Source organism: Pagrus pagrus (assembly GCF_965226575.1).
Source record: "Pagrus pagrus genome assembly, chromosome: 16".
NCBI lineage: Eukaryota > Metazoa > Chordata > Actinopteri > Spariformes > Sparidae > Pagrus > Pagrus pagrus.
In genome coordinates, this window is record NC_140200.1 from 13,243,340 (window position 1) to 13,314,157 (window position 70,818).

Sequence of the window (70,818 nt, forward strand, 5' to 3'; positions counted from 1 at the left end):
CAAAGCACATTCATCATTCTATTGATAGACAGAGAATAACAGCAACACTCGGTCCTTGACACATTAGACAGTGTGTGAGGCCTACACATACAAACATCATGTCATGTGCTCTTCATCAGTAACTTGTACTTTGCTGGCTTGTGTTTTTTTTGTTGTGCTGAGTGTGGTGCAGTTGGATGATATAACAAGGGCCAACAGTTCGATCACCCAAACATTGTTCTTGAGCTTCAAGCTGACCCTGATTTGGGGCTGTAAAAATAAAGCTGTCTTCACTTTACTCAATAGACCACATTCACACGGCGGCCATTTTCCTCTGATATCACACTCAGGGTGGGAAGCTCAAATGTTATCATTTCACTGCTTTCTGATTGATTAGCAACTGTAAAGACAATTGATATTTCAAGGTAAAACAACAAGTTTGATAACAGATTTACTTCCATTAGACAACAGCTAATGTTAGCATTCAACCACATTACTGTCTTGATACAATACCATTAGGAAAAGTGTAAATTGATTCAGAAATATCAACACAGGTCTTGGAGACTGTCTAGACTTGGAAGTGAAACACACTGGATGTAATCAAACAGTAATAATAGCTAGGAAGATGTTGAATGCTAACATCAGCTAATGAGTTATCAAATATGTTGTTTTATCTTGAAAATATAGAAAGTCTCGCTGTGGGCGTGTGGTTTGAGGATATTAAAAAAATATTATATTATAAAGTCAGTGTTAGATGTTTACACATCCAGCAGATGCATTTTATTTGGACCAGCTAAAAGCTCAAATATGTTCACCAGCTGTCGCTAACTGAGTCTCTGTGCTGTTTGGTGCTGGGCAGATAGCTGACAGTGAGTTTTTCAGAGCTAGATACAGCCAAAAACTGACACTGATAGAGAGGTGAGACACAAAACCAAACTAATGGACTGACAAAATGTTGAAATGCTCCTCAGAGCTGAGGGGAGACAGACACAGGTGAAAAGGTAACCTCCTTGGCAGAGGTAATAAAGGCAATAAACCTTACATCTCTCACCCTATCTTTAAGTTCATCTTTGTCGGAGAGGGCCATGTGAAATTGCATATATACTGTATTTCAAATGACAGTTTTGGAGAAGAAATTCAAACTCAGTATTTTAATATTTACAATATTAATGAGGTAATAATACAACCTCAGAAATATTATTTTTTTCCCATAACTGAATGAACAAGCTGTTCTCAGAGGGAAATAAGGTCCCCAGAGCACCGTTTGAAGCTAGAAAGGTGGCAGGGTCCGCCAAACAAAGTAAAACAGCATGAAAACTCAGAGGATTCTGAGGTCTTCCGAAATTCACTAACCAGACACACAAGTACATTTTCTGTTACTTCTGGCAAAGTGCAGTGCAGTCATAAGTACATTCATCTTACATACTTTCCTGCAATTTCAACACTTGCAGGCTCAAAAGGTCATAGTTCTTTGCTTTTATGTCAGTACTTGTGTTTGACATTTGTTTCTGCACTCTTCCTTGTACTGTACTGTCCAGTGGCGGAGTCTGGATGTGTAAGGGGCAGGGGCTAAAAAAATAAAAAGGGCACCACATGTACGAGCGTAGAAAGTCGTGATTTCTTTATGTTTTGTTTTTTTTGTTGATATTATTATAGTGAAGCAAGAGGGCACTTCAACATGTTTTGTCCACTGGAGCGGCCCCTAGAGTGCACTTTATCATGTTTTATCTACAATAGGGGCATCCAAGAGGGCACCTGGGTACCAGTTGGAATGATAACTACCTCCTGCATCCCAGGGGGGTTATCCCCTGCAGTCCACCACTGGTAATGTCAGGCTTTTCTGTTTCACATCTTTAATTGCCTACTTTTATAACCCAATGCCCAAACTCCAGTCAAACCACCCACGTATGGCTTACCCCCTTTAGCCACATGTCGATCCCCATGATTCCACCCATGACCGTCCCCGCACAGAGACTCCATCTCCATAGGAGTCCATGTTCTCAGTATCAACAACAATATCCCCACAGAACCAGATGGAGAGCCATAAATCACAGGCCCATGCACACCCCGGAGAGTCCATAAATAGTGTAACAGTTCTGAGGGTAAAGACATCATGGCAAGCCCCTGGTCCCCCAAGGGTCCCGAGGGCCGAGGCAGCGAGTGAGCCACTGGCCCATAACTCTCCCATTCTCTCAGTGACACAGAGCCTTTTTATGCTCTCATTTACTTGTGAGTAAATCATAGAGGGGAAACACTGCCATGCACTATTTCTTCAGCTCTGACCAGTGATGATGGTGGGTTGTCTGAAAGCGTTCTGCAGAGACAAACCAGATGTCGGGGTGGAGATATTGTGTGTGAGACAAAGAAAGAAAAGAGATAAGGAAAGTTATCAATAACAAAAGTTATCTCCAAGTGATTCCTAGGAATGTTTCTACCCCTACCAGACGACTGAGTTTTGGAGTAAGTGGCAGAAAGTTTTTAAACAAAAACGATAAAAGAAGGAATTTCCCCGTTTCTCATAAAGTTTCATTTCAGACCAGACTAAATACACTTTTAATACATTGTCTTTTTTTTCCCTTGGTGATCTAACACCAATCAGTTACAGCCAACATACAGATGCCAGACCATGACAATTGATACATTTAATCCCTTCATAAAAGGGGTTCAAGCACGGTCACAGTCTGAGGGGTCAGGCGCTTGTTGCAAGTTTGTTTCTGCTGAACCCCCCATGAGTGAATCTATTTTCTGAGGCACCTATGACATTCATCTGGACCACAACAATGTCCCCTTTCTCCTCGCCACCTCACGCTTGACTGGCTTCTCTGAATAAGACCCAGGGTGAAATAATCCATACCCCTGAACCCCCACACAGCACTCACATACATAGAAACACACACATGAATACACATGTCGGCACTTACATGCTCACACGTGTTGGGGTTCACTGAAATGTAAGTCTGTCGTCTTGGAGAATTTACAGACACACACCTGCAACTCTAAGCTGAAGGAAACACCTCAAAATGATTTACGCATTCACATGGAGGAGCAAGTAAAACACACACGTGCAAGAGACAATATAATGCAAGTAAGAACTATAAAGCCCAGATATCTTCCACGAAATGTAGCATGGCAACACTGCCCCCTTGTGGAAACATTGGAGAAATGCAAAAACTTTGCTTCATGTTCATTGATTTTGAAAAATGGTATAGAACTATATCAGAACAAACAATACATTCACAGGGGAAAAACTCAAAAAAGCAGTGGTGGCAACACAAAAGAGCAGAAGTTACACTGTACCACAGGACACCTCCAGAGATCTTATGACCGTGCCTTGACAGATTAGAGCTGGTTTGGCTGCACGAGGGAAACCTGCACATGCACAATATTAAGTATAGGTGGCTAGGTACGACCGCAAATGGGGACAAAATTAAGCAATGTTACAAAGGGTAATAAACTGGCATCAAATTACATCTGAAACACGGCAATATAGGGAAATTATGACCAGATCTCGGTTGTTAGACATTTTAAAAATGCACCAGTTTTAATGTATATAGAACATTAACAATTCAATCCCATAGGAAAAAGTACACTGTCAGAAAAGAAGGTTTATATCTGTACCTTACAGGTAGAGGGGAACATCAGCACTGGGACAGCACCCTCTAAGGTACAGCTGTTGTACCATTGAACCATTCAACCACAGTTTAGAAAAATTGTTACACGTTAATTAACATTTACTGCTTGAGAACATATATGTACCTTTTTGGCCCCCAAAAGGTGCATGTGGTTACCTTGAGGTCCACTATTTAGCCATGGGGGGGGGTACGTTAGTGCAGATTGTACCTAGGGGGATGGAAATGGACTCCTACTGTACCTCTCTTTCTGACAGTGTACTGTGTGTGTTTGATGTCTGAGATGTACATTTCAGAAACAGTTTATTTGAGTTATTTATCACTGAGTGATCAAAGTAGATCATGTAAAGATTCTGCTCATGTGTGTGTGTCTCTGTGTAAGGGCAAATACACGTCCAAAACCATACACACACTTCTCACACAACTACAGCTTCTGTGTGAATTGCTGATAAGCAGCATTCAGAGTTTAGTCTAAAATAGCATCAGCACGACCATCGTCATCACCGTGAGCGAATGTAGTTTCTGTGAGGTGGGCTGCGCCTGGACAGGATCCACACTTCACACACAATCTATCTTATCTTCAGCCTGCATGTTGAAAACATCCTGGATGCTCTGTGAATAACCGCAGAAACAAGTAAGAGTTCATTTTCTCATTTCATGCTTAAAGGTTATTATATCAAAAGTAGGTCTGTTTCTTCATTGGTAAATCCAGATGTTTGTAGTTCTTCCTTTGACTTGCTCTGTTGTGTTGATTGTGTCTGTTGCTGCTAATAACTGAAAACTCTGTGTGCTTTGGTAAAAAATCCTTATCTTTACCTCCAAATATTCTCTTTTAATCGTTTTTAGAGCTTATTTATTTGAATGTGTCTACATTAAGTATATCATGTAATGCAAAGTATTTATAACATGTAGAGGAATGCAATTTTTCAAGTATTACACATAAAAGTAATCCATACGAAGTGCATTACTTTAATGTATAATGCTTCAAAATTTGCATCAACCTAATTTAAGTAAACAGTTATTTAATCTATTCACATTAACTCAACATGTTATCAATACTTTGCATTAAATTATATACTTCATGTTGAATATATTATGTAATTCAATTGAAACTGGAATAATTTTTCAATGATACCAAAGAGATCAGAGATTGTTTGTCATATTTTATAAGGCTGAGTCTATTTGTTTATGTTGTTGTTGTTGTTGTTGTTGTTGTGGTTGTTGTTGTTGTTGTGCATAGAAAACAAACATAAGCTCATCTGCTTACCATATTTCCCAAGTATATATTTTCACTTTTACAATAAGATATTGTTGCAGCTAACTAATTGATCTGCTATTCTTGGAGGTTTTACAGTAAATGATCCAAAACTAAGTTGCAAATGAATAATTCCTTACTGCTCGTCTAATACAGCTAATATTAACACTACTGTCAGAAGGAGTGTAATCTCCTTCACACCGGCCCCCCCACAGCAAGTTGGTTTGTTACGATAAGAGACTGAAGTTGGTGAGGTCACCATTTCGACTTCTTATCTTTAATGCCATTTAAAGGGTTCGTTCTCTGTGTCGGCTCTTTAACACGTTGTTAAACGTGGATTTTCTTACTCTGTCATTCTATGAGGTGGCTTTGGCGTTGTGTCTTTATCTTACATTTCACAACTTCTATCCTCTGCAAAGAGTGGTCATATAAAAATCACTTATTTAAAGTAACATCTGTACAGTTTTCTCAAATTGAGCAGAATATACTACATTTGTTACGTTAAGAGTACAAGTATGGTAATGTAAACCATATAATTTCCAAAACACTCTGAACATACAAACTAGCTTTTACCTTTGCTCTAAATTTTTTTAATTAAAAAACCCTGGAGCTGCATATCATAAGGTGAAATATGGGACCATGTTAAAAGCACTCTGTAAATTTTAAAATGGACTTTACTTTGAAAAGGTCAGGAAACCATTGAATTAAAGTCACTTTTCCAAAATTTACAGTATGCTTTTAACATGGTCCCATATTTCAGCTGATGATATGTTTCTTAGTGGAGCATCATTTACCAAATGAGCCATCAGAGGGTGCCATCTCACAGTCTTCTTTATAAAACTCATTCTGCTTTGAGACACCAGAGTAAGTATCTGTATCGGAGCGTTGTCAGCACTACTTGTTTGGTTTAGTAGACCATTTAATTGACCTTCAAACTGCATGTGTTTGACTGTGCCTTGAGTGAAAGGGACACAGATAGAGGGATCAGAGAGAATGGAAAAGAGATTATATAGTGTGTACAAGTGTGTGCATGTGAGTGTCAAAGCCACACACAGACGAGTTCACGAGGATGGGGTTAATCTGTCTGGCAGTGAATAGGCCGGGCGGAGCGACCAAACCACGTAATCTGATGTCCCGCCTGCCGCTCAGCCGAGCCAGCAATGGTCTGGACAGGGGAGGGTGTCGCTCAGGATAGCTGCCCTAAATGGATTACAGGATAGCAGATGTCAGTGAGAGGACACCTGGGCACATAAACACACATACCTACACACACACACTGTACACACAGGTGCACAAGTGGAGGAGATTACTGCATGTTTCGCCCCCTGCAAGGAGCTTAGACTCATTACCAGCTGAGAGGGAGAAAGGTGTCGGTGCTGCTCTGCGTTTCTGACATTTCCCAGCCTTTTCGCTCAATATTTGAATTCTTTCTGCCCTTTTGAACTTTACACTCATTGGCTACCAGCTAAATGATTCCCTTTTCTTCCAGATATCTGATTCACTGAAGTCTGACTTGAGTATCGAGCGCCTGAGAGCTGCTACAACAGGAGGATGGAGTCAAAGTTAGAGCCAGACTCTGAGGCCCAGGCCCCAGACAACACCGAGGGAGGGACTCTGGACGCATCCGGCTTTGAGGTAACTGCCGGCCGGCTGGAGCAGCTGATGAAGAGCATGGAGGTGCTGCTGTCGGACGTGGAGCAGCTGCGGGGCCACTGCAGCCACCAGGCCACCGAGCTGATGCGCGCGGCCGTGGACCTGAGGCAGCAACAAGACGAGCTGAAGGAGAGTTACGCGGATCTGTCCAGAGAAATGCAGGAGATCATGGATTCAGTGGATGAGCTGTTCAGCACCAAGAGTGCCTTTGAAGCCAAAGAGAAGCAAGCACAGAAACTGAACCGGCAGCTCTGAGGAACAGAAAGTGTCTGACGAACTGTTTCTCAATGAGGAGAAAAACAAAAACTGTGGGGGGTGTGGTTTTGAATTTGGATGTGTGAGTTCTGATTTAAATTTGGTTTGGATGTGTGGTGAGATGCTGAGGTTTTCATGGCTTTAATTAGATTCTTAAATGGCATTATATAAACTTCTTGTTGTGCAACTTGTACCTTTAAGGTCTGTATCAGTCAAACACATTCACAACCCAATCGCCAGAACAAATGTTGGTATATTTCAGCAAACCACGGATATAACTTCACATTTCTTTATGTCACAACTTTGTGTTTCTTTAAGTTCAGTTTTCTATGTTGTAAAAACGCTGTGTTTATGATCGGATTAGGTTTAGGCACAAAAGGATTAGGAAAGGCTCATGCTTCGTCTCATCACAAATATCCAGTGGTTTCATGCTTTTATATGTTGAACAGTGAACTCTGGCTTGGCAGTCACGCACAGCTGTCACCCCACCACTGTACCCATCCTGTGGAAGCCCATTTCCGCGCGTCAAAGAAAAAAAAATGAAAAACTGAATGAAAAAAAAAAAAAAGTGCCCAAAGGACGCTAAGAGACAACACCCACCCCAGCCACAGCCTGTTCACCCTGCTGCCATCTGACAAAACTGAGACTGAGCGAAAGTCCCTTTATGGAGCATAAGGGACTAAAGCTCAGTTACATTTTGCAACCCTCATGACGTAAAATGACAATTAGGTGAACATTTAACCATTAACCTTTATAATTATAGGATAGAAGGTCAAATTTATGGGATAAATAGACATCATTTTGTGAAAACGCGCTTAGTTTTCATCAAATTTTTTTCTTTAAAGCTGCACTATGTAGTTGCAATGAGGACCAGGAAATGCATCACTTCATGTTAGGACATTATTCAGTCATGAAAAAGAAGATACTTGGTTTATGTAAGTTTAAAAAATCAATTGTTTATTTTTCTCTTTTGATTAAAATGTCATCCCGAAAACTCCCTAGTGCACCTTTAACTGGCTGAAATTGGCTTCCACGCCATCCCTTCCACATCTCAACATGAAAGTCAGCTCACCATGTGATGTGAATGTGAGATGACATGTATTGTGGAAATCTCACACGCAAATCTGAACGTATCCGTAGTTTGCAATACCAACATCTTTTACTCTGGTGACTGAGCTCACATTCACTGAAAAGCAATATAGAACATGCATGATTCTGTTTTACTACGCTTAGTCTAGTGACTATAACACAATGCATTAAAGCACCATCACAAGTTACAACCTCAAAAATAACCATAAAGTTGGATCAACACCTCTCTGTCTTAGATTTAATGAAACATAAACATTATGAGCTCTCCGAGGGTACAATTTGTTGTTCTTTCATACTAGATTGCCATGTGCCGCTGTTTTTAACACAGGCGATGACAAGACTGCGCAGAGCTACGCTGCGTGTCAACAAATGATTTACTATCACTTCTGCTGTCATTACATTTTTTTTGTGCCCACCCGCTAACAAACACACACGTCACAGCTGTGATTTACCATCACCAAAGTATTCTACGTTGACAGTCAAGTATAAATGCTACTCTCATCAGCCCGGATGACTCCTGCAGCTTTAATCACTGTTGGTACATCCTTCATATTCTCGTCCCCTCCAGGCACATGCTCCACTGCGGTTTCTCACTGAAATAAACCAAAATAGAGCCTGGAGGCGATCTTTACCTCTCGCCAGCTCCTCTTCTGTGAATTATTGGTCTGTATTTAGTGGTTATGGGATGTGTGAAAGGGACACTCAGTGGCCAGCAACCTAAAAAAACTTCATATTCTCTTTCAACCCTCGAATCTAATTTTAGTGTGTTTCATATGTAAAGGCTGAATGGATGTTATTGCTTTAAAATGTGCAATTAATGTATGGCAACCATTAAATTATGTGTACCAAAATATTATGTCGTCTTCTTCTGTATTGGAATAAGCAATGAATATACAAATTTTATGCTTGTTTTTTTTTTTTGGCTATATTTAAAATTGTTGCTCAAAAGCACACTTTGTTTTTGATCATTTGGTTTAACAGATGAGATAAATAACTACAACATAAATAGTCTGAGGGTGTTAACTGCAAACACCCTGTTCCAGATAGAAGAAATCACAGCTTACATTCAACATCCAAAAAAGTCCCAAAATCTTTTTTTGGGAAGAAAAAAAAAAAAAAAGTTCCTCTGTGTGGTTGAAACCTGACACTTTATGGGTTGTGGTGTTGGTGAGCAGAGAGGGTGAGGAGATAGAAAGCCGGGTGTCAGTGCCTACTTTCACTACTGAGGCGCACATCTCTCTGGACTGCTGGTTCGAGCAGCTGGCAATTCACTTCAAGAAGGTAAGACAAAAGAGGACCTGATGATAATTTTTGAAACACTTTGCACATTTAATGCAGGTATTTATCATTAGCAAAGAAATCACAAAAGATATCAAGGAATGTTGGTATAACTGGATGTACATACATGTAGGAAATGCATGTTCTTGGATTTGACGTTTAGTTATTTAGTTTCTATTCTCATCAGTAGGTCTGCAGAAGCTTCAGGTGAACATGAACATCCTGCAAGTCCTCGGTCTCCTCCTGCTATCTGGACCGGCGTTGACTGTGAGTCTCGTTTTTAACAATATTAATAATATTGTGCCATTTGAATGTAGAAAAAATACTTTACTATGGGTGAAAATTGCACGTACTGTAAAGTACAGCATGTCCAAAATCTCAGCATAAAAAAAGCAGAGTGTTCACACTGTGAATGTGCCAGCAGTGATGCTGCTGGTTTACATTATGCAACATTTAGGGTTTGAGGTTAAATGTTCCAGCTTCTATTTCTGCGTCTCTAGCATGCTCTTAATGTGTGTTGGTGGTTTGGTGGTTGGTGGGCTGTGATATGACGTGTGAGAGTACTATGTGTTCCAGTGGCTGAGCGAGTAGGAGTTTTGTGTACTTTGTTTTTCAGCTGACACGGCCAGCCCATGACTACTGGGGAGAGTTTGGAGCCTATGGGCCCTGCAGTCGCACATGTGGCACGGGAGTCGCAATGAGGACCAGAAAATGTATCACTTCAAGGTAGGACATTTAGACGCAGGGTGATAGGACGGGACGATAGTCTCATCAATTAAAGGGGCACTGTGTAGTTTTGGAGAAGAAATTCAAACCCAGAATTTTGATATTCACAATATTATTGAGGTAATAATAGAAACTCAGAAATATTTATTTTTTCCATAACTGAATAAACAAGCTGTTCTCAGAGGAACATAAGATCCCCAGAACACTGTTTGAAGCTAGAAAGGTGGCAGCGTCCATCAAATATAAACAAAGTAAAACAGTATGAAACTGTGTTGCATTTTGCTCTGAGGGGATTTGATTTGGAATAATTGCAGCAAAGAATCTTTTTCTAAGATGATTGATAAACCAAGATGTATTGGATAGCATTATTTCCTCTCTCCTGCAGGACAGACGGAGGACATAACTGCGTAGGATCTTCCAAATCCTATCGAACCTGTAATATACAAGTAATCACCTTTGAATGATTTTTTGTTTTGCCTCTCTATAAATTTCATCCACCCTCAACCTGCACTAATGCACCCTAAAATATGCCAATAATACAACATTTTGTATCACTGCAGGAATGTCCAGTTGGATCCAGGGACTTCAGGGAGGAGCAGTGCTCCCACTTTGACAGAATGGACTTTCAGAACAAACAACACTCATGGGTTCCTTATTACGGAGGTATAAGAGCTTTAATATACTGTACATCCATATAGTCTGTGTGCAGGTGGAACAGTACTTTAACGTAATTCTTGGACATAGCAGTCAAACCATAATAAAACAAGTGCTGATTCTATTTGAGCCAGGTCTGTATAGGTCTAGGTCTATATATCATGTGTTTATATTTAATGCCTGTGTCTGTTCTGTAGGATCCAATCCATGTGAGTTGAACTGTGTCCCAAGAGGAGAGAACTTCTTCTACCGACACAGACCTGCAGTGGTGGATGGGACTAAATGTTATGTGGGCCGCTCTGATATCTGTGTGGACGGCATCTGCAGGGTGGGAACAAAACTAAGACTAAGATGACTGACTTCAAGCACTCAACATTGTACTGTATTATACAGAAAATCTTTGTCTATTTTTCTTAATAAGTAGCCAGTTTTCAGGAGAGCAATCAAGTCAACCAAGAGGATCAGACCTTCCACTCATTAAGACTTTTATACACCACCAGCTTTCAAACTAAAAGTCATTTATCTCTCTCCAGCTACTGATCCATGGAGACTTTATGGGCTTGGATGAAGACACCAACTCCGTACACTCAGCTGCTCCTGTCGCTGTCGCCCCTCACCCAAGGGAGACGCTCACATACCTGTACAAAACTGGTGTCTATGGCGAGTGTTCTGCCGCCTGCAATGGAGGCATGCAGTATCGCAGCGTGGAGTGTTGGGTTCAGGACCCAGTGAACCCCCGTGTGGTGGAAGAGACTTACTGCATTACCCAGCGCCTGCAGAGACCAGCGAGCCAGCAGGCCTGCAACATGCATCCCTGTGCTGCTGAGTTCAGTGTCTCCAGCTTCAGTGTGGTTAGTTCGGCAGAGAACTTATCTTTAACAATTTGAACATCATACAGACAGGTGATGGCTTACTGTTTCTGGCAGGAAGTTAAAGGAGCACTATGTAGATTTGGAGAAAAAATTCAAACTCTGAATTTTAATGCTCGCTATATTAATGAGGTGATAATACAAACTCAGAAATATTTATTTTTCCATATAAACTGAATAAACAAGCTGTTCTCAGAGGAAAGTAAGGCCCCAAGAACACTGTTTGAGGCTAGAAAGGTGGCAATATCTTTACTTTTACTCAAGTATGATTTTTGGTTACTTTTTACAACTCTGGCTACTCGACTATGTTTTCATTTACCTATGATAATGCTCAGGTATTGAAATTGATCTGGTTATGATATATACAATATCATCTTGTTGCATATGATGGTCAGTGCTCAGTGACTTGCGGGGAAGGCCAGCAGTCGAGGGAGGTGACCTGTGTGGGCTCAGGAGGTGAGCGTCTCCCTGACCATGCCTGTAGTGGACTGGCAAGACCCCCTTCTGTCCAGACCTGCCGCAGACCTGCCTGTCACACACACATCACCTGGCACGTGACTGACTACGGACTGGTAGGTGAACTGGAGCAACAACAAAAACTTTAATCCCTCCTCTACCTCCACATCCTTTACCCTCTCCTGTCTTGTCTCCGCAGTGCACTAGAAGCTGCGGTGGTGGTGTGAGGGAGAGGAGAGTGGGCTGCTATGATACAGATTTGAACCCCTACCCAGAGGCCCGCTGTGGAACGGCTAGCAGACCTGTTGCTGTAGAGACATGCAACTCACAGGCCTGCCCCAGAGCACAAAGTGAGCCAAACCTGAACCACTTCTATACTCTTTTTTTGGGAGTTTGATTGTTTGTTTTTTAATCAATGTACTTTCTCTTTAGCGGTCCCGAGTGTACAGGACCCAAGGGCACATGAAACCACCATGAGAGGATTTGTGCCCCATGTTCCAGGAGAGCCTTCAGGTATGTCGAGCATGCTTACTTTATGTGCTCGATCACACTAAATTTTTATGTGCATATGTGTCGCCAAAGTAGTCGTAAAGATGGTGTAGAAAGTATTTTGAGAATGAATGCGCAGCCTGTTATTTGAGCTCAGGTATTGCTCAGATCATTTTTCTGGGAATTCATCCTCAGGCAGTAAAGAAAATGTGCCCTTATGTTGTAATTACTGATGTCTAGACTGTGATTGCGCTGCTTTCTCACTGCTTTCTTGTTCTTGCAAAGCCCAAAGTGTTTCTTTTCATACGGAAAGTCATATTTAGATTCTAAAAAATAAGTCAAATTTAACTTCTACCAAATTTAATCTTAACCTTCAAAAAGAAAGGATAAACATATATTTCCACAGGTCTATGCCATGTATAGAAGCAGTCTGACCATGTCTGTGTCTGTGTTTACTTGCTTTAGTATCCAGGCGTGACCCCTACCCTTCTGTGATTGGTCCTCACTGTGCGCAGTCATTCTATGGCTGCTGTCCTGATGGCTATACCTCCGCCACGGGGCCCAGAAATGAGGGCTGCACCCAAGAGGACTGTGTTCGCACCAGGTAACCCCTCCTGGATCGGAATCTTGTGGCCAGCATATGACACAAATGAAACTGATTAACAGAATATTGGCTTAATAGAAAGTGGTTCAAACATACAAAAAATATTTCTCCCTAGATACGGCTGTTGTTTGGATGGGGTGACTCCAGCTCAAGGATTCGGGAGGGTTGGATGTCCTGAGTACCGGACGAGTGTAGCAACTGCGGTAGGAATCACATCTTTTTTTCATCTGTTCAGAGTTGTTAAAGGTGCACTATGTAGTTTTGAGGAATTTTAATCAGAAGAGAAAGATCTTCATTGTCTGATTTTTTTTATGCCGAAACAAACTCAATAAACAAACTCTCCTTGTTTTCATGACCGAATAAACAAACTGACCTTATAGTAAAATACGTAAAGACATAAAGATTTACTGTTTACTCTTTCTGTCTCTTTTCCCTGAGCAGCGCACACCACCACCACCACCACCTCCTGCCCGTCCATCCGCCGGTACTGTGTGCTCCCTGCCTCGTGACGAGGGTCCCTGCGATACATGGAAGGTCCGCTTCTACTATGACTCAGGCATGGGCAAATGTACTGAGTTCTGGTATGGAAGCTGCCAGGGCAATGGCAATAACTTTGGATCCCTGGAAGCATGCCAGAGAGAGTGTGGGGGTGTGGTGAGGCAGCCTCCACCTGCCCCAAGGAGAGGGTCGCCCAGGGTTGCTCTGAGGGCAAGGGCATAACCATGCTCTCCGCTAATACCTCCATAATCAAAGGGATAACCAGGGTGAAGCATGATATTTGTACACATGTAGTATTTACATATATGAAGACAGAAACAGACATGTATTGCTTAATATAACAAATCTAATCTTTCATTTCAACATCTGACTTACGCAGTACACTACATTAACAGTTATCTAGATAACCTCACATTATAACTGATATGATCCCAACTCATTGTTCTGATTTTGTTATCTTTTTGATCTTTGGCATTTTGTTCGTAATGCTGAGTTCATTCATTTATGTATTTTGCCTTATACATCAGGACTAAAAATTAAAAAAATGTCAATGTGATTTACCAACTGACATCCAAAAGCTAATCAATAAATCTCCTATCCGATAACCTTGAAAAAAACTGGTGTGGTTCTTCATTGTCATGTGAAATGTTGATTTGACATTCCTTCTATTGAACTATTAGTCAGGTTTTATAAAGCACAATACAAAGGTTCTGATGTAACATACTACATTTACTCGTGAAATTCAGTAGTATAGTTGAGGTTTCTCATTTTCTGTTATTTTATGCTTTTCCTTAATACGCCTAATCCATTACATTTCATAGGAAAGTGCTGAATTTACTTGCCACTTTGCTGATTCAAATTTTACACACAAAACAAATGATGAGTTCATCAGGCATTGTTATAGATTAAACTACACAACAATCAGTAATAACCAGGGTTGGGAGGGTTCATTTAAAAATGTATTCCAATACAGTTACTAATTACCCTTTAAAAAAAAGTCAGTAAGATAATTCAAGTACAGTATCACAATATCAAAGTAAGACAACCTGCTTACTTTTGGATTACCTCGCTACCAAACATATGCAAAAAAAGACAAGAGAGAAGAAATATTAATAAGATGACTTTAATTTAATCTTAATATTGAGTGTATATTCTGTAAGAATACACACTTGTACGTGTTTTCAGTTTCTCTCAAGATCAGAGTGATGTTGTGTGACACTCATGATGTCCTGTCATGTGTGCACATGTGCATTGTTACAGACTAGAATAACATTTGTTTGTTTTAAAATTACAATCCTGTTAGTTATCCCCTTTTTTTTTTACCAAATGTATCTGTAATATGATTACAGATTTATTTTCTGTAACTTTACTGGAAAAAAGTCACCTTTTTTGTATCCAGATTATGTAATCCCATTACATGTATTCTATTATTTCCCAAGCCTAGTAATAACAATCCAGTAAATATATTGCAATATCGCCCTGAAAGAAGCAGTACAATACAGCACATTATAAATACTTTTACTTTTGATACTTACTTTGCAAATGATTAAGTACTTATATTTACAGTTTCCCTTCTGGTAGACTATTCTAACTCTACGAGATTGCTGCTTTTCATTAAGTAATTGATATATTTTTTTCAAACGCCATTAATGCTCATTTTTCTGACTTTTATTTTGAAACAAACATTTTTATTTTGAAAGCACTTCACTGTACAACCGGAAGAATATTTATTTCATTTCCTGTGAATATTTTCCTTCAATCGGCTACATCGCACGGGGCATAGAGAAGCAATAAACAACCATTTCTTTTTTGCATTTTTGCATTCCTCATACAAGACAGGGTGTGTGGTCAGCACAAACATGGTAAGGGTGTTTTGTTTTACGTTTTTAAGAGGTCAAACCAGCAGTTTTAGCCATAGCTCCTGTTATACCATCATAGCTAAGCTAACAAGCTAGGAAGCTAACGTTTACTACTCTGTCAAACATGTATTTCCTCCAATTCCTCCTTTTTAAACACCTAGTTTTAACGTTGAAGCGTCAATGATTAAGCTCTACCTGTTAGCCTACACATGAACTAAGTATTTGTGATATTTTGTGAAAAACTACGTTGGTTGTTTCTGTCACAGTGAGTGGGTTGCTCAACAACCAGCGCTTAGCTACTGTTTGAAATCCCGTAATGCTTGATGTATGAGAGCAAAACAACAAAACTGCACGTCAGTAATTGAGCTGATGTGGTGTGTTACAAAAAGGCCGGCATTGTTGTGTGTATTAAATGATATTAATCGTCTTTACAGTCGCACACAATTTTGCTTGTCCAACCTACCAAGAGACCTGAGGGCCGCACATACGCTGACTACGAGTCAGTGAATGAATGCATGGAAGGTGAGTCTTCAGCTGCTTTCATGTGATTTTCACCAATAAATCACCGTGCTGTTTTGCTTTTATTTTTGTAATCAGCCTTTACAAAGCTGAAAACCATATTCTGTTATCTGCACATCATCATGATTTCATTTCAACAATGTTCCTCACTGATATAATTGAACTTAGCTTTAAGCACAGTCATGGAGTCCTGTCATTATATGGAGACTATTTACGACCGTGGATCTGTGTGAGGCAGAGTGAAAGCCTTTTAATGCACTTTTCTAAAATATTAACTGCTTTTATATTTATTGTGTAATTATTTGATGTAATAGTTATTGAATGATAAGTATGCTGTACAACGTAACACACAACATGCACGGTGAGCTGGAGTTGCAAGATTTACTAATTCAGTTTTGTAGTATTATTCCTCTTGTTAACCCATTCTTATTCCTCCTGCATCTCTTCCTTCTAGTGAAATGTGTACTGGAAACTGTTACATACACTAAATGGAGTTTATTGTTATCTGTACCATTTTTAGCAATTATCCTGCATCTCTCTTTCAGGTGTTTGCAAAATGTATGAGGAGCATCTTAAGAGGATGAATCCAAACAGTCCCTCCATCACTTATGACATCAGTCAGTTGTTTGACTTTATTGACGACTTGGCAGATCTGAGCTGTCTTGTGTAAGTATGATTTGAATGAAAACTCTAGCTTGCATTGAACCTGTTGTTCACTTCCAGTAAAAACATAATTGTGATTTTTTTTTTTTTTGTATACAGGTACAGAGCTGACACTCAAACATACCAACCATACAACAAAGACTGGATCAAGGAGAAGATATATGTCCTGCTGCGGCGTCAGGCTCAGCAAGCAGCAAAGTAAAGGAATCAGTGAGGAGATGTCCGGCTACATACACTTTGAAGGAGTTAACTGTACATTGGGAAAAGAAGGGGTTTTGAAAAATGGGGTCAAATGAGAACTTTTGGGCTTTATATAGAAAAGGAGTCGTGCTTGGCAGCATACATGTGTTTTTAAGTTGTTACACTATGATGGGAGTCAGGCTAATGGCTGCAAGGACTAACTTATTGATGGAGAGGGATTCTGCTTGGAGAAATGTTCGCCAGGCTAGATGAATACTTTTTTTTCTTTTTTTTGGTTTCTCCAATTTTTCGTCATGTGCTTTCAGTTTCCCTAAAAATTATCTGATGCTTTTTAAAATATACTTTTACTGGACGGTTGGATTTTTAACATTCTGTGGATTTTGAATGCAGGTGGCTTGTTTTTGAATCAGATAAATGTCTGAAGACTGACTGACCCATTTATTTAACTGATCCCAGAAGAATTTACTTTTCAAAATGCATCTGTTCTTACTATTGATGCTATAGCCTACCATCGTGATGTAAAATGCTGTTCTTGTAAACATTTCGTTTTGCGTAGATTTCAACTTTCCATGTTGCTGTTTTTCTTTTGATTAAAAAAAATAATAAACTATTGTTTTCTGACTGTTCAGTGTTCACTATTGCATACATGAGCATATATAACCATGATGAATGCATTTTTCTCTGTATAGAAATTGGTGGTTGACAAGGACCTACAACTCTGGATCAAAGTATGTGTCAAAAGTGTGTGTTTAATATGATGCACAGTCGCTAAAGTTATATAAAGGGTATGAGGCAGAATGATGTTGGATGTTGCTGGAGCCTCTCGGTGAGTTATTTTTGCTGATCACCGTCAGAAATGGAAGTTGTAGCCTGTGATGTTACTGTCTCTTTAAATGTGGCGGGCTGCCCTGTTGTTGCTGTGCTGGAAACCCCGTACTGACTCTGAAGGGACCCAAGATGGCTGAATACTCACGGGGGGGCAGTTAGCAATTATCTGAGCAAGACGTCGGGAATGAATGGCAAATAGCATTATAATGTAAAGCGTAACCTTTAAGTAATTACACGACTACAGTTTGTTGGTTTGCATAATTTTTGGGATGCATGAATACCAGTAAGGGGAGAGTGGTCTCTCCGCGGCCCCGAGCCAGAACATGGCGGAACACTTGGGAAGAAATAGCAGCTAACGCTAGCTAGCTGGCGTATTATTCAGACACAATTAGAAACATTGGTCTGGGGTAAACACGGTGTCTGCGGTCCGCAAGGGTGAAATAATGTTATCGGTGCACAGCTGTGGTCGTTTTGCTTCAAAGAATTGTTTAACATTGAATATGTGGAGCGTTGGCAGTTAGCATACGAGCTAGCTAGTTAACTCGTTAGGTTCGCTAGCTAACGTAACTGGCAAACGTTGCCCGCAAGCGTACACACTGTACTAATAAGCAGGCTGTGTGTCTTGGGAGCCACCGATTGTAACAGTGGGGCTTATTCTGAATACTGTCCTCTCAGCTGTGTGCTAGGACTTTGCATTGTCTGTCAGTCCTTGTTTTGTAGATTATCACGTTAGCTAACGTCAATGCCATCCGCACTGTAAATTTGACTGTCGTTAGCTTGCTACAATGGTCTGTAAGCTGATTTTGTGTGGCGTGTCGCCTGTAACCCTGGCGAAATAAGTTTTGAGGCAGCTCGTTTAAAATAATCAGATATTGTAGTTATAACTGCAGGATTGATTCAGGAAATCTTCCTGGATATACGTCCAGGTGTTTCACTTTTAAGCTCCTTCAAAGAACTGTTAGCCTGGTTGACCCCGGGCACTAGTTTGTACTGCATTGTAGAAGTGAACAGGTGTAAAAAAGTGAATTGAAGCTGTGGCGTTACTGGGTGAAGCAGACACTCTGTAAAAGCCAAGAAGGTCCGGGTGAGAGAAACCGGCCACAGCTACCTGCCAGGATGACGGACACTCGTCGGCGAGTCAAAGTCTACACCCTCAATGAGGAGAGACAGTGGGATGACCGTGGGACTGGGCACGTCTCCTCGGGCTATGTTGAGCGTTTTAAAGGCACGTCCCTACTGGTGCGAGCAGAGAGTGATGGTAAGTCGAGCTAACGAAGTAAGGCCACAGGAATGACAAATATACCAATTTCGAGATCACCTGCAGTAAATTGCCCACTGTAATTGATGTTCAATAAGTAATATGTAAACAATACCTTCCACACAGTCTTATTTTAATCAGCTGTATCACCTGTATGTACCAATATTATACCCTCCTCACATAAGTCATTTTGACAGCACTCATGAGCCACCTTTGTTTTTAACCTGACAGGTTCTCTACTGCTGGAATCCAAAATCAATCCAAACACAGCCTACCAGAAACAGCAGGTCAGCACATAACATGTTACAGTATGCTCATGTAGAAGGAGGATTTTTCTTTCTCTGTTTATTAATTGTAAATTGGCTTTCTCTTTTGTTTTTGTTTTTTTGGAAAGGATACATTGATAGTATGGTCAGAGGCTGAAAATTATGATCTGGCACTCAGCTTCCAGGAGAAGGCAGGCTGTGATGAAATCTGGGAGAAAATATGCCAGGTAACTGCACTTCTCTTTGTGTGGGTGTGTGTTTGTCTGCTCCATCTGTGTATGCATTTGATTTCAAGTGTGTTTGGGTGTTTCTGGTTTCTGACAGTTATATCTTACCTCTTTGATGTGTTTGTCTCATTGCGAAGGTGCAGGGAAAGGACCCATCAGTGGACATCACCCAGGATGTAGTGGACGAGTCTGAGGAGGAGCGCTTTGACGACATGTCCTCGCCAGGTCTGGAGTTACCACCATGTGAACTGAACCGCTTGGAGGACCTGGCTGAGCTGGTGGCCTCCTCACTGCCATCACCACTACGGCGCGAGAAACTGGCACTGGCTGTGGAGAACGAGGGCTATATTCGCAAGCTCCTGGAGCTGTTCCGTGTTTGTGAAGATTTGGAGAACAGAGAGGGACTGCACCACATGTATGAAATCATTAAAGGCATCTTCTTGCTCAATCGTACTGCACTCTTTGAGGTTATGTTCTCTGACGAGTGCATCATGGACGTCATTGGTTGTTTGGAGTTTGACCCAGCACTCCCTCAGCCACGGCGGCATCGGGAGTTTCTAACTAAGACAGCCCGCTTTAAGGAAGTGATTCCCATCTCTGACCCCGAACTGCGTCAAAAAATACACCAGACGTATCGGGTGCAGTATATTCAGGACATGGTGCTGCCCACGCCCTCTGTTTTTGAGGAAAACATGCTGTCCACCCTGCACTCCTTCATCTTCTTCAACAAGGTGGAGATTGTGGGCATGCTACAGGTGAGACAGACAGACATATAAGGTTTTTGAGAGGTGCATATGCTCTACATTGTCATTTTAAATTTAGCTTATTGCAGAAACAATAGAAAATTTGTATGAGCTTACTACAAATAAGCCTCACAAATAGTTAACACTCTCTGGATATAACACCAAAATACACACATAAGAGAACAGTTCTTGTGCAGTGATGACTGGGAATTACAGTAATTGTAGGATTGTACAAAGGTTTTATTTTTGGCTGATTGTGCTTTACCCAGTCTGAGTTTGTCTGCTAGTCTTTTATGGTCATGTGATCTTTGTGTTTTTGTACTGTGTCAACTCAGCAGTGTTTATGTATGGCTGTCTCCATAGAGATGGAGAAGTGTTGTGTAAATCAGTTATGCTGCGCTAGAGGAAAACTGAAACTGGCACACTGTTGACTCTGATACACTCTACTGTGTGAAATTCTGAAGTCAAACACTACTGATATGGACCTTTTCTTCCTCACTTACCTCGAGGCAGACTTTCCAAGCCAAATTAACAGACAAAGTGTTATATTCATTCAAACCAGAATTGGATTCACTGGATCACACATATCATTGACTGGAAGTGGGTTGGCATAGTAAAAAACTTTAAACATATACCCCGTCAGGGAAATGAACAAAAATGTTAGGATGTAGATTTTCAGACTCATACAGCAGATTACTACTGTAGAAGTTATATGTTTTTGATTTCGGGTTGTGAATTGAATTTAAAGAGGTGTTTATAATGGCAAATTATTTCACACTTCAAAATCAGTCACTTGTAAATATGGTGAATGTAATTGTTGTTTCTTGGTTATTTCCATCTGAATCATACTGTCGTAGATCAACAACATTGTTGCCAGCGGGGTGCATGATTGGCCCTAGAGTGGTAGGGCCACTTTTTAGCTTCTATGTGATATTTACTCCCTCCTTATCTCCCCCTTCCTTTTGACGTCAGGACGATGAGAAGTTCCTGACAGACCTCTTTGCACAGCTAACAGATGAGGCTACAGATGACGACAAAAGACACGAACTGGTATGCCAGACCTTCATCAGACGTAATTTATCAAATACTGTTCTCATTTTCTCCTCGTTTCATCGAGCTGTGTTTTATTTCTTCCTCGTAGGTGAACTTCCTAAAGGAATTCTGTGCATTCTCACAAACATTACAACCTCAAAACAGAGATGCCTTTTTCAAGACATTGTCAAACATGGGCATTCTACCTGCACTAGAGGTCATACTGGTGAGTGCAGCAATCTTATCATGAGTAGTAATTCAGATTATTGGTGTCAGTAGCTTTGGTGGTGGGGTGATCCTTTTTGGCAGTAGGATCATAGAACGGGACTTGATAAATTGGACATTGAAATGGCATGCCCTACATGAAGCTCAGTCAGTCATCATCATTATCATACGTTATGATGATATGAGTGTTTGCAGTATGTTGTTCCAACTCTTCATCTTTTCCATACAATGCTACTGTGGTATTGCATAACATTGTGTTTTGACCGAGGAGGCAGTTTTTTTTTTATGTGTTTTTGTGTGTGTATGCAGCTCTTGTTCAAGTTTAGATATTAAAAAAGTTTGAGCCTGTACTAGTTTACTGGTATTTTAGCACTTCTCATAAGGGCCATGACTCGGCATTTGTTCAACTATGCAGACAAGAAAACAAACTATTGCTATTGTCTGTATAATGTTAAACCTTGAGAATTTTAGAAAGTAGTCTCTGCTGGGTTTGGGTTGTTTTGCAATTTTTCTGTGAATTTTTCCCACTAGTCTTGTCAGACACTCACTACACAGGTGTATGTAATCATTCCTGCTTTGTATTATCAGGAGAGTATGCTCTGAGGGGGGCTGTTGGCCACACTGAGACCTTTTTTCAAATGGGTACATTCAGAGGTGGCAAAGCTACATTCCTGATCAGTTATGTGCGGATGTAAATCTGACCAGACTGTTGATATTGCAAACATCCCTAGCTCTACATATGCAAAGAACCCAAGCATACTAGGTAGGCTGCAGTGTGTGGCAGGGTGGGTTTGCAGCTTGAAAAGAGTGGATGGTATTGTAACACATTTCAGTCAAGGATGCTCTATTTTACTTATTGATAAAGTGCTCTGATCTGAGATGAATAGAAATCAGTGTAAAATGTCCCGCATGTGTGTCGTATTGACTTACAGACGTGACTGGTACCTCTCAGAAAAGCAAACAAACAATTTTAAAATATCCAAACAGTGCATCACAACTGTCATGATATGCATCTTTGCCCAGAAACATCCCATCTTTTTCTGTGATGTTTAAATGAACAATGATTATTTTGACCTCCTCTGTCAAAGTTACTTTTACTGCCAGACCAGTGACTGCAGAAGAATGTACAAGGGGAATACATCTAAGAGGATAGATTAGACAACCAAATACACTTTGTTCTCAGACAAAGTAAACCAGCTTGTTTACCAGCTAGCAAGTTTTCCTGTATTTAGCCAGCCTCTCAGCATGCAATAGGTGATGTTTTTGTACCATGCAGTACTACCCACTTTGTGAAAACATACCTTGGAATAGGTAACACGTGCAGGTAAAAAAAAAAATCTAAACAAATGCATAAAGCAGATTAAAACCTCAAATAGTAGATTACTCACCACACATGTCCACCTTTGCACATACAGACATTTGAGAGAGTAATGCTTCCAACCTCCTTCCTGTCCACACGCACCCTTAGAAATAAACTGAGAAAAATTATCTGTGAAAGTAAATGCAGTTTGGTCATTTTGTTTTGATTATGCCATTTTGTTTTCAAAACAGGCCTGTATTTTACTGATTCCCAAGGGGAAATTCACAATCCACTGACAAATGTAATGTATGTTCACGAAACAGGGAATGGATGACGTTCAGGTGCGTGGGGCAGCCACAGATATTTTCTCTTATCTGGTGGAGTACAACCCCTCCATGGTACGAGAGTTCGTAATGCAGGAGTCTCAGCAGAATGATGATGTGAGTATATGAACCCAGTCAAATGTGTCTCACAGGTGGATATAAAAGTAAAGTGCTGTGTTACTGATGATTGTTTATTGGCCTTCAAGGACATCCTCCTAATCAACCTGATCATAGAGCACATGATCTGTGACACAGACCCAGAGCTAGGTGGAGCGGTGCAGCTGATGGGCCTACTACGGACTCTGGTGGACCCTGAGAACATGCTGGCTACTGCAAATGTGAGTTTGTGCACTGCTCAGACACGTCAGCTTATACAGATGATGAGTACCTGTTACGTTGGATTTCCTTTTGTATGAAGTGGAAGTGTATCATGATAAATTCAGTTCAGTCAGACTTGATCAAGCAAAAACATCTTCATAGTCCTTCAATTTTCTTTATAAAAAAACAGAAACTGTGTTCACAGTTCCGTAGCCTAGAGTTAGACAGCATTGGAAAGAGATTATTACAGTTAGCAAAGAGAAGTGGTGTTTTAAATTTGAAACTGCCACATTTGCTTCTAAACATGCAAAAGAGAAAAACGTGATTGATGTGTGGATATTGACTGTTAGAACTGAGCACAGATACAATAACTGTATCAGGAAAATATATGAAATTTCCATCCCGGAAAGCTGGATTTTCCTGTGGAACAAATTATGTCTTGATTAGTACTACTCAGTGCCAGCAGTGTAACAGGCTGGACCAGAGTTCTGCACCTTCACCACTGTTCTTAAGAAGGGGGCACTGTAAAAACATTCATTACACTAGCATGTCATGCAACTCGGCCAAAAATGTGTTCTTCAACTTTTCCTTTCCAGAAAACGGAAAAGACAGAGTTCCTGAGCTTCTTCTACAAGCACTGTATGCACGTCCTCTCAGCTCCCCTACTGGCCAACACCACGGAGGAAAAACCTAGTAAAGGTACTGAATACCTGCAAGGTGAAAGTGTGTACCTGTGTGTTGGTTTTGTAAGTGCAACGGTGAGATAAATGCACAAGTATTTCATGTTGCTTACTATCCCTCATTCTTCTATTAGACGATTTTCAAACATCCCAGTTGCTAGCCTTGATTCTGGAGTTGCTGACATTCTGTGTTGAGCACCACACCTACCACATCAAGAACTACATCATCAACAAGGACATTCTCAGGAGGGTACTGGTGCTCACTGCCTCTCAGCACGCCTTCCTGGCACTATGTAAGTCTCACATAATCACGATGACATCTCCAATTTTTAGCACCTGTCACATTTAAAAGCTCATTTTGAATATAAATTACTTTGTTTTAAGCTCAATATGAATTTTTTTTATCTCTCTGTGCCAGGTGCCCTGCGCTTCATGCGGAGGATCATTGGTCTGAAGGATGAATTCTACAATCGCTACATCATGAGAAATTTTCTCTTTGAGCCCGTCATTAAGGCCTTCCTCAACAACGGCTCACGCTACAATCTCATGAACTCAGCCATCATTGAGATGTTTGAGTATGTCCGTGTGGTGAGTGTTTCTTTTTTCCATAAAATGTGTGCTTTAATGTCACTTTTGATTCTGTTGTTGACATTGGCTGCAATGACTTGGTGCTATACAAATAAAGATTGATTGAAATGACAGTTACAGTTGACAGTTCACCATCAGGTTTGAGTATCCTCTAGCCTCATGTTGGGTTTGGTTGAAGAAGCTCAGAAACTTGTTGCTTGTTTTATTTATATCTTTGATTTTTATGCCCCCTCAATGGCAACAACTGTGCTGAAGGCATTGCATGATATTTTTTGGTTGTCCATTCGTCTGTCTGTCCATCTTTCACATTCTCGTGAACGTGATATCTTAGGAATGTCTTGAGGGAATTTCTTCAGATTTGGCACGAATGTCCACTTGGACTGAAGGATGAACTGATTAGATTTTGGTGGTAAGAGGTCAAAGTTCAAGGTAACTGTAACCTCACAAAACTTCTAATTATGACAAAATAGGATAATGTGATGAAGTTACAACATTTTATATGCAAAAGGACAAAAGTCAACTTTACTTTGGCATCATAATCTTCTGCAAAAAACCTTCCTGGTCGGTACTCATGCCACAACTCAGGAACAGAAGGGGAGATTGTTACCATATTTCACGAACGGTTGGATACTGAATTTGTAACTTATCTTGGCTTCCCACCTTGAATCCGTGCTGTTTGTAGAGATCTTCTCTGCCAATGGCTTGAAGATGTGTGTGAAGCATCCACGTTTTAGAATTTGTAGCTTTTTCGTGTTCTGTCAGAGTAGACATACAGCAGAAGCCCACAATGAGCTCATTGATTTTGCTGACATTGTGCTTCAGGTGATTGTCGTTGGTCGATGTGATGAAGCTCTCTACCATCTGTACTTAAGACAGAAAATTAAGACAGCATGTTTCTCACTGGAAATTACTCAGTTCAATTTCAGTTCAAACATGTCAGTACAACTGTGAGGTGGCAATTCTAGTTTTTCCTGTTCTATTGCTTGTGTCCTCAGAGTTGAGCACCCTGCTGAACCTTCACAACAGAAACATTTTTAAGAATCAGGCATGTCTTGTAGCGTGATAATGGCTCACTTGTACATAAACTGTTTTCAACTCAATTGAAGAAAACTTAGTTTGTCTCATTTGGTTGGTTTCCATTTGGGCAAGTGATTAGGTGAATTGATTATCAGCCAGCCAGTGGTAAAAAGTAAATACAGTCCTTACATACATATTACATACATACTACATTATAAGGCTGGTGAGTGAGGCAGTTCTCCCAGCCACCTGCATGATTTACCAGCCTTTGGCTAGTGACCGGTAATAATTTTGTGCCCAACATCCATACGTATGATCATTTTATTTTTGATCAGGTTTACGTTGATTAATGCAAGTTAGTCTGAAATTACTTTTAATGTATTTCTGATTAAGTTTCCCAATCAGATCTGAAAACAGGAAATGATATTTGCAGCTTGTCATATTACATCACCAAATGTTCAAAGTAGTGAAGTAGTGGTACATGTGTTCTTGATTATTTTAACTTGTTTGGTGTGTTCTCTCTCCCTCTCTCCCTTGCTCATTTTCACACTTCTGCTCTTCCTCTGTCCTCAACTCTAAACTACACGCCTTACCTCTTTCTGTTTCTATCAATGTTCTCTTCTACTGGGTCTCTACACCCCTCTTTTTCCCCCCTCCCATTGCTCCCAGGAGGATGTGAAATCGCTTACAGCTCATATAGTAGAGAACTACTGGAAGGCTCTGGAGGATGTGGACTACGTCCAGACGTTCAAGGGGCTAAAGCTGCGATATGAACAGCAGCGAGAGAGGCAAGACAACCCCAAACTGGATAGGTGAGAAAACCAATCTAAACTACTACTCCAACTATTACACTGTCACTGATGATTTAATGAGCGAGGCAATTGCTGTGAGTCTGTAATAAATAGATTAAACAAAGTCGATGTGAAATCGCAGTTGGAGAACTCACATTGATAAGCTGTTGAAGTGACCAATATAACATTTATTGCGCATCATGTGTTTGTTGGAGTCAAGTATCTTCTGTCTCAGAGCTATTTTTGAAATGACATTGCTTTCTATGTTTTAGATGCTTTGTAAGTGTGTAGTTCACTCATAAAATGCTAAATGTGTTACATAATTTATGACAACAGGGCTCCTAACTTAACTTTTTCCACTAGCAGCACTGGTGCTCCTTGCTGGAAATTTTAGGTGCACCAACTCAAAATTTAAATCAACATGCAATATAATCTTCTTTTCATATAAAATGTATTACTGATAAGAGTTTTGGTAGTAGACAACTAGTGAGTGAACATTACCAGTGGAAATGATACTTGTGGTGTTTTACATGATGTGCAGTGATTATTTAAAAAAAATAAATCACAGGGTACATATGTATTGGAAAGCCGTGCAGGTGCACTTCTAAAATGTGGTCGCAAAATGCATCTAAATTGTTGCAGTCTGGAGCCCATGACAATATATTTTGGACAATTCATGCTCATGAAAGCCAATTTAATATATTTAATTTTCTATAGATTCTGGTAAGTATATAATAAATACTTACCAGAATCTGTAAAAAATTGACTAGCAGATTACCCCAGTTGTCAAGACCTGTTACTCACATTAAGTACAGCATTCTGGTTTAAGAAACACTGTCTTTGATGTACTACACTGTATGTGAATATACAGTATGTGCATTTTCTGTTTAGACCACTAAGAGGTGCATTGTCTTTTCCAGCATGCGTTCCATCCTGAGGAACCACCGCTTCCGTCGTGATGCACGAACACTGGAGGACGAAGAGGAGATGTGGTTCAACACAGATGAGGATGACCTTGAGGATGGCGAGGCAGTGGTTCCTCCCTCTGACAAGATGAAGCCAGAAGAAGACCTCATGGAACCTATAAGCAAGTTCATGGAGAGAAAGAAATGTATGTATAGAAACGCAGTGGTTTCCACTCTTGTCATAATGGTGTTTAATGGCTGATTGTTTTGAAAATGATAATGATGTGTACTGAAGGTGGGGTTTCTAAATCATCCTGCAACCTTACAATTTCAAAAAAAGGACTGGGTAGAGAGTTCTGTCAGAAAAAGACTTGCATTGTCATCCCCAGGGGATGAGAGTGTGATAAGAAACGACAAACTAATAAGGATGTGAATAAAGCTGAAGCTTTTCTACAATCAAATTTGGTGCATTTCACAGGCAAAAGAGCAGATTCGTAAAAAAACAACAACATTGTGATTAGATCTTATCAAAGTGCTGGATTGCTGGCAGACCATGTTGTAATTCGCAGAGATCTCAGAGCTTTTTTTACTGGCCCCAAGTTGTCATCCACGCTTAGTCAAAGTGCCATTTTGATAGACAAACTTTTTGCATGCTATTTGCCAGATACTTTCTGATGTTTCAGTGCTGCTTGAGGTTCAGTCATGATACATTTCCTGTCATTATACATTTCTGTACAGTTATTCTACAGCTGTGCCTGAATGGACATTTGTCTGCATTTTAGAGTACCATACAGGGGACATACAACTGGTTGCATGTATGCCTGATTTGACATGGCACGAGCTGAACACAGTCACTCAGAAACAAGTGCTTTGACACAGTGTTAAAACCTTTACGGACTTACAGGTCAATGGCTGTCAGTAGAGCTGGGTATTTTTCTAGAAAAACAGTCACTTGTTGGGTTATATGTAAACAGTAAAAGGGAGATGTGTCCTATAAAAGCATATTGTTTTTACAGAAGATACAATTTCTTTTCCACCTCTCCCTCTCTACCCCCAGTGAAAGACCCAGAGGACAAAGAAGTACTGGGGAAGTCGAGCTTATCGGGCAGGCAGAACCCCAGCTTCAAGCTCGCCTTCTCTGGCTCCACTAAAACCAGCCTGTCCAGCCCTCCTTCATCTGCCTCATTGAACCCAGGTTCTCCGGGATCACCGGGTTCTCCGGGCTCAGGGGCACGGAGCTCACCCTCCACCACAACTGTAACCACAAAGGTACCTGTCAGCATGTTAATGGTTGAAGTGTGGCTATTAAACTTCAGTTACTCTCTCTGAAGAAAATGCATGTATCGTCAGTGTTATTGAGGGACAGTGTGTAAAAGATAATGCCAAAAATGATTTTGCACAATGTCTGTTCTGTATCAAGCACTACTAAACTGAAAGAACAAAAGCATTTGGTGAAAATTGAGCTTTAACTATGAGTCTTCACACTTAGACTGTCAATTTTCACACAACTCCCACCATCCTTGTTGTGTATTGTACAGAGAATGGTCATCACTACCACTGTGTCATTGGACAGAATTTGTACTTGTTAGCTTTATTTAGGTGGGGGGACAAATGGAGGGGAGGGGACTAATACAGGTCCCCAGTGCAAGGGTCTGCGCACCAAAAATGACGTCATCACTTCTCGCATTGCGCAAAGAGAGTGATGCGCTATTGATTTCAAGATTGAAGCATTTAAAGTAATAGTTGCTGGATGTAACTCCAGTTATACAAATACATGCTTTGCCCTCGAACATGCTTTGTTATTGGTTGGTGTAAACTCATTTGTCAAACATTTAGATTCTGGCACATTGCTCGTATGGCTGTTTAGTCATAAACAGATCAATGCATCCTCAGCCTCTGGGAGCTGCATGGCAGCACATGTAGCAATATTCCTCTGGTAAACAGTTATTGACTTCTTGGGTCGTCACAGAACATTCTGGGTTCTGGTAATAGCCATGAGCCATGACTGAACTGAACTGATCATATTAAGTTGGATGTAAGAGAGAGTAATCGCAGTACACAAACATCTGCGTTTGCTATAGGTGTCGGGCAGGCGCAATTTGAGACAGTATTTTGACTAATACCAGGTGTGGATTTTTAAATTTAAAATGTTTTATTTTTTTTTATTGTTGAAATGTTGAAAGGTTTCTTTGATACATTTCTGCAGTAGAGAAATGAAAGAAGTTAAAGTTGAAAACATAACAGAGCTGCTAATTATAGTAGCCCATCTGCTAAATTTGGTAGTATAGGCAAACAAGCCAAAACCAAAGTCTACGATGGTACTAGATGGTTTGTATTATTGTCCTGATCAAATAACACTGTAAAGTGTTTGACTAATCGGTTAGGTTGACCAGTTTTTTGATGTGTTCCTCTTGTCTTCTTCAGGGAGGTTTAGTGGGACTGGTGGACTATCCTGATGACGACGATGAGGAAGAAGAAGACGAGGAGGATGGGGAGAGTAAAGAGGACCCTCTGCCACCGTCGAAGAAGTCCAAACTGAGCTCCTAAAGAAGCTCCACTGTCTCAGCTCGTGCTATGCTCAGACAGTTTCAGCGCATAGACTTTACACAGGAATGATCAAACTTGTAAACAAAATGAATGAATGAAAGCCACGCCTCGCCGTCAGCGGGTGGCCAAAAGAGGAGTTGACTGTGAACGGACACGAAGCCTCCTCAGACTAGCCCACTTCATACAAGTGCCAATCAGGAAAGCAGGAGTGAAAAAACGTCGGAACAGGCGTGTGAAAGTTGGGGGAGAAAAGGTGACACTCAGCAGATCGTCAGCAGACTCGGACACCATGAGACCGGTAGAGTTTGGTGACTTAGCAACTGGAGGAAAAGACCACATACAAAAACACATGTACACGCAGAGTGAAATCCCAGAGAGCTCGCGGGCTCGGACCATAACCCACTGCCCCCCGCCCCCCACTCAGGGAAGGACATCACAGCGGCCCAAATGGGTCGGCCAATTCAGACCCAGAACCACCACTCGCATCCCCATTCCCCCTTCCTCAGACTCCCCCTTCCTCAGACTTCACCTTCCTCCTTGTTTCTTTCTACTTCTTTTCTCCTCTGCTCTTTCTCCCTCTTTGTCTGTTGCTTTTTGTCTATTTTTTTTTTTTAAGTTAGTATATAGGACCAGACGGGAGGCAGCATGTGGCAAAGAGCTGTCCTTGTTGTCGTTTGATGATGTCAACAGTGTCGTTGTTCCTCAGCGGACGTTCTTTCTCTGAAGAGAGAAAAAAAGCCAGCAGTTTCTTCATTATTTTCTTTTTGTTCTCTATTTGTCTCTCAATCTTTCTCCTGTTTTTTGTAAATGACGACAAAAAAGACCTGCCTTTAAATGTTCAGGACGTTTTCAGTCACACTTGAACAGGTTTTTAAAGACCTCAGTAGGTGAGCTAGTTTTACCCTTTTTGCCCTTTGAAACTGCAGATTTTTTGGAGAATTTGTAATCCCGTCTTGATTAAAGATTGAGTGGAATTCTAGATGTGATGAATTTTGTCATATCTTCTCATTTTTTTCCTTTTACATGAGTGTACACTTAGTTGTTCAGAATATTTGGGACCATTAAAATGATCTTTGCTGTAAGATGTCCTACTGCCCTTTGTCCTAATAACTCAAGTGTTTCCTTGCTGCATCCTGCTGTTATTGATCAGTCTGGGTTTCCTCAGCACCACAAGTATTTGACCCTTTGTAGCACAGACAATGCTGTTCGGTTCAACATGGTTCCACAATGTGTTATTGGGCAACTCAACCCTACACTGTGGAGAACAAAGAAAGATCCTCAATTCCACCCCTGAAACTGTAAAAATTTGACTCTTGGACCATTTAAAATGTTAGTTTGAATGAAGTTATTCCCCAGAATTCATTTTATCAAAACATGTGGACTACAAAGTGTGTGGTCAAATTTTCTTGTTCTAGGAAAAACACGATTTATTTCGCACCCATGTTTGAGTTCTTCAGGAATCAAAACCCTGCCAGTATGTTGTGAAAAGTTGGTGCTTCATTTTATGGGCAGACCTCAGCTACTGATGTCCTCATGATCCACCAGGTGGCAGCCTTAGTCCATAAAAGAGTCGTGGGATGAGGCGCGCTGTCTGTCCTCATCATTCATGTCATCTGTACTTTGAAATGAAAGAAAATTTGTTTGGGATGGTGTCAGCAAAGCACATGTTAACACTGTGCAAATAGTTTGTGACCATTTGATGCATCTGTTGTCCAAAATACTGGCTCTGTGCTGTTACAGTACTATCGTATTGCAATTTTTTTGCATCCCCACAAATGTGATCAGAGTGACTATTTTTAACATGGTTCACACATTTTTTAAGTTGGATAACTTCACATCCTGGAAGGGAAAAAAGATTGTGTTGAAATGAAAGTTAATACCTATATGTGTGCTATTTATTTAGATGTCTATTGACAGTTTTGTACGTAAGTATGCTTAATTTTACCAGCAGCTTTTACCTGACTAACATCGTTTAGGTTGTAATCACTATTTAGTTGAAGAAAAGGTATAGCTGACATACTTTTGCTCGCCCAAACTTTCAGTATAATAACTGAAAGCTACAGAGCTCTAGTAGACCTAAAAGTGTGTTTTTCTTACATTGAGTGAAAATAGTTTAGGAAAAAAGTCAGCGCCTCCCAGCCTATGTGGTCACCTCAGTGGGAGTTTGAGTACGACTCAAAAACAAACAGCATCAAGGCCACCAAGGAGTCACTGTGTTGTCCCTCCAAGTGCATTGCAGCCTTCAAACATTGCTTATTAATTAAAACCCAACAGAAGAGGATCACTCGGTGCTCAGCGTGCAGCGAGAGCCGTCACACAACGCCTATTAAGGCTCCCATTCACATGAAAGCCATCTCCAGACAACGGCAGCTTTTCAGGAGCAGCCCTCCCTGCCAGCCTCCGTTTGCTCCTCAGCAGGAGTGTGGCAGAGTGTGTGTATGTGTGTGTGATCTCCCTCTCTGCCACTGGAGAGGCCAGCCCGGTCCCGGTGCCAGCCACTGCTCCACCAGAATGCCGGCTCCACTTCCAGTGCCAAGGCGCTCACCCGGCTCTGCCCGCCTGTATGTCTGCCAGACTGAAGAGTCCCCGTCGGTGACACTGCTGTCCAGCTTCCTGCTGGGCCAATGAAAAGCCTCTTTGACAGCTCTCTTGATTGGCTCGGCACCCAGGCTGCCAGTTATCAGCTCTCTCCGGATTGATCACATCAGTACACATCTAACACTCGTATAGCAGCATATGATGATGCGCTGCATACAGCGTTATGCTGTGTTGAGGCTGAGTTGTATTCATATTTTCATGAGACACCACCATAATTGCATATTGCAAGCAAGACTGAAACTAGGAATTATCCCGCAGCCATCCTCCTCAACACACCTCCAAATGTTTCATAGACACTTCCCTGACAACACAGAGAGGTTTTAAACAGTGTTTTAAAGTTGGTCTGTTTTGGGGTTGTATAAGAAATACTAAGCAACATTTTTGTCGCATACTTGCGCTCGACAGTTCAGCCTTGACTTCGGAAAAGGCAGTTGACAACAGTTTCTGCTCAAAGTCGCCTTTTTCTGGAGCTCACAGCCATTTTTATGACAACCAAACCAACCAAAGCTCCAGGTCAAGCAGGTGTACTGTTTTTGATAAAGCTTTTCAGTTTTGTACATATTAACCTGATCCTGTCTGATAACAGTGCACAAAGTTAATCATACACAGAACCTGAAGACCACCAGAGATATTTAGGCCAGTCCCTCCTTAAGTTTGGGGGCCTTTGATAATCAAACCACTTTTCAATTGCAGTTCATCAAATTGGACATCTTTGTACTCAACTTAGATGTGGTTCTTCATTATTTAACCAGTCTGTCATATTAACAGAAATACAGCATTTTGTATTCATTTATCATGTTTCCAGTTTTGCGTCCTTCTGTCCCATTCTTATGAATGCAATATCTCAAGAATGCCTCAAGAGAATTTCTTCAAATTTGGTACAAATGTTCACTTGAACTCAAGGATGAACTGATGCGATTTTGGTGGCCAAAGGTCAGAGGTCAAGTTCACTGTGACCTCACAAAACACATTTTTGGACATTACTTAAGAATTAACTACAATAACATTTCACATACAAATGTCTAATAGGATTAAATGATGAAGTTATGGCATTTCATATACAAAAGGTCAGGTTAATGCACTCTGGCATCATAATAATATCATAATAAAAAATGTTCTGGCCATTATTCAACGCCACAGCTCTGGAACAGCAACTTGATTAGTGCACAGAGGCATAGAAACCATTTGGTGAATCTTATTGTCCCTAGTGATAAAATGAAACAAAGTACATTCGCTCCATAACTGTACTTAGTATAGTTTTGAGGTACTTTAACTTTAGTTTCTGAAAGTTTCTAAAATGCAATAAATGGAAAGATTAACATGTGGCTCTAAACCTTTTGGTTTATGAACCCCTATGAAAGAGCAGCGTCTAGCTGGGGGCCCTTGTTATGTTTAAGATGTCTGTGAGTTGTTAGAAGTTCCTCCAGCCTTCTCACATTGTTTCATTCAAATAAATGTTTGAGGTCCAAAGAGGAAGAAGGACAAATCTGACAAATGTATCCACATCTATGAAGCAGCACTGTGTATTTTCTTCCTTTCATCTAATAGCCCCCGGATGTATCTTTGACCCTTTTGAGGGGCCCTGACACCTCACTTGATTTAACTACCTAACTGTATATAAAGTATTTAAAACTGCACACCCTCAGTGTTCCTAATGTTTTCTATCATATCAGCCACAATTGTCTCAGTTGAAAACCATGCACTTTGAAATGTAGCCAATGATAGTTACTCGGGATAAAAAATCTCTTTTTTTTTGTTGTTTGTTTTTTTTACCTTGCAGCCTAAATCATTTATGCTTCTTTAAAATACCTCTGAATTGTATTTATTTCTATGTGTTGATTGTAATTAACATTGCTATACCGAGACTCTGGGTTTTATTTCTATGTATTTATTGTAATAAACAGCGGTGTAGGTTGTTTCTTCTTGTGTTGTTTACCAGTGTAACAGCTCTATTTTCAAGTCTCAAATCTACAGGAGGTCACACACTATCACAGCACGCAGAGACAGCCTGTGAGGGGCACTGGAGTCCACTTCTGGACATAAACTGCAGCATATTAATTGAGCAAGTAAATAAGTCATTAAGTAAATGACATTTCCTATTAGCTAACAGGCTATCTTGATTAAAATGACTCCTGTAGTTAGCTCACAAACCTGTTGATGCCTACTGTTTGTGACTTAACTGATCAAAGCAGGAGTAAAATGACAACACAGTGATCTATTATATTAATCCCATGTAATCCTGCTAACCAGGCCAGGATATGAAATAGGAAATGAGGCACACATGCGGTTTTGGGAAACCTAGCCGAGGTTGTCAAAACAGTCGCGCACAGTCCCGCCTCGTGTCTCCCCACCGAGCCGGGCGTCGCGGTGGACAATGACCTGTGTTTCCCCGGCACAAAGTGCTCTCTGTGTCGGCCGGAGCTCCCCCGCTTTAATGGAGGTGATTGGCCGTGTTCAGCACAGCACGTCCGCCGCCGTGTGTGTGATTAATCACCGTGTTAAAAAACGCCGGAGGAGCCGAGCGTCCCCGAGGTGGAGAGAGGGCGATGGGCCGACAGGGACCCCGGGCCGCCATGACGCCCCCGGGTCAGCGTCCGTCGGTAGCAAATGAAAGAGTGGAGGCAAAGTCATCATCCCTCACATGTGGTTTACATTAAGGCAGAAGTGAGATACAGTGAAGAGGACAAGTCTGACTTTTCATGAGCTCCCCTGTTAATGTCTGACAGATACATTAAGTCAAGAGGTTAGCATAACAGACATCCTAATATTCAGTATATCCTGGGCTAAGCTCATCATAAAGGTTTGAAAGTTAGCTGGATGTTAGCTTAACTAGTACCTCTTTTCCACTGGTCAAAAATCCCACTTAAACCCGTGAAAACCAGGCTTTGTTGTGCAATGGAAATGTGTAAACGCTGCATTTACACCCGGGTCAATAAACCCTGCAGTAGAGAGGAGTTGTGTCACCTTGGCTTGGCTTTGGTTTAACCAGGGGTGTCAAACATAAAGTCAGGGGTCAGGGTTGATGTCTGGCTTGCAAAGTGAATTGGAAGGATCAGAGGTGAAATTTGAAGTCTATTATATTCAATGTTCGTCTTACGTTATCTGATAAATATCTATCTGGAATAAAACCAGTTTGGTCAATGAGTGGGATGATCTTTGATAATCTATTTGCTATGATCCACATTTAATAAAGTTATTGGTCTATAGGATCCACAACTTGTGGGTCTTTCCCTTCTGTAACTATGGAGTTACGCCAGGTATTTGTCCACTGACCGTGATTTAATGCCCAATTGAAGGCTCTTTCCAAAACTGACAATAATTCTTTGCTAAATTCTTTATAAAATTCACCTGTAAAACCATCGCTTCCTGGGCATTTGCCCTTTTTTTAAAAAACTTTTTAATCACCACCATGATCTCCAACCCCAAATTCACCAGCACCAAACCCAGCTGGACAACATTCATTAGATGAAGATGATTTCTTCTCCTCGATGAAGTCCAGAGGGTCAGAAGGTACAGGGGAGTTGGAAGGGTACCTAGCCTGTGCCTCAAATAGATTTTAGTTTTATTTTGGTAATTTTTGATGATTTGATTTGATTTGATGACTGATGCTGAGGTTGATGTGTTTGAAGAAAAGAAGGATGGCACTCAGAACTGACAATTTATGGCACTTTCAATTCATGTATTGTTTGAAAACGTTTTATGGGATGGTCTGAACTAAAAGTTGCACATTATACCTTTCCAAGGGTCTTAAATGTCCTCTGTTGACAACTTGACATGTTTTATGTTGTTATTGCACTTACATGTGTATCGACTTTTCTTTAATTAAAAGCAAAATAGTTTGGGATTTATGACCCCCTGTCCTGTTTTCACTCCATGCCCTGGTTTTATTGTTTTGTAAATGTAACTAAGTAACTTTTACTTAAAGTAGATTTTAAATGAACTACTTTTTACTTGAGTAGATTTTCAGACAGGTAATTTTCCTTGTACTTGAGTAATATTTCATCAAAGTATTGGTACTTTTACTTGAGTACAATATTTTAGTACTTTTTCCATCTCTGGTATTTGTATATATACACATAGTCATTCATTGTATACAGTCATTGTAATGTGTAATTACAAGGTAAAAAATATTGTCATAACACTGTTTAATTGACACGAATTATGCAATCGGTGAATTAAAAAATCTAGATTGTTAATATATTAGATCTACATCAATGGAACATATAGTTGGACAATGTAAAAGGATGAATGTGACAGAATATAATATATATCTAATTGAAATGTTTTATTCGCAAATTTAATTTATTGTGGGAACCTGAGCACCAGGGGAAAACCCACACAGACATACTTGACTTGACTTGACTTGACTTGACCTGACTTGACCTGAGACCAGATGACTTGGTTCGACTCAAGTCATTTGGTCCGAGTCTCAAGTCACTTTTTCTTGGGCAAGTCAAGTCAAGTTGAGACAGTGGACAGCAATTTAGTGTTTTTTTAAATGAAAGCCACTGTCAAGTAAATGGGGGGACGGGGTGGAAATCGGAAAGGATTAGGAGAGGGGATGAGGTTCAGAGAGAGATGGAGACAGGTGGGAAGAGGGGGGTGAGGATAAGGTTGAGGGGGAGAGGGTGGAGCGAGGACGGAGGAATGAATGCAAAGTGACTGGACAGCAATTTAGTGTTTTTTTAAATGAAATATTTATTTCATTGTGGGAAGAAACCTGAGCACCAGGAGAAAACCCTACTGTGTGAGGCTGATTGCTGAGCCACTGCCAAGTAAATGGGGGGGACGAGTGGAAATTGGAAAGGATTAGGAGATGGGGTGGGGTTCAGAGAGAGATGGAGACAGGTGGGAAGAGGGGGGTGAGGATGAGGTCGAGGGGGAGAGGGTGGAGCGAGGACGGAGGAATGAAGGCAAAGTGATCCGAGGACGGGAGGAGGGAGATTGTCTTTTCATTTCTTTTTTCTCCTCCTTTGCTCTCTTTTGGAGCTCCGCCTTCATCTGTTTTGCTTTCTTTTTCATCTCCTTTTCCTGATGCTTTTCCATCTTTTGTTTAGCTTTCAGGTCCTCTTTCTTTTCTTGCTGTTTCCTTTTCAGGTCTGCCTTCTCTTGTTTTTGTTTCATTTTCATCTCTTTTTTTTCTTTCTTCCTGATCTTCTTATCTGTTTTAACTTCCTTTTGCTCCTCGTTTGTTTCCTCTACCTCTTGGTTTGTTTCCTCTACCTCTTGGTTTGTTTCCTCTACCTCTTGGTTTGTTTCCTCCACCTGTTCTACTCTTGTCTTCCAGCTCTGTTCTTTGTCCTCCAGCTCGCTGAAATTCTCCTGCAGAACTTTATATTTCGTCTGCCAAGCCTGTTCGCTCTGGAGAAATTCAGCTTTGTTGTTTGTCAGCTGGTTTGTGGTCTCCGTGAGCTTGTGAGAGAGAGCCACGTTCTCCTTCCCGAGATCCAAGATTATATCGTCCTTCTTTTGGAGCTCCTGCTCCAACTGCTTCACCTTCTTCTGCAGGTCGATCTGGAGCAGAACGCTCTTGTGGTTGTCGAGCTTTAGCTGGAGCATCTGATCGTTTTGCTCAGACAGCTTTTGTTTTTCTGCCTCCAGTCTTGCTGCCATGTCTTCCTTCTCGTGATTGCTCTGGTGCTGGAGGCTATCCAACTGCGCCATCCGGAATTGGAGATCGGTCTTCAGGTTTGAGATCTGGGCCTCATGAGATGCGATGGTCTCGTGCTTTTCTTTGTACTCGACCTTGAATGCTTTCTCCCTGAGTTCCAAAATACCCTCAAGTCTGTTGAGCTTATACTTGAGGTTGTGGATCTTGTAGCCCATAGCCTGTTTCTCCATTGCCCAGCGTTCATATGGATTATCTATGTGGTCAAAGGGACCCTCGTCCTGGTCAGATACTGGGCGGCCCCGAGGACGGGCGTGAACCACTTGCTCCATGTTTCTTGGGCCGTTTCTCGGGTTGTTCTGGCGATACATTTCAGTTATCGTGGTAAACAAAGTTGAAATGGCCTCAAAGTGTTCAGTGAAGCAAAGTTGTAGCTATCTGCCGTAGACTGTGGTCTCTAGAAGATTGTCTGGTTGATGCTACTCCAATGTGGTCACGTGTGGCAAGGTTTGAATATTAGACCTGCCTTTTAAACTCTAGCAGAGTTCTAAAGGTTGGTTCCGTTCCGTGACTTTAATCTTTTGTTTTTCATCTTCGATCCTTTACAAGATCAGAACCACAGAATGGAACCATCATTCAAACTGTTTGAATGAGGTTTGAATGATGCAACCAACCATGCTTTTAATCAGTAAGTATTCATAATATAATTATATCATCTATAATGATATATCAGTCAGTGGGGCCATACCAGTACTTTATATGAATGAATGAAATGAACAACTGTGCATGTAAACCACATCTGTGCAGGCCCCTATAAGGATGTTACCATGGACTTATAAGTCTTTGGACATGCTCAAAGGGAAAGCATGTGGTGCCATTTTGTGGTCATGAGCTGTAACTTCATATCATTGTTATAACATCATGCTAGACCAGCTATGGAATCTATGATTTTTCAAAATAAAACTGTGTTACAATCAATATTATTAATAAAATGCAGTATATAACAAAGTCAGACCACAACAAGTGTCAGGGGCAAAATTTTTCAATTGTTCCTCCAGGGGGTGTTTACGAGCGTGTTTCGGGCCGTTTGGAGCGTGCTGGCACCCCTCTGTATGGATACTTTTTCGGATCTGGAGTCAGGGTTAGAGGCAGGCTTGTAGTGAATTGGAAGGATCAGAGGTGAAATTTCTAGATCTTGACAAGTTGTTTTGATCATAAAGTAAAATACTATATTGTTAAGTTCCAGATACCTGTGACTAAATGTTTTTTGCCTCTGTAGATACACTGTGATCTGTAAGTTGTAATGCATATGTGTAATTGATAAACTGAGGCATAATATTATTGAAATTGCACTTATTTTTCTGAAGAAATTTCAGGTTGTTAATATTGTTTTGTAAAAAGATTGGTTGTTAGATGTGAACATTTTCACAATGTACTTTTTTGCACTAAAACAAAGGGAAAAATTTGAAGTTATTTATAGGTTATTATGCTATGATTTTACTGGGTCGGCCCACTTGAGATCAAATTGGGCTGTCTGTTGCCCCTGAACTAAAATGATTTTGACAGCCCTGGTCTAAACGTAGGACCCAAGTGAACACGCTAAATTTCGCCACGCTAAGTGATGAGGAATGGGGTCAATAGGTGATTTTTAGCGGGTTGACCCTGCGTTTAAAAAAGCCATGTAGACCTGCTCATTTTGGTGGAAAAGCAATATAGCTTGCCTAATGCCGCGTTCCAGTTACATGGGAGACCACTCGCCCGAGTTGGAAAGTGGGAAATCTCGCAGCTGTCTCGCTACATTTCACCGAGGCACGCCCCCTTTTGGTCGGAATATCAACTGTCCGACTCGGTCCTCCGGAGAGTACACTGAGTTGAGCAAGGATAGACAAACGACTTGACAAACAAAGATGGCTGCGCCCATAATTGATGTATTTTCTTTGTATTTGTACCACGTTGGTCGTTTTAATGTCGATTTTAAATGCTCTTACACACTTGATTACATTGCTGCTTTAATCCGGTCACCAATTTATGCATTGCACGGTCTTGCTGTGCCTGCAATACAATGTAAAGTGTTTTTGAGCCGGTTTGCTAAATAGGCTAATGTAGCTAACAATAACAAAACAATGACTAGCTAAGCTTGCTACTGCCCTGATGGCGTCCATGTTCTTCCGACTTGTCGTGTAGCGATGACAAACGGGAACGCTAAAAGTGCGACAAGCCAGGAAATGACGTCACGTTCTCGCGTAAAGGCAACTCGGGCGAGTGGTCTCCCATGTAACTGGAACGCGGCATAATACAGTGTAATGAGTCCTAAAACCCGTAAATAAGTTAGCATTTTTGCACTCCCGGTTCCCTCGTCTGAAAGTCACTGGGTTTTTTGAATGGGTTTTCAGTTAAATGCCTGAAATAAAGTCTGCCGTTACCACAGCCTTAAGATAATTACCCGTGTTGCTCTAGGACAAAATGCATCATTAAATGTCCAACAACTAATGGCGGTTGCTAACAAGTTGCTAAATGAGATAAGAGAGGTTGTTACAGATGATAACCGATTAATCGATTATCGAAGTAGTTGGCAGTTAAACTTGATTTAATTCTTTGAGTTGACGACTGATTGATTAATTGATTAATCGTTGCAGCTTAACTGTTGTTGGGACAAAATGTGTTTTCCCCCCAATTAATCAAAAGAACAACAAAGTAATCAGTAATGAAAGCCCCACTTGTGACCACCTGGCATAGGAAGATCATTATAGATATATTGTTTTTAAGGGGCCAAAAAAAGTATTAAAAAGTATTCAGTAATTCACAAAAAGTAGCCAAAATCCAGAAAAAATAGATGTCATTTGATGCAACAGAAACGCGTTTTTTTCTTGTGAACCCTTAGATTTATCTTGGGAGCCTTTAGAAGAGTCTCAATCCCCATACTCACGTTGGGAACCCCTTTCCGCACATATGCCTTTTGGCTCCGCTCATAACTTGCATTCACTGCAGCTCAACACTAAAGTTCAGGCAGATACAACTGTTCCTAAATGTGCGCCATAAACCAGCAGTGAGCCCATACGCTTCCTTTGTTTCTTGGTAGCAGGCCGTGGTCCCTTCATAACTCTTGTCGCTCTAAATCAAAGATAAATAATGAGCTTTCCCAGGGAAGCGCTGGGAAGTGGAAGAATTTGGGGGCTGATCTGCCATTGCTAAATGTTAAGTGGTTGGTATTGTGCCTCAGCATGGGGCACAGGAAACATGGATGTGAATGCAAGAGCTCTTGGGCTGCGTGTTAAATGAAAATGTCACAGTGATAAAGAGCGCACCTTCCGCACCCGGGAGTGTGTGAGCGAATGCGTGTGCATGTGTGCGAGATGGGTCGGAAGTATACTCAGGAGGCACGCTGTAAATCCACACCGTGAGCTGCAGATAGCTGGTCACACAGGCACACATTGCACACACACTTGGATCTATTCCTAGAAGCAGCGCACTTTCCAGGAGTTTATATTTAATGGTGCTCCAGTAATGTGGAGTCACACATCGGGATCTAGCAGATACAGTCCGCACCAGTATAAATTTCTGTGCCTATTAAAACCACGTAAAACTCACACTGAATAAAATAAAACCAACTTCAGCGGCCCTCTGGGAACGTATAGCGGCCTGAGCTGGAGGTGTTGTCTGAAATGAGGCTGTGCAGCAGAGCGCTGGGAAACAGAATGGCTTCTGTGAAGGGATACGCAGACAGAGGCAGACATCCAACATGTAAAAATCACCCAGGGCAAGAAGGGGAATGACCAAACCGTGATGCCTGGGCTATTGAATTTACCTCACGTAATGTAGCATGAATGAAGCCCTTAAAGGTATCAGTTTCCAGTCAATAAACAGGGGAATCGGACGCATGGTTCAGCGGGAGTTGAACATGTGGGACCAGTCACATATATACACACACACACACACACACACATGTAGCGCCTCGGTCATCCAGTCAAGGTCCTACTGTGTACATTAAGCTCACCATTCAACTTAACAACTCAAACCCCGAGCTATATGTTAATGTCATGGCAGGCTTCTCCAGCCGGTAACACAAAACTAACCAAACAGAGCTCTTCCCAAATACAGTAGCGGTCAAAAAATGGTGTTTGACAGTCACAATTTGTGTCCACTTTTGTTTCCAGGGAGTGAATGCCTGTGTATAATCAAAACTGTTTGATATTTTTTTCTTCTTCCACGCAGCCGTGCCTGATGGCTCCCGCTGCTGGAGTGTCTGAGGCTTTGACGGCGGCTCTGTGTCGTGTGGCGTTGGCGTCCGCGCTGTGCCAGGCGGCGTGTGTGGTCAACGGGCGACTGGGAAGCCGTAGGGGGGGCGAGAGGGCTGCGGGTCAAGGCAGAAGCCCCCTTTCGGTTTAAGTCAGTGCCTCACCATGTATCTGTTCAGTGTCCACAGTTCATTTCTCTCCGTCTTTATATTTCTGTCTGGATCGCTGCCTGACCTTGAATAACTTTTACATACAGTACGCATGGCATGTGTCTCTTTTATGATCTTCTGCATCCTGCAAAGACATATTTTAATCTACGCCCACGCCCCCCCCCTCACACACTTACACCTCATCTTTCTCCCCTCCCTCCCCTTGTGGCCTAGGGGCATATGGTTTGGCTGGGCAAGAGATAAGAGAGATGTGTCAGCCTGTGGTACTGAACAAACACATCTTTCATTTCCCCCTTTCTTCTCTTCTCCTTTGACTCTTCTTCCCGGCCTCTCTCTCCTCTCCTCTCCTTTCCTCTCCTTTCCTCTCCTCTCCTTTTTCTTTGCTCCTCTCCTCGCCCGGTCTGCTCACCTCTTTCGTCTCTGTGACGGCTGGGTACAATTAGGAGCAAAGAGTCTTTCGTCTTTTTCACGGAGAGAGAGATTGTTATATTTGCGGGTGATGGAGAGGGGAAGCGAGGGAGCGAATGGGCTTCAGATGCTCTCCAGGAGTGAAGGCGAGGGGGGAAATGAAGCGGCCGAAGGAGAAGAGACAGATCTCCTCACGCTGAATGAAAGGCCCTCTTTCCTCTCTGGTAGGGCACATCAGAGGCATGCGCTCCTCGCTTTATGGAGGGAAAAGTGGTTTCCACCGAACTCTGCTTCCATTTATCTTTTGCCCGCTCGCACACACACACTCGTCCGCACACGGTCACATTTGTACGGCACATGCACGCTCATGCACATACTGTACACAGGCTGGATTTGCTTTGATTCCTGATTGCTTTGGTTTCTGCGGCGGCTTGATCAGGTTACTGTTCAAACTACGTGCCAAGCCAGCGTGTGTGTGTGTGCGTCGGTCTGAGGCTCTGTGTGTAGAAGTGTGATGATGGATCCTCAGCCAGTGGTGGGAATAGCACAGTTTCAGCTGCTATTATTAGCCCTCTGTTCCACAGGCCTGATTTTTTTCCCCCCCGTCTCCTGTCTGACACCAGCGTTTCATTATTATCTGGCTCCTGCTCAGGAAGGGCTACACTATCGCAGCTAGCAACAGGGAGGACAGCCCCGCTTTCATTCCAGCGAGGCTTTTTATAGGCTTCGCTACTCCAGCATACATAGTGTTACTTAGTCAGTATGTCAAGGACTCGAGGTAAAATAGTTCCAAGAGCCAGGCGACACACTTTCATTGTGTGCTGCAACACTCGCGCCAGCACACAGTTGGCAGACGCACCCTTGACCGGTGAGTATTTCAAGGGCGATCCTCGCATTTCACACTTCAATCATGTGAACACACAGCCTCAATGACGAATACATACACACACGGGCATAGCACGCAGTCCGCGACCCCCCACCTGACTATCAGCTCACAAAGTGTCTTCCATTACAGATAAGTGCAGCAGTGATATTGACAGGGTCATGGTGGACCACAGCTGACTTGACCTTTGGGACAACTATCCATTTGACCAGCCAGATGGTCCGAGAGAGAGACTGTGACTTCTTATCGAGCTCATTTCCATGAAAAACACGTTCTTTAAAACCAATTACACTTACTGTAAGACAACATTAGAAATGCTGTGGAGGCTACAGGAAGGAAATGGTTAGTAATGAAAGGTCTTTTGTCTGCTGCCGGGGGAAAAAAAAGTATAAATAAACACAATTTCAAGGATTGTGGAGGACGCCAGCACGGCAGCGAATGAGGGTCAGAGGAATTTCCTTGTCAATCACTAATGTGTGTGTTTATGTTTGAAAGTGTGCATGTGCAGTTATGTACATGGATGTTTTGATTGCATGTGAGTCGTACGGCTCTGAACAAAAATAAACGTCCAGTGAAAAGTTGTCCGTCACAGGCCCAGATCATACTGTAGCCCCTCTTTTCCCCTGTGTTTAATTTCTGACCTGAGACCAGGGAGATGTTAGTTTAGCAATGTTGTAGATGTGTCCCTCGAGCTCTCCAAAGCCGACCTGGGACGAGAGGGCTGTGAGTTTTGGGATCTTGTGTGACGGGTCCTTTGTGGTTTTTAGCTCTGACCTTGGATCAGTGCAAGTTCAGAAGTTCAGGCTGTGGAGTGTAGGAAATCAACTCTGTGAAATTGTCTAGAAATTGTGAGGATTAAAAGATAGATTTTTGTTATTACGTCTTTCAAGCATTATTTGCTTTTTCATTCTTATTATAAATCAATGAATGATTCATATCTAAATATACTGTGCATGCGATGATTTCTAAATGTGTTTCTCCCTGGTGGGGCATGTGGGTCTTTCTCTCTCTTTGTTTAGCGCACACACACACACACACCCTCTCATTTGGAGGATGTGAGCTGTTAGCCACGGTTTCCCTGTGTCATCTCATTGGCCTTGATTTCTGGTGTGAATTTATGTGAAATAGTAGCAGGAATAACAGCAGGAAAGAATCTGTGGGGAACCGTATTTCCTCTTCCTGTTACAGTACCAAGCTTTTATTGTTCCAGCAGAAAGCAGAGGAGGTGGTGATGGTGGTGTTGGGGTTCAGTTAAATCCTGGACCCGCTGGTCATGTCGCTCACGAGGTGCCGCAGCGTGAGGATCTGATGCTGGGTAATGGGCTGAAACGGCTCACTGTAAATGTCACCGGCCTGCTGGGTGGTCATGTTTGTCAGGTGGGGTATAAACCCAACTGGTGCTGAAAAGGTTTTGGGCCGGGTCCAGAAAACAGTCCTTAGTTGGCCCTCCAGCTTCTTCTGAAAAAAAAAAGATGATGAAAAGACTGGCCGAAGAAATTGTAGCTTTTCCCGAACCTTATGGTTATTTATATGGGTAACTTGTTTACAATTGCTTATAAGCCATAAGCATCAATACTTTGGACTTTTGGTAAAAGAAGGATTTAAATGTTTTCCCTCGTCCTCACTTCAGGGAAGTTTGTTCAACTTGCAGAAGTCTAAACCTGCCTTAATGCAGTATTTAAGATATAATTGCTAACAAAGCATTGATATGAGTCTCCTCAAAAAAGGCCTTGAGAGGTGTAATGTGATGTTATGTGAAATTCATATGTGGACCTTTTAGTTACATTTTTTAATTGGTAATACATCATTTTATATACTTGTATCCAGGTCCTGGTTGTGTTTAATGATTAATTGATATAATAAGGAATTATTGTTAAATACTGCTGAGATGCATTGACAAAACTGGGATATAAATGTCAATAAATTGACGAAATCCAAACTGAGCTTCTTGAAGGTTCTCAGTCATCCAGCTCATGGTAATCCTATGGTAATTTCACGGTAATGAGCTTCAGCTTCCGATTCTGATTATGGAAATCAAAGCAGGATCAGAGATTCTCACAGATTTTCTTTTTTCTCTCCAACCTCACCTACTTGAAAACATCTGAAGAAAAAAACAAAAACAAAACAAAAACACAACACAACAAGACCCTGACAGCATCAGAGATGTTGGGTTTATTTTATTTATCAGAGATCCTTTATTGATTTGTTTAGGAAGATGGTTTACTCGGGACCAATTTGAGAAACCAAACATTGTTACAATCTGAATTTCTATCTTTTGTTGTCTGTTGTTGAATAACTAACCTGCAGAAAGCCACCAGGATAAAGTCCAAAAAACAGTGATTTGTTTGTTTGTCTTTACAAATCCAAATGCTATAATCCAACTGTGGCATAGCTGGCAAAAAATGTTGAATCAAATAAGAGAAAGTCAAATCAGATCCTGGATTTGGAGAATCATGACACCCCTACTTTGAACAGTGTGACTGTGAAACAAATTCAACCTTTTTCTTTTTTCTTGAATTTAACTTAGTGAACCCTGAGAAAACCCTGTATATAGCTGCTAGTACTGCAGATCCCACTGAGAATCAACAACTGAAATGGCAGTGAGCAAAAAAAACCCACTACAGTTGATGAATAAAGTCAAACATTTAGCCTCGAAAAAGGACTCGGGAGTTGCTGGTCTAATCTGGACTTAAATGTAACACTTCAGTGGGAGGCACATGTTGTCCTTGGTTGGTAAAGTATATCAAAGCTTTGCTAAGAGTTGTTTAATCACTTTAGCAGTCAAATTAAAGTGTTTAATACAGTTTTGACTTTAAGTAAGCCCGTAGATAGTGTACAGTGTACAGGAAATGTACAAGTAACAACAAGTAAAAGTTATCAGCTTGATAAGAAATAGCTTGAAAGTGATTTTGGTTTGTTTTTCATTGTATCTATTGTACTTTAATCGTGTCTGTGTGGTCTGTTTTCATACTTCTCATTACAAACTGTTGTATCAATCTTATCTGTCATCTGTCTGCGAGTCTTGATCTTATCAATGCTGCTACACACCCGACCCAAATACCACAACCTACGGCCTGTAGCGGAGGGGTCAAAGTTCACCTGTTTCTGATCTGATCCCTGCCTGACCTTTTCTGATGTGATTGACCACTCGCACAAAAGAGCCCCAGTGGCCAGTGGTCACTGAGGTTCTGGGCCATCCGTTAGCCACAGCAGGGGCAGATAGGGGAAAGGTTTCCAGGTCAGGGGTCAGCGAGATGCCACATGCTCGTTCGTCTGTCACATGGCTCGGCCGTCTCGGATGACAGTGGATGGCTTTGAGAGTGCAGCCCAGTCCCCCTCACGGCCCTGCACTTGCGGATGGATGCGATTCATTCAGGCTATCAGTTCCCCTTGATGAGGACTGCATGTGACTTAGGAGACAGTCCAAAGTGGACGGTGTTTAGATGCCATGTGACGGTAGAGCAGTGCAATAAAAACCAACTGCTTGCAATTCCTTGGCTGGGATTCAGTGTAAATTAGCAGTGAGTTGTGTCATCGCCTATGGAGATATGATTTATTATCTAGTTCATTAAAGAATTTTAAGTTAAATTATTTGTAATACAGAAGAACAATTAAAAAAATTTAAGACTGAATATCACAAATATATCTTTTTCAGATCTGTTTTCCTGTGTCAGTCTCACACACACACACACACACACACACACACACACACACACACAAAGACAGACATATATATAGTGGAGGTGACCCTGTCCAGACGGGATATAGGGCTCAGTTCCATGGCAAAGCGCCGATGTTAGTGCTGAGGAGGTGAAATGTGAGCCGGCTCACTGTCCTGGATCGATGGACTCGCCTCTACTGCTGTCCCGGGAGTCCGCTCGCTCTCTATCACTGTCACCGCTCCCCGTCTCTGTCTCTTCCTCCCTTTCTACGCTCTCAGGCTCTTTCTCTTCTTCACTCATTCTCATCTGTCCTTCTCTTTCTGTGTTTATCAACAGTATATCTCCTTCAATATTACCAAAGCAAGCAATTGCACTACTAGTGACACAACACAAACACAAGGAAGCATAGTACACACTATTAACAAACACCACTTTAATAATAATTTCTCCTCTTTCCACATCCGGCACAATCTCTACCGGAGACCCCCCCCCTCCTCTTCTTCTTGTCTTTCCGCCTGTCTCTATATTTTCCTTCTGCTACTTTACTCTCAGCGTTCGTCTTTCTCTCCTATCGATCCGCTGCGGAAACAACCGGTCTGTCTTCCTGCTGCTCAGGAGGAATGTGGCTGAGAAGCTTTTCCATTCATATGAATTCAACTAGTGTGTGTGTGGACATCATGACTGGCTTTCAAGAACTTCACAGAGCTAGATAAATGGGCAAAAGGACTGTGTGTAAGTGTGTGAGTTTGTGTTGCCTGTGCGTGTGTTTGTGAATGTCTTTGTGTGCTCTTGTACTTCCGTTTTTGTAAGGAGCAGCTTTAGATGATGACATTGGTTTTTAAAAAGTGAGGACACATCAGGAGGATTGATACTTGATTTAAAGTATCTCTGTGTTGATTTTGTGTGTGTGTCTGATTGCCGATAAATAAAATGTGCTACTTCTGCTCTGGTGCAGCGTTCCTTCTCTGTCTGTAGTCACCACTCTCTGGTCTCATTCAGTGTTTGCCAACAACACAACACAGTAATAGCCTATCAACACTGAAACACTGAATAATCTTAGTCTGCAAAGTAACTAATTACTATAGTTATCAATAAATGTAGTGGAGTGGAAGTATAAAGTAGCAGAGAATGGAAATACTCAAATGTTGTCCTCTAAGATTAGATTTAAATTTAGGTTGGATTATGAGTTGCATGTAGTTTTAGATTTTTGAGATCAGGGCTATGGGCTAGAGAATGCACAATATCAATGACTGCCCCCTGAAGTACAGTCGAACAAACCCTTGTGTGTGTGCGTGCGTGTGTGCGCGCGTGCATGTCTGTGTGTGTGGCGATATGCACGGCAACACTCCCTTCATTATCACTTGGGGAGCACTCTGCCCCGGCGCAGCCATGACTGCGACCCTGTGTTCCGAGTCCAATATGAGAAGAGGGAGAATTCCAGCCAGGAGGATTTTCCTGTAAACGTCCTCCTCTGGGTGAGAGCCATCAATCCGCCTCTGGCAGCAGTCCACCCGGAAACAAGGATCACATCCAGTCAAAACAGGCCAGTGTTTGGTTTCCACCGCAGAACATGGTTGGGCGCCAGTGGCGAGACCCTTACTGTGAGTGTGTGTGTGTGAGAAAACCTCTGGTCTTCTGTCCACAGGTGAATAGCTAACCCCCGCTATCTAATTTGTTAATTTTGCTGGAAGCAAAGAAAAATTCGACAACCTTGCTTTCTTAAGAGAATGATGCTTTCATCTCTCGACGCTCTAATTGCCTGCCAGTGCCAGTTGCTGGGCGGCACGAACACATGGAGGATGCCTGGTCTTCCCAACACATGTTACTGTGCTTTGTAATGAGTTGAAAACTCCCATCTGTAGCTCACTCTCTGTTCTCCTTTCTTCTCTGGGTCAGAGAATACAAGCCATTAATCATCACCTGGGTGTGTGACAGCCAGCGTTTGATTGGAGGTTTGATCCCAGCTCTTTGACAGCTTTCTCTCTCTGGCTGGTGTTGCTAGAGGGGTAAAGGCAGGGAGGCAGGGTGGCGGGGGGGCGCGAAGGGGGGGTTGAACACACATCACAGGAAGCATAATTGGCCGTGAGTGAGCGCTTACTGGATCAGCAGCGAGCTCCCTGACTGAGCGGTGTGTGTCAGCCTCTTTGGACCCCCTCCAAGCAGCCAGGGATATTTTTAATTTACCTCCGACATCAGGCCTCAGGAATGTCCCCCCCCTCCCCCCCCCGCCCCACCTATAGATACCATACTCCAAGACCCTCGCCCCCTCTCCCTTTCATTCACTCTTGCTCTGCTTCCCATTATCTTTATTTGAAATGCAGATCTATATTGACTCATCAGAAACACATGTGAGCGACACACGTGCACATGTGCGGATAGCGCATACGTAGACGCGTGCAGACACACAAACATACATGGGCCCTTATGCCCACAAATTCACTTACTTTCAGTTTGAAAGCCGATATGTGGGTTCACTGTAAAATGGGCCCAAGGTGCACTCCGGAAATACCTGGAAGTAGAGCCAGGATGCATGTTGTTTCATCCTGCGCTGCCAGGTCACCAGAGTTCAGACTTTCTTCACAGGCATACCTCTCTGATTGATCTGGATCGGAACCAAGGAATGGTTCTGCCCTCAGGTAAAGTAGATTGACTTGGTTACTAATGCACAACTAGGTTGGCTCTGGTCGGACGCCTGCTGAAGGGGGCCCTGCTGATCAAGCACAGGCCTGCCCTGGCTTCTACCCCAGTCTTTAGTTAGTCGACAGCAACTGGAGGTTATAATGGCTCCCTTGGTTTCGTTTTTGCCACGTGACGTTCTTTTGGAATCTCAACAAAGCAACGGTACCATGATGTAAACAGCCCTGTCTGGGTCTAAACCAAGGCCCCAATACCACTACTTTTGAAATACTTGTTCTTGTAACAGGAAGTGTTTCTCCCCCACTAATTATGCCCTCGGGAAACCTGGCTTCTAGGAACCAACTAGTTGCACTCATACATAAACATTGAACTTGACTTAGAAATGCCCTCTTTGGAAGCTGAAAGTTGCAAGAAGTCAGACTTCAGCTTTAATAGTTACGGTACGTGTTTGCACTTTGAGAAACATGATAATATGAGTGTTAAACTGACACTGTGTTGACAGGGCTGCCCTGCAAAAGGGAGGCTGAGAACATTTTGAGGATCAAAAGGTGAGGAAAGGCTTACATTTTCCTAGAATCCCACCTCCAAGGTTACAGGGAGGTGAGCTCCGGCAGGGTTCACTGCCAAGGTCTGGACGTGATGTGTGCATGTGTGTGTGTGTGCCCCGGCTCTGTCTTTATGAACGTCCACCTGAGGAGAGGCTGTTTCCGCTGTCACGGTAAATTCCTGTGCAGCTCTCACAGTGTCAGCCCCGGCAGCGGGCTGTCTTTGGGGTGGTCGTACTCAAGAGGCCCCCTGTTTCATAGCTCCTCAGGTCGCCCCCTGCCATGCCTGCCTAAAATAAAGAGCTTCTCTGTCTTTGTGCTCTGGAAACATCAGTGGTATACTTCGGCCAAGTAGCTTGTGTTTCAACTGCCAACACAGACATTGATCATAAATCTCAACAGTGGACACATTCAAAAAAATGCTTTTTAAAGTCATCCTAAAGGTCCAGTTTGTAAGAAAGTTGATTGTTGATTCTCATTTCAAACTCCCAAATCCTTTTTTTTTGCCTTAATTCTCTTATTTTCAGACCAAAGGTCCAATCTGTATGATTTCGTCTAATTCAACTCATCAAATAACGATGCTTTGGGTTTCCCAGGTCGTCAAATACTGACAGAGTTTGACAAGACCTTAGAAATTGGACCATTACACTCAAAATTAGAGCATAAAGGCGAATAATTGTTTTTTTTGGTTATTAGCATGCATTTCATACAGTCATTGCATCTCATTTTAGGATTCATTTTATCGTATTTTTCTATTTCCAAGATTAATAATCTTGTCAAGCACAATTTGAATCATTAAACTAGCTTTAGATAAGTGTGTTTGATTGATACCAGTACTTTGTAGAGGGGGATTTTATGCAGTGTACCATCAAGGTGCCCTTGAACTAGGTACTTAACCACCAGCTGCTCAGAGTTGCTCACTGGCCAATAAATGAAGACTGGTGGCACTGGACAGCTCCCAGTTGTCAATGCATGGAACTGTGGGAATGTGCCCAAGAGTGCCTCAATTACCTTCCATACATGAATGCAGGATAAGCTTGATTGTCACATAATTTCAGCACAAGGCTCGGCGAGTACAGGATTTCATTCGAATTGTGCGCATTGTGCATCAGATTAGAGAGTGATAGTGATCTCCAGCCAATTAGGATTAAAGAAGCAGATAATTGGCGGTCTCCTTTTGTCACTGCGTTCATTATCCTAATCATGTCGGGTGGAGGAGCGACCAACATGCATATGTGTGCAATAAGTGTTTTATTGTTTTTGTGAACTGGACTGTGGAGGGGAATTGAATGTGAATGTGTGATGAGGGAGCGAGGGGGGTGGTGGTGGTGGTGGTGGAGGAGGAGGGGTGTGCGGGTGCTGTTATCTAATATGTGTTGAAGCTGATTTTTCCACCTGCAGATGTAACAAAGCCAGGCGAGTCAAGCGAGGGAGGGGCCCTCGCAAATTAATTTCCCATCGCTGTTTTCTTTGTCTTTAACCCCTTCTTTCTGTTGTTCATGCACACCGCACTTCCTCCTGCCCTCAGATCCCCCTCCATCTCCATCCCTCCGCTCGCTCAGTTCTGCCGTCCCTGCCTCCCTCTCTTTCTGCGCCTTTCTCCCTCGCTCTCTTTGTCCTATACATCAGTGCATGCAGTAATGCTATAGATACATGACGTCACTCTGGCGGTTGCACTCATTACTGTAATAGCCTGGTGCGCTCTGCTCGGGGAGGGGAGGCCAGACGGATTTTACTGCTGTAGTCTGCATAGGTAGTGGATCATCTCCCTTTGTCTCTGTCTGTCTCTTTGTCTTGCAGCCTACCTTTCTTTGTTTCCCTGTTTCTGCCTTTTGTCTTTGTCTGTCACATTTCTTTAGCTATTCCTCTGCTTTTTCCTCACCATCACCCACCCACCACCACCATGGTCTCTTAATCCCTCTACGCCCTGGCGCGCACACATCTCTCCCCTCTTCCTGTCTCTCACGGCAGTTAGTTGAGTGATATGGGGCCTGCTCCTCGCCACATAGTGCACTAATAATGATGACCCTGTGGTCTCATGTGCAGGATGTCTTCCGCCAATAGGACCCCTCTGGGAAGTGTCAGTACCACTCTGTGATGGGGTGTGTGTATATGCGCATATGGTCGCTCATGCGTGTGGGTTTCACTGGTAATGTAATGTAAATATCAATCGCAGCAGAGGAGAAAATGGAAGATCAAAGCCGATGGGATGCGGAGAGTGGACGGCTGTGTCTAAATGTGTCTGGCCAGCAATATCAATGATGAGCCTGAAGTGTTTAGAGACAGAAGAAAAATCCTAAGAGGCCCCCGATTCCTCAAATATGAAGTTAATAGACGCAGTTGATGAGAGCATTAGTCAGGCTGCTGTGTTTGAGAGTGGCCACATGCTTCGGGTCTCATCAGGACTACAACACTGATTCTCATGCATCCGTGCAGGTTTTCCTGTGATATAGGAGTAGGGAGGAAAGCAATTGAAAAGAAAAATGCGAGTCGAGCCCCTCAACTCTCAACGGGGCAATGAGAGATGATGGGTGGTGACAATACACCCTTCAACAAAAAATGCGCTTCCTCTCCGCTGGCCCTCCACCTCTTGTCCTCGGGCCCCCTCTCACAGCTGTCTGTACCACGGGGCCCTGGCTTGAGAACCTTCGGAGGCTCCAGGACCCCACCAAGCCGCCCTCCCCAAACTGAGAGCTGTCACCCTGGGCTGCCTCAACCATTGAGCCCCTCTGCTGGGCCTCTGACCAGGAGCCACGGGAAAGCATAGGGAAACTGTAGAAGTCTTTTCGTATGATGTGGCCTGCAGAACGGGTCTTGATATAAAGCAAATGTGACAACAGCAAATTACAGCCGATGAAGGGCGCAGAGGCTTGAGGGAAGCTATCACACAGTGGACAGCACAATGACTAGTACAAAGCTACTGTCCTGCTGCATTAGCTGTGTCTAATTTTTATTTCGCTTGCTCTCTCCATCTCTCCGTCTCGTTTTCCCCCCTCGCCGCTGTCATTACCGCTGTCATGCCGAATGAAGCTGGAGGATGTCCGTTAACTGGACACATGTGGACAAACTGTCAATTATTGATCTCACATGTGATTTAATATTTGTATTTCACGTGAGCTCTCGATGTTGGATCAAGGTTTTGCTTCGCTCCCGCCACGCTGAGACAATTGTTTGTCTGCTATTGATCACAGGCGAGCATAATCAATGCTCGTAGCCTTGCTGCCGCGTAGAAGACGAATCAGTAATTTGAGCATGGCAGAAAGAAGTCCGACCCCGTCTGCTCCTGCACAACACATTGATCCTGTGGACCAATCAAGCATTAACGCTGCTGCTCACAGATTGCCGTATATGATGCCAGTTGCTCGTAATCTCACCAACTTGGCGGAGGTGCAAACCCAGCCCTGGGTGGTCGCCGTGACAGTGTACCAAGGGTTATGTAACCCCCGCTGATGGAGTTGTGATTGGAGACTGATAAGGGCATGTGATCCCTGCAGAGGAATTAACACACGCCTCACTTCATTCCTGATCCTGCTTCCACTCAACATAAAGCAAATTACTACTAACAATCTTCAGGCAGTGGCGGCAGCCCAGGCTTCTAGTGCAGCGCGGACAATGCCATTGTTCTCCGGCTCCCTCCCTCCCTTACTCCCCCAACAAATTATAAGTACCCCACTGGGCTCGAAGAAGCCTGTCGGCCTCAATTCCACAAAACTTTACACATCTAAACCGTCTTCTTAGATGGCCGTGAAAAGAAAAATGTTTCTCCTTTTTTGTCTTTACCCTTTTGTCCTCGCAGTCCTTGATTGTCTTCTAATTGATGGGTGCTTTGAGGTTCATATTCATCACTGATTTTCCCATGCCCCTCACGGGCTGTGTACTGATTGGATGGACAGGGCTCTGGGAAGGTGCTGACACAAACAAACACAAAGCCGACGTGACACCTGTGTGAGAAGTAACAAGATTTGAAAGCTGAAAACAAACAGACTCGAATTCCAACGAAGGTTCACACATTGTGCAAAAAAGGAGTGAGATTTGTATTTGCTGCTCGTGATGCTGTGGCTCCCTATCAAGTACATAAAGTCTCACTTGGGATCCATGCCTGTAGAGATACAAGGAAAGACGTAGGATGCATGTGTGCCACTTTCTGTATCCTGAAGGTCACCTCAGCATTGAATGTAGCCCGAGAGCAGGTGTGTGTGCAGGAGGGGGGGTAGTACATAGCAAAGTGGAGTGAGATGGAAATGACGAGTAAGCATAAACAAAGGCACGAGCTCCAGGGTCAGGGACAATTCATTTTCCACGCATCACATTCATACTTGCAATTGCAATCACCTGATGAAACCGCAGTGTTTATTCTTCATGATCTTGTACGAAAACACTTGAATGTCTTTGTCTTTTTAAGAACGCGCATATGAGCACGCATATTCTTCTCAGAGGGGACAGAATGTCACAGAGGAGCAGCAGCAGAGTGCCGTCGCCCCTCGTGAACTCTCCATCATAATACTCAGCCTCCATCAGTGTCTTCTTCAGCGTTGTGTAACACCACCCCTAACAGTCTTGGCTCGCCCTTGACTGTCACTCTCATCAACTCCATCACTCCTTAAAAATGGATATTGAGTGGGAAGCTGTGGCAGAGAAACACGTTAATCTTGCCACTTCAGCACGGCTTTTAAATTATGTGAGCTTCCCCTCTCTGGGTCACCTTGTGTATTCCTGAGAGCCCTTTCGCACGCAATGAATTGTCCCCCTTTGAACTCGCATCAATGTGAAGAAACAATACAAATTTGAATGAATTTGCCTCGCAGTTGACTATTTGCATATCTATTTAACTGAGGATGTTCTCATCATATTTCATCGATTAACATATCTTGGAGCTACGTTCAACGAGATTAATTAAAGCCATTTATCTGCTAAAGGTCCTCGCTGTGCCTAAGGACATCACCATTTGTCTTTGTGATGATTACTGTTCAGGGCAGAAAGGAAAAGCTCACTAGTCTCCTCTGGAACGCCGTCTAAAGAAAGGAGTCGCCACTTCTGGAGACAAAGGAGCCGCGGAAAACCGAGTCTCCGCATATGTGTCGGAGGGATTTAAGGCGCCGACGCCGATGACATTCTGTACATCATCTCACCGAGTGCAGTATCCTTGGTGAACCTCCTGTTGTTCGCATCGCTCCCCTCTCTCCTCCCTCCCTCCCGCCCTCCCTCCCCTCCTCTCTTTCTCTTGCATAATAGCTGTTGTGGCCGTGAGCTAGTAGCAGCAGCAATGAGCTCACAGCAGCTCACCCCGCCCACCAAGCCCCGGCTGGGTTCAGTCGTTACTGAAAAGCTGCCAGTATTTCATCATCCTCACCGTCTCCCCTCAATGACCCCCGTTTCAGCCATACCACCAGTCGCCTCAGGGTGGCAGTGCAGCCATGCATTTCCCCCCCCTCGGTCCAGACACATTGTCCTCATTGACTCTCTGTGTGTGTGTGTGTGTGTGTGTGTGTGTGTGTGTGTGTGTGTGTGTGTCTAACGGCTGGCAGGAACACCAACTGCCTGGAGTCTGCTACGCTCTCTCCTTCTCTCTCTACAACAGTCTGGCACTGGCTAACACCAGTAGACACAAGGGAGAGAGAGAGAGAGAGAGAGAGAGGGAGAGAGAGAGAGAAGGCGGGAGGGGAAGGAGAGGGACTGCGGAAAAAAAGGAAACAAAAAAAGGATGGGAGGGAAAATTTAATGCAGAGAGAAGGAGGTGGAGGAGGTAATGTATAGAATGATGAAGTAAGTGAGAAAGATGCAGAGAGACACAATAGGATGCTCCGGGACCTTGAGGGATTTAGGAAAAGGATTTATGAAAAGGAAAGGGACTGGGAAGAAGAAAGACAAAGAAAGAGACAAATATAGAAAAACACAGACAAGAGGCTGATATAAAGACAGATGAGGTGAGAAGACAATAGGAAGAGGGAACGAGAGACGTAGAAAGAAACTAAAGAAGGAGACAGTGATGAGCCTGAAAATGAGAGTTTTGTATTTATATATCTGGGCAAAATCCATCTGCAGTGCAGAGAACATAAATCTACCAATCTGACAACAGCTGGCCATGAAGATGACTGTGTGTGTGTGTGTGTGTGTGTGTGTGTGTTCATGCACAGGTATGTGTGAGAGCCAGAGACCGGTCTGGGCTGTGGTAGGATGGTGGCAGTGCATGTTGTAGTGGGCGTAAAGGGGGCATAAGTGGACGTGTGAGTAGGAAGGAGAGGGGCTCTTAAGTCAGCACCTGTCGCGTGCTGGCCCGGGGGAGGTTTTTTGTGTGTGTGTGTGTGTATGTGTGTGTGTGTGGTTGGGGGACTCAGTAGAGGAGGGGGAAGAGAAGGAGGAAAAAGTGCTGGAATGAAGCCCAATCCCTTGGGGTTACCCCCCTCCAATGTCGCCCCCCAGTCCCCCAAATGATACCTCATCTCTCTTATATAACCCGATGATCCCGGCACTCGTTACAAAGGCAGGCACAAGAGGAAGACACTGACGGATACGCACAATATGCACGCGCACGCTGCACAGCGCGTAAAAGGTGTTGGAGGTATTGTTCAAGATGTTGGCCGGTGTCCAGAGGAGGATTATATCACTTCCCTGTTGCTTTCTACTTCAATACAGGGAAATCTAGTTGAGCCCCAACTGTGATAGCGCTTCCCCTTCCTCTCGCTGGCACCGCCAGCTGCACATCAACCAGGGATTCAGGCTGGTTGGTAACAGAACATCTTTAAATCCCGGGGAGTGTCTTGCTGAGCACATGCTCTTTCTCGTCACCATCATGTTTTTCTCATCCATACAGTATTTACACACACTTGGGAGCTGCAACTGTAGGTCACTGAACAGCAGCTCAGGGCATTTTGAAGTTTAAGTGCCTTGCTCGAGTAGACCTCCAGGGCTGGTAATGAGGAGAAAGTGTTATTTCATTCACCTAAGCTCCTTTTTCCATAGTTTTAACTTGCTGCTGTTAAACTCTTACTGATTGTTCATGTTCATATATCATTTTTATGTTCTGGAAGTGCTCGGTAATTTCCTGGAGCAATAAAACCATTTGATTCCACAATGATACGTATCATTTTCAGGCATTCGCCCCATAAAGACTCAAGGATCCCCAATAAAAAAGCCTTAAAGTGAGCTGTCTGGACACTTTCACTGCGCCGTGACCCTACAGTCGTGACCTTTGACCTGCAGAGTGTACGCACAATGGGGAGCAATGAAACACCAGGGATATGGTAAAGTAGTGGAACTCCCCAAGGTCAATGACTTTATGGGCCGGAGAGAGAAAGAAAGAGGGGGGGAGTGAAAAAAACAGGAATGGCAAAAAGATGAGAGGAATAGGAAGTGGCAACAGAGGTAGTGTTGGAAAATCAAAACAAAAAACAAAGCAACGTAAAGAAGGTTTTAGCACACAATGGCACATGAACACACATCCCCACGGTCTCTTTCACACACACTCTGTAGCCTACTTTTCTATTGTTTTGGCCGAAGCGGCATAAATGAGACCCCCGAAGTAATTATGAAATTCAATTACAATTCCTCGGGGAGCGGCATGGAAATGAGTTCCCCTGTTTCTGTGTCGCCAGGCAGAGAGCAGCGCAGCGCAGCAGCGAAGTGAAAAATCTCTGCTCTAAACAGCCAGCATCGTCACGACAGCTGAGGCGTTACGCGACGGGGGTTGACATTGAACATGTGATGAAAGCACCCTGTCACCTGTGACAGCGATGACGAGGCCTCTCACACTTCAAGTTTGTCTACCCTGAAATAGTAGTCGCGGTGTGATGTTTTCTTTTTCCCCTCCAACTTCCAACACAAGACTTCCTGTCTGTGGCAGTGTCTGATCTGATAATGCAGAATGGAATTGAAGCTGCACCGAGAGCTGAATCAAATTTAACGTAGTACAGATTACCGCCCGTCTGATTGACAGATTGAGATTCTTATGATGTGAAAGCTACTGGGGTCGGAAATAGAAAACACCCAGACTGGACTGCGGTCAACAAGCCATTAATCCTGCCTGGCAAACACACAGATGTGCGGCGGACAACACAATCCAATCACGTCTCCGAGCCGTGGAATGCGGTCAGATGCCATAACAATATATGACATCAAAGCCTGTACGGTTGTAAGCTCCAAGGGGTTGAATAACCCCTCAGATTAGTGCTTTGAGTCATGGCAGCCACCCCTGCTCAGGCACCCAGACGTCATAAATGTCCCCAGACACTGAGAGCCAGTGTCGGGCTCGGCCTCGCTGACCCCTGGGTGGACGTCTCTGCGTGGTTGGATATTTAGTTATCCAGCTCCCGAGGTTGGTCTTTGTTTGTGTCACGTTGAGAGTTTAAAGTGCACCAGGGCTTTGTTTTAGGTGCTGATTTTTGTGACTCCCAAGGCCACGGAGCTGTGTGAATAGGAGCAGCTGTTTGGGTGTGGGTCGACCGGATCTACCGGTCCCCATGACCTTAAAGAGCTGCGATGTCCTTGAGTGCCATTAATCTGTGGCAATGGAAATAAGTTATTACATGCTCAGCATCTTTTATCCCAACTCATTATTGATTTATGTAAATATTGCCCCAATTGAGGCGTCCGGATGGCTCAGACAATTAATCCCATGTAATTACAGAGTTGTGTCTTTGTATTGTTCTAGTCTCCTTCACTGTGAATTGTCAGAATATAAGACAATTAAAAGGCACTGCAAAGTACTAGTGGGGGAAAAAAAAAATCAATTCTTAAACGCCTTGTCTCTTGAAATGCAGAAACGTCAATAATTGGAAATATGAAACATAATTTTTGACATTATGATTGACTTTAAACAACAGATGAAAACGTGCGTTGTGTTTATGTTCTAAACACAAACTCAATCATTTTGATGCATCGATAGTGGTTTTAGAAAAGCGACGTACCTCTCTGTATTGAAATCATAAGGTGCCTGGAGATTCACACCCTGACTGAAAAGGCACTTGAACTGTGCAAAACTCTTCCAGCATTCAGTAGAGAAATCATCCCTTTTACTGAACTTTGAATTGAGTCCTTGACCTTTTGAGCGTCCTCTCAGATGTGGAATTCATGTAATTCATTTCTTTTCATTCGAATTATTTCGCATTTTTGTGAATTCAAATTTTTTTCACATTATTGCTAAACATCAATACTTGTCTAGTGGCAGTAATCCCACATCTGGATCTCCATCAAATTCAAATCGTTTGGACAGGCCTTGTTTGACAGAAGGCCTCTTTCATGGCAGTCCTTTCATGGGTTTTTGAGTTACCAGCTTAAGGACAAACAGACAAACGAGAAGAAAAGCTTTTCGACCGAGTGCTGGGCTACATTTAAATGTACTTTACAAATGTTTACATTGACTGCCGCTGCTCCTGCTGCTACTATAAAGGCTGGTTTGTGTCATCCTGGCAGCTGCTCTCTCTGAACCCGTCCTGTCCGACCCAGACAGGACGTCCGTGCTCCTCTGCTGCTAACAACAGGTGTATGCTTTAACTGAGGACCACCCTATGGAGAAAATACTCATAGAGAGTACATGCACAAGGCACACACACACACCAGACGCACACAAAAGAGGGCTCAGAGTGGAGTTGCTGAATGAAGCAGGTTTAGATGAAAGAAGTTCTTTTTGACATCAGTGGGCTGCTGAGCCTCTGCTGGCAGCTACAGACAGGGTTTATGCCAGCAGGGCAGATGCTGAGGCTCCCGCCACCTGATATGGAAGGAAAAGTCTGAAAAGCAAGAGAAGGGGAAAGAGAGGTGAGAAGACAATAGTACGGGAGTGACATGAAACAAGAAAAACACAGCTAAAATCAATGTAATGTGTCTTTTTTACATTGGTCCTTTCCTTTCTCTCCCTGACTCTGCCTCTATCACACACACACACACATACACACACCACACAGGAACTGCCTCACATTAGTTTAATCCTACCCCTGAGCATAGGGAGTCATGGTTAGGCTCCCAGGCAGGCGGTGACTTATGTTGTGTGCTTCTAATCATATTACAGTCAGCCGTAAGCTGATGTTCTTGGCATGGTCCCTGCTGATATGCATGTTAGACTCAACCCCCAGCACCGCACCGCCAGTGCACTGCACAGGAACGATGCTGGGAGAAATGCTGGGGATTTTTTAAACAACAGTTGAGATGTTAATGCTAGCTTTCTTAATCATTATGTTCCAGAAACATGCCTGTAATGGTAAGTTATATTTTCACCCCTGTGACCTTGTTTGTTGGTTTGTCAGCACAATTTCACAAAAGCTACTGAACGGATTTCCACCGAATTTGGATGGAGGATGGGTCTCAGCCCGGAATAGACCCCATTAACTTTTGGTGCAGATTAGGTTAAAGGGTCAGATCCAGGAATTTCTTTTCACTTTCTTTAACATTGCGGGATGATGCATTTTCAACATTTTGGATCGTTTCTCAGGGGGAACTTGAAAAAAACAGGCAAACTGTATTTAGGTGGCTGGGATCCAAAAGGGGACTGTGGGCCTTGGCGGAGGTATACACTCTACTGAGTTTCATTCTAGTTTGTTAATATGTTCCAATGTCTTTGAGAGGCAACTCGACATTGAATGACAGGACTGCTGCATTCAGTGAATTGAAATTTTTATCCATGTTTTTCTTCTATCTACACCAAAAACTGTGATATCAAAGCAGGTGTTTCACCTTTCACAGCTGATAGAGAACACCCTCTGACTTCACTGACTGAGGTTTGACCAAAAGCAAAGATTCACCCCATAAGACGCAGCGTTAACTTAAAGCCTCTGCCACTTCTTTAGATCCCAGGAACTTTTCCAGGAGCCTTTCTGGAAGCTTTTTCTTCATTACAACCGCAGAAACTTGGCCACGGCTTTGTTTCCAGCACTGTTTTTCCCGTCTCCCAAACCCCCTGCTCTTCTTGAGGTAGGATGTTCTGATGGCCTGCTGACTACTGGAGTCAGACACTCTGGATGTTCCCGAATGGTCAAACATTGGAGCTTTTCTAAAATTTGTTTTATTCAATCAACACTGAAAACTATATGCTATATATATATAACTGCAATGATTGAGTAATTGTTTGATTAATCGATAAGTTGTTTGGTCTATAAAATGTCAGAAAATGGTGAAAAATGGTGAGCAGTGTTTCCCAGAGCCTCCCGTGACATTGTCAAATGTCAAAGAAACCAGATTCAAAATATTCATATTGAGATGCTGGAATCAGATATTTTATTATTTTTTTCTTAAAAAATTAATCAAACCAATGTATCGATTCTAACAATAATGAAAGCCTAGTTTAAAAGTTGAAAATGAATCATTAATCGTTGCAACTGTAGAAAAATAATCTTCTGTCAATTGACCATTAGTTTAATCAGCTAATTGTTTCAGCTCCACCCCAACTTTCACTGATTCAAAATGCGAAGAAGCACAAGGTGATGAGAGTATCAGTTTAAGGACTCAACCTCTTCTGAACCCCTGTCCATCTCTAATTTCACAGCAGACACCATTATCCCTCTACGCCGGAGAACCTGATATGGCAGGCGTTTGATTGAAGGCTCATTTGAGCAGACAGGGGCTTCTATGCCCGCCTTAGAGCCTACAACAGCCAATGAATGATCTTATGGTCAAATGACCCACTCTCTCTTCTTTCTGCTCTCTCCTGAGCCACTAACACTCCGGCCTCAGGATGATTGATGCATCATGTAGACGATGAGATTTCAAATCCAGGAATATGTCGTTAATATACATTTTTAAAGCCTTAAACTTTGAAATTATGCAAGTTTCGGTAGTTTAATGTGTTTTTCTCTTTGAATGGGCTGTTTTTCCACCTAAGCACTTGTTTTTGACTATTGTATCTGCATAAAGTTAATGTAAATAAGAAAATAAAAAACTATAATGAGTATTTGCCCTTGTAGAAAAACATGCAAGTGTTCTTTTTCAGCGATATTGTTACCCATTGTGTTTCCCAGCTAATATGGCCAGTTACAGGTCATCTGCATGCTTATTTTTGTATTAAATATTCAGGCGAGAAAAATGAGTAAATAATTAAGAGTGTTCAAACTCCAATAGATCAATGCCAGAAGCACTTACAGAGGTTTCAAAAGAGCCCAAAACTATAGCTGTACTCCAAATGGTTCAACAGCAGCTTTGAATTCACTTGGTTGGACTGGGATAGGAGTTTTAGCATACTTTCATGTACATTTCCAGGAATGAGAACAGGTTAACATGGGATTTGTTTGCAATTTTATATGAGTTACATTAACTCTATGATGCTGACGAGATACACATAGACAGGAAACGTACAAGATGCAGAAGGAGACAGCTGATAAGCAAAAGAGAGAGAGAGCAAGAGAAACGAAACTACACCTTTATTTGCCTTTGTGTTTCAAAGCACTTAGTAACGTGGTAATGCAATAAAACACTCCTTTATCAGTTGGTGGGGCATCATGCCCTCAAGCTGCTGTTATATTTCTGCATGTCTCCTTTACAACACTGATTGCCACACAGGAATCAATTACAAAACCACCAAAGCGACTCAAAATTTGCTTAAACAAACCACTCACCGTTGAGTCTCTTATTGGTCCAATTTTCCTAATCAAACATTGATTCACTAAAGAAACTTCCCTACTTCCTGATTTTACGTCCTGGGACTTTTTCATGTGGTCACCCTCTCATCATGAGCTTGTCAGTTGGAAATCGTTGGACCAGCTGAGAAAAATCTGTGCGGTGAAAGTGAAGCAACGTCCTCTCCTACTGTCAGTGGCTTTGAGGGACTTTTTCCAGGCACTTAATCTCCAGGTGATGCAGAAGTGCTCCTCAACGGTTGGCCAGTTTGTTTGTCAAATAAACCCTTCCCAGGATAAACATTAGTGAAAGAAAAGAAACAGTTCACACGTGTCCTCCCTGCATGTGATCCTGAACTGTGATTGGTTTATTAGTCTAGCGACAGAGAGATTACGGAGTGGCTGAAATTAAGAGCAGATAGATAAACTACAAACAAATCTTTAATCACATTTAAAGAGCAGAAGAGGAAGGTCTGTGTTGACTTAGCGGCACATAGAGATCTCCTTGTTTGCTGCTCCTTAAGTGAAGTGGAACACGCCAGTTAAACTCTATCAGATGGCTCGAGTGTTTTATAATGTTCAGCAGAAGGCTCTCATCTGCTTTGTACCCCACACAGTTGCATAGGCGTAATGTGTGCGTACACATGCACGCACACAATAGTATTGATACTATCATCTCATCCTACACGGCCTCTTTGATGGTCTCCACACGTCCTGTGTATGGTCCTCCGAGGGAGGAGTTGAGGATGAGGCTTTCTGCAAGTCACAAAGTATCTCGGAGTCGTTGCGGTGAAGCTGCCCAGGAGCCAGGCTGATTCAGCGCTCCATCACCGCACACAAGGCATCAATCATCGTCGTCACCACCTGACAAAGACAGGAATTTGCACACAGGAAGTCAGCTGTACTGCCAGCGGATGTAGCGTACATCGCGACCGCACATGCACTCGCCATGTGTACCAGCATCGGTAGCCGAGCGCGCGCGGCGAACTCCTCGATCCCACGTCTCGTCCTCCGTGACATCACAGCGCCATATGAGCTTGACTGACAGGCCGTCTGTTTGTTTTCCTCCTCAAGGCGAAGTCCATTTCCTGTGCTCCCTTTGTTTTAGAACCTAGATTAAAAAAAAAGATCTCCCTTTTAAATGCTGTGTTTACATTGTGTGAGCGCTTTGAGGGAAAGCACAAAGCCGCCACACAGTGGGTGGATTATAAACTTGGACTGAGTTTCAAACAGACTGAATTTATAAACACAGAATTCCCCCACACTCAACTCGCGGGTCCCAGCCTGCTAGCATATTACTGTGGATCAAACACAGACGAAGCCTGTCCTCGCACTTTGATGCATTTGTGTGTGTGTGCGTCTGTGCATGCGTTGTGTTTGCACTTACTTGTACGCCTTTTCTCACACTTCTAAGTAGCATCATAGGTCGTTTTTAATTGTATTTTGAAATCCATCACATCACCTCGATGTGTGTGTACCGGCATCCTCAGCAGCACCTTGATGGGGGCGATCTCTGGTTGCCATGTTGTACTGAGGCACGCGAGGGGAGACGACCTGGGATCTCCGTGTCCTATCGAAGGACTACAAGTGCCTGAATACCCATTATGTGCCAGCTGTTCAGAATGAGGAGTAATTGCACTGTTGGCAAGGATCCACGTGGGCCCCAGCGCTGTGGCTTCCCTCCACCCCTGGGCACGTTGCCAAGCCCTCCCGCGTACTGCCTCCCTGACCCATCCGCCACCACCTAACGGCACCCCACCCCACATCCAGGCCCACCCCTACGCCTCAGCGCCCGACCCACATCATCCCCCAAAACTCTTCCACCCATTACCACCAGCCCTCTGTTCCACATTCCTAGGGGGGCACTGGTTAAATCTAATCCCATAATAAGACACTCAGCTGTCCAGGAAAAGAAAGAGAACTTTCCTCTGGTAAACTCTAGACTTCCTTTTTTCTTTCTCCCCTCCCTTCTTTCACCCCAAGTGGAGGCAAGATGACACTTTGGGCCCCCTTGGCCAGTTGCCTTTGTCTTTCTTCGGGCTTGATTTATCCTTTCTTCCTTTCTCTCACTCCCTCATTCCCTCTATTTTTTTTTTGTTTTTTTTTTGTCAGTGGTATAAGATTGCCTCTGTGTTGGGTCCATGGTCCCTGAACGGACATGGGAGGGCCACGTTTGCTAAAGGGCCACATGGCTCTGTTGAGCAACACACACACGTTCATTTCTATGCTCCTAACACAGATGTAAGCAATTTCTACATTACATTGCCAAGTCTTTTAACATACTTGTGTCTGCAATTCACTTGGCAAATGACATAGTTGGGACATCATTATCTCGAGTTAAAAGGTGAAATGTAGATTTCATAGGAATTTGTAACTTTTACCTACATATAGCCTGTTTCACATCCACGCTTGGTGAAAATAGTGCTTCTTCCCTACATGTTAGATTGTACGGAAGAGGATTAGGGCCAATGTAAAAAAATAAAAATAAAAAATCAGGCGTATTTAGGTGGCCGGTTTCTATAATTGAGAACAAATTGATTGGGATCTTAGATCTGGTGAGCTTTAATTATAGTTATGTTGGAACTTGGCAGAGGTATGCGCTCTACAGAGTGCCATTCTAGTTTTATTTTGGCAAATCTTTCATGTGGCTGCTTTTGTTTAGACCCCGTTTAAAATGTTGTGACTCAAAGAAGAATCTTTGGCTAAATGGGAGAAAAAATGTTGATGTAGAAAGACATACAAACATTTAAGCAAAAGAAAAATATTCGTTCTTTGTACAACAATGCAGACTCAGTGGTCGCCATCTGGAAATTTTATGTTTTGTTTTTAATTTCTTGAAATAATTCATTAATTACATACATTTTCCCTCCGCCGCATGCACTGCTGTTGTTATAAATAGAAACACCACTTTGCATCTGGTGTACTCGGAGACCTTTTCTGGCGTATGCATAAATTCACAATGCCAAGTGAAACGAGATGATGTGTTTACATGACTGCACAAGTCCAGTGAGTGAACAAACATCTGAATGTGTTAATCAGGTTACATCGATTATTAGTTAACGTGATTAAAAAGATTAGATTTGGCTGTTCACATGAAGGTTTCTATAGTGAGAGTATAATCTTAATCTGATTGTTATTAAATTATTACGTATTTACTGTAAAAGCTGAATGTTGTCGGGAGGCGTGCGAGACAGTGAATGTAGGAAAAATGACTTTCTTGTTTGTAATTATCAGGACAGAACTGGGGCTGAAGTGTGTGTTTTAATGCATGTGGCTGGGTAAGCAGTGTGTGTCCAGGGTTGAGTGTGTCCGTGTGGAAATCACTAAACTGGGTTATCAGCTTCAGGAGCCTGGGAAACTGGAACAGCCTGAGATACACAGAGGGCAGATAAAGACAAAGGGGTACAGAAAGGGAGACAGACGGAAAAGGAGACTAAGAAATGAGCTCTATTATTCTTCTGTCAGGAGCGGAGGGAAAAAAGGAAACAATGAATCTTATAACTTTCAGATTTCTGTGATGCGTTTGGATCAAAAACATGCTCCGTTCATCTCCCAAAGCTTGTCACTACGTCACAATTTTTTTCTCTTCCACGATCGTAAACCCTGAATGTTTGTCTCTCCTGCTGCTATAATCAGCTCACATGCCTCTTTCTCTGTCTCTGCTGCAGTATTTACACCGCCTGTTTATTCCAGTGAAACGGAGGATGATTTAAAGTAGGGGGAGGGTAACGTTGCTTGTGGTCATTGGTGGGGAAAAACCAAAACAACAGATGGGCTGCGTAGTGTCTTTAACCCAGATTCTACCTCTCTAATCCTGTCTTCACTGCAAGAATGTCCACATTGCATGCTGGACCTGACATGCCAAGTGACCATTCGGATTTGAACCTGGCTGAGCTGGGGATCAAAAAGTGGCTAAACGAGTGTTGTGTCTGGCTCAGGTTCACGTTAGGGTCTCACGTTGGAAGGAAAGCAATCAAGGTCGACTTGCTGATTACCCCATGATCGTGAGGGAGATGTTAACTTTGCCGCCGCTAGAAACCTTGCTGTGAATAAAAAATATGTAATTGGGCGGCGCGTAGTTGCGAAGAGCAACAGACTTCGCTCGATGTGCCAGAGGGAGAAAATCGCATGACTCATTTGAGGTGAGCAGTTGGGGTGGGGGTTGCCAGGGCTAGACAGTCAGCTGTCGGGGGCTCGAGGGGGCTGATGGGGAAGCGTCCGTCAGCTGATTTAGTGGGGAGGAGGGGGGGGACGCGTCAGACAGCTGATGGGGTTAGGAATGGGCGGGGTTTTTTGTTGTGTTGGCAGAATCAGTCAGCTGGTGTCACATCATTAGTCGACCTTATAAACCAGGTCAGCGGTAGGATTACTAGACCAAGCCTCGTTACCCACCCCTGACCTCCCCAATAGGCTACCCTTACCTTATGTAATTACCAATTCTTCTTTAATTCATTAGCGTCTTATGTCTTTCCGCCTTAGCGCTCAATGCTTACTGTTGCCTCAGCTACGAGTCCTTACGTCAGCCTTCTTCTCCCTCCTTGACCCCCCAACCATCATCTCTTAACATCCCGCTCCCCCAATATTCTTGATTTCTTTCTTTTCTTTGCCCTTTAATCCCCCTCTCCCGCACACACGCATATCCAATATTTGCCTCAGACCCCCCCCTTACACCGCCACAGTTAGACATCCTCGCCTGGTCAAGGTCAGAGAGAATATGTAGAGGATTTCTAGGTCAGGTCAGGGGTCTTGCTGGGTACAAGGCATTGCGCTGTAAATTAGTTGATTAGAAATCCCTAATTACACGCCTCCAATCTGTCTCAGGGTGCCAGTCCCCAGCTTAGTTGTCGCGCCAGCTGACTTAAGCGTGGGAGAGAATGAGCGGGAGAGAAAGAGTCAAGGTTTTAAGAGCTCAGGGGTGATCCAAAAGTTCAGGTTTAGTCTGAGAAGTTGGCCATTAACCAAATTGTTGCGCTCATTCTTGAGCGCGAGTTGGATCCTGGGATAGAAATGATACATAATGTTTGCAAAGTTTTTCAATGGATTGTTTTTTTTTTTGGTGCGACCTAAAAAGACCTATAAGATGATTTTATTGATCCTAATGCAGTGTTAAACATTTAATGAGCCACAGATTAGTCTCAGCATGAGTTGCCAAGTTTCTTCCGCAGCTTTGTTGACTCTGTTACGATGGCCTAATGACATTATTGGTCTTAGCTGACAATTAGTAGTATGAAATAGCTCCCTGTATTGAGTTTTTCTCCACCTGACGGCATCACAGCGGTCCAGTATTTATCCTCCTAGACAGTCGATGATGGCTGGTCAGCTCTTCTGTTGATTCTACCTGGAATCAATACAATCTCAGGGCTGACGCTGCAGAACGGGAGCCAGACGAGGATCAATGAGTCTGTAATGGGATCAGAACCAACCGTCGCTACAGAGCCTCCAAGGTTACAGCTCTCACGCAGGGGTGTGATCTGACCGTTTCAGCTTGTATTAGAGATGTCTGGCATCATTATCAATCAGAGCAAGTTTTCAAATGGATTCAAAGATATGATGTACATAGACAAACCAACCCCTCCGACTGTCGAAGTTGTTGTTCTCCGAGGAGCTCAAGGAATAAGAAAAGACAGCAGAGTGAACTAAAGCTCAACAGACTCCTGTTGATGCATCATAGCCTTAATTCCCCCTGTCAGTTAATGATGCGTTAAACGCAAAGCTTTACGGGAGCAGTGTTAATGCCCGATTGGGTAATCAATGAGAAAAAAAGTGGTCCAGTCTGCAGTTCTTTGATGAGAGGAGGGACACGAGGGGAGGTCCTTGCCCGTGGAATTGAGCCGTGACAGAGGTCATGGGCAAATGATCTACCGTCCAGGCAGAAGAAGCCAGCTGTATCAGCAGGGGTTACGACCAGTAGGATGTCAAGTCAAAGGTCAAGGCTTCGTCCAGTGGTCCTCTGCTCTCCAGACAGCCGTAAACTGTGTCCTTCATTAGCAGAATCTCAATAGTGACCAATTATGGCAATGACCATCAAGAACAGGATGTGGCAGGAGAGGAGTGTCAGTCTGTGTCAATCTGAAATGTTTGGACATTCTCATGTGGTAAAGAAATGTACAAGTGCCCAAGCGATTGATTAGTGAGTTCACAGAATAGTTGTCAATCATTTATCAAGCAACAACGCCAAACCTTCTGCTGGTCAAGCTTCTCAAATCAGAGGACTTGTTGCCTCGTCCAGCCAACAGTCCAAAACCCAAAGACTCTTCATTTACTGTAGTAAACAAATCAATTAATCAACTAATCATTGCAGCTCATTTTCAAATGCTCAGCATTTTCTTTAAAATTTTCTGACATTATGATTGATTGCTAATAAAAATTGCTAGATTACTTGATGATGGCAAAAAAATTGAATACTAAAATAAAAGAACAGAACAACATTTACAACTGATCAGTCTGTTAAGCCATTTATCAAGCAGAACATGCCAAACATTTGCTGGTTCCAGCTTCTCGTTTGCAGTTGAACATTTTATTTCATTGTGCACTTAGGTTTTAAACGCTTTAGATGTCCATCTATCCCATTCGTGTGAAGCTGATAATCTCAAGAATGAAGGAATTTCTTCAAGATTCTAGATTTTGGTGGCCGAAGGTCAGAGGTCAAGGTCATTGTGACCTCATGGAGTCCTATTCTCGTGAACACAATATCTCAAGAATGCATTGAGGGAATCTTCTGTAAATTTTGTACAAATGTCGACTGTGACTCAAAGATAAACTTCGGTGGCCAAAGGTCAGAGGTCAAGGTCTGTGTGACCTCACAACAACACAACCAACTAACACATTTTTAGCCATTATTCAAGAATTCATACAATAATTACAATAAAATTTGACAAAAAAAATGTCTAATAGGATAAAATGATGAAGTAGTGACATCTGACATCATAATATTCTGTTCCCGCCATTATTGAATACCACAGCTCAGAAAAAGCAACTTTACTGGTGCATGAAGGCTTAGGACCGCAAGGCCGTGAATCCAGTTCTTTATATTTTGAGGCTAAATCAATTCACTGAAAGAGCAACTTAATCAATAATGAAATGAAACACGAGTTGCAGTTGTGCTGGATTGTATTTGGGCTAATAAAGCAGCATGTGAATCAGCCGTAGTTTGATGTGGTTGTGCTCTTGTCAAGCATCAGCTTGATGTTTGTTCTCTTTTTATGACTATTTGCTGCCTTGTAAAACGCTGGCTAATGAACCGACTGTTGTTAAATCGGCTTTTAAAATGAGTGAGCTGACTTCATCTGATAAATATCTGCGAATAATGAAAGCGAGGGCAGGCGATGTTCGCACAGAAATTCTCTCTAAGCAGCTCACAGTGAAGGCTGACGATTGCGCTGGAAACATATGATCTCAGCTGATGACACTAATTAAATCGAACACCTGAATACCTGCTCTGCGCTGAGACTCTGCACTGTCAATACAGAGCTCTCCTTGTGTCTTAATCTATCATTTCTTCTCCTTTAGCTCCATTTCTTCTCAGCTCTGTTTGAACACGTCTCATCTCAAACACAGTTAATGAAATGTGATGGGAAGAAATCGACAAGATGGCTCAAAACAAAATTAGTTTTTGCCTCGAGGCTCCGCCTTCTCCGTGTTCTTTGAGCTTGAAGCATTTCAGTATTGATGGGCACATGTGAATGGGAAACGCATTGATATGGGGGAAAGGGGGACAGGGGTAAGTCAAACCCCGAGTGACGCGATGTGGAGAGAGGCTGAACACGAAAACAAGCCGCAGAGGGAGAGAGAGTGACAGGAAGGGGAAAA

At 42.7% G+C, this 70,818-nt stretch overlaps 5 protein-coding genes across 7 annotated transcripts; 4 read left to right on the plus strand and 1 right to left on the minus strand.

The window, feature by feature from the left end:
• Nucleotides 1–4,141: 4,141 nt before the first annotated feature.
• On the plus strand, nt 4,142–8,705 carry LOC311271511 (uncharacterized protein). The gene is made up of 2 exons (XM_084377209.1): nt 4,142–4,242; nt 6,353–8,705. The coding sequence occupies exon 2, from the start codon at nt 6,415–6,417 to the stop codon at nt 6,769–6,771; it is 357 nt and encodes a 118-aa protein (XP_084233335.1). The 5' UTR covers nt 4,142–4,242; nt 6,353–6,414; the 3' UTR covers nt 6,772–8,705.
• Nucleotides 8,706–9,061: 356 nt separating this feature from the next.
• Nucleotides 9,062–14,039, plus strand: paplnb (papilin b, proteoglycan-like sulfated glycoprotein). Of its 2 annotated transcripts, none has more exons than XM_084376899.1 (13): nt 9,062–9,141; nt 9,326–9,405; nt 9,755–9,864; nt 10,250–10,310; nt 10,425–10,527; nt 10,716–10,846; nt 11,052–11,369; nt 11,783–11,959; nt 12,043–12,193; nt 12,276–12,356; nt 12,798–12,936; nt 13,052–13,139; nt 13,378–14,039. In XM_084376899.1, the coding sequence occupies exons 2-13, from the start codon at nt 9,352–9,354 to the stop codon at nt 13,654–13,656; spliced, it is 1,692 nt and encodes a 563-aa protein (XP_084233025.1). In that variant the 5' UTR covers nt 9,062–9,141; nt 9,326–9,351; the 3' UTR covers nt 13,657–14,039. The 2 variants fall into 2 exon arrangements, with proteins under 2 accessions (XP_084233025.1, XP_084233026.1); XM_084376900.1 differs by having other exon boundaries at nt 9,073–9,141; nt 9,329–9,405.
• Nucleotides 14,040–15,165: 1,126 nt separating this feature from the next.
• Nucleotides 15,166–17,298, plus strand: erh (ERH mRNA splicing and mitosis factor). The gene is made up of 4 exons (XM_084377531.1): nt 15,166–15,296; nt 15,728–15,815; nt 16,358–16,478; nt 16,575–17,298. The coding sequence occupies exons 1-4, from the start codon at nt 15,294–15,296 to the stop codon at nt 16,675–16,677; spliced, it is 315 nt and encodes a 104-aa protein (XP_084233657.1). The 5' UTR covers nt 15,166–15,293; the 3' UTR covers nt 16,678–17,298.
• A 307-nt stretch (nt 17,299–17,605) lies between these two features.
• Nucleotides 17,606–30,806, plus strand: smek1 (SMEK homolog 1, suppressor of mek1 (Dictyostelium)). 2 transcript variants are annotated; one of them, XM_084377529.1, is made up of 15 exons: nt 17,606–18,762; nt 18,994–19,049; nt 19,157–19,255; nt 19,393–20,010; nt 20,971–21,048; nt 21,140–21,256; nt 22,879–22,995; nt 23,085–23,216; nt 23,793–23,895; nt 24,011–24,169; nt 24,295–24,464; nt 26,151–26,293; nt 27,193–27,383; nt 28,235–28,446; nt 29,602–30,806. In XM_084377529.1, exons 1-15 carry the CDS (start codon nt 18,621–18,623, stop codon nt 29,722–29,724), a joined length of 2,460 nt encoding a protein of 819 aa, XP_084233655.1. In that variant the 5' UTR covers nt 17,606–18,620; the 3' UTR covers nt 29,725–30,806. The 2 variants fall into 2 exon arrangements, with proteins under 2 accessions (XP_084233655.1, XP_084233656.1); XM_084377530.1 differs by having other exon boundaries at nt 26,154–26,293.
• Nucleotides 30,807–36,588: 5,782 nt separating this feature from the next.
• LOC311271484 (uncharacterized protein) lies at nt 36,589–38,455 on the minus strand. The gene is made up of 2 exons (XM_084377177.1): nt 37,567–38,455; nt 36,589–37,524 (listed from the first exon to the last, which is right to left on the minus strand). The coding sequence occupies exons 1-2, from the start codon at nt 38,299–38,301 to the stop codon at nt 37,132–37,134; spliced, it is 1,128 nt and encodes a 375-aa protein (XP_084233303.1). The 5' UTR covers nt 38,302–38,455; the 3' UTR covers nt 36,589–37,131.
• Nucleotides 38,456–70,818: the final 32,363 nt, after the last annotated feature.

Bases quoted from the DNA above. Each gene is read 5' to 3' on its own strand.
- LOC311271511 (XM_084377209.1), top strand. From the start codon at position 6,415: ATGGAGTCAAAGTTAGAGCCAGACTCTGAGGCCCAGGCCCCAGACAAC.
- paplnb (XM_084376899.1), top strand. From the start codon at position 9,352: ATGAACATCCTGCAAGTCCTCGGTCTCCTCCTGCTATCTGGACCGGCG. The intron at 9,865-10,249 runs GTAGGACATTTA...TCTCTCCTGCAG, and splicing joins AGAAAATGTATCACTTCAAG to GACAGACGGAGGACATAACT. The intron at 10,847-11,051 runs GTGGGAACAAAA...ATCTCTCTCCAG, and splicing joins GTGTGGACGGCATCTGCAGG to CTACTGATCCATGGAGACTT.
- erh (XM_084377531.1), top strand. The intron at 15,816-16,357 runs GTGAGTCTTCAG...TCTCTCTTTCAG, and splicing joins AGTGAATGAATGCATGGAAG to GTGTTTGCAAAATGTATGAG. The intron at 16,479-16,574 runs GTAAGTATGATT...TTTTGTATACAG, and splicing joins GCAGATCTGAGCTGTCTTGT to GTACAGAGCTGACACTCAAA.
- smek1 (XM_084377529.1), top strand. From the start codon at position 18,621: ATGACGGACACTCGTCGGCGAGTCAAAGTCTACACCCTCAATGAGGAG. The intron at 21,049-21,139 runs GTATGCCAGACC...TCTTCCTCGTAG, and splicing joins ACGACAAAAGACACGAACTG to GTGAACTTCCTAAAGGAATT. The intron at 22,996-23,084 runs GTGAGTATATGA...TTGGCCTTCAAG, and splicing joins AGTCTCAGCAGAATGATGAT to GACATCCTCCTAATCAACCT.
- LOC311271484 (XM_084377177.1), bottom strand. From the start codon at position 38,301: ATGTATCGCCAGAACAACCCGAGAAACGGCCCAAGAAACATGGAGCAA. The intron at 37,525-37,566 runs GTAGAGGAAACA...ACAAACCAAGAG, and splicing joins TGGAGGAAACAAACCAAGAG to GTAGAGGAAACAAACGAGGA.